At 40.1% G+C, this 70,623-nt stretch overlaps 9 protein-coding genes, 1 non-coding gene and 4 pseudogenes across 10 annotated transcripts; 8 read left to right on the top strand and 6 right to left on the bottom strand.

Annotated features, from left to right (window-relative positions):
- The first annotated feature begins 5,318 nt into the window (after window positions 1-5,318).
- On the top strand, window positions 5,319-7,079 carry LOC145234131 (zinc finger BED domain-containing protein 5-like; annotated as a pseudogene).
- Window positions 7,080-7,269: 190 nt separating this feature from the next.
- On the top strand, window positions 7,270-8,310 carry LOC145234130 (uncharacterized; annotated as a pseudogene).
- Window positions 8,311-10,489: 2,179 nt separating this feature from the next.
- Window positions 10,490-12,024, bottom strand: LOC145233593 (uncharacterized). Its single transcript, XM_080098347.1, has 5 exons — window positions 11,504-12,024; window positions 11,285-11,435; window positions 11,142-11,223; window positions 10,883-11,071; window positions 10,490-10,799 (listed from the first exon to the last, which is right to left on the bottom strand). Exons 1-5 carry the CDS (start codon window positions 11,677-11,679, stop codon window positions 10,597-10,599), a joined length of 801 nt encoding a protein of 266 aa, XP_079954473.1. The 5' UTR covers window positions 11,680-12,024; the 3' UTR covers window positions 10,490-10,596.
- Window positions 12,025-15,881: 3,857 nt separating this feature from the next.
- Window positions 15,882-16,352, top strand: LOC145234129 (protein FAM200B-like). The gene has a single exon (XM_080098905.1). The coding sequence runs from the start codon at window positions 15,882-15,884 to the stop codon at window positions 16,350-16,352; it is 471 nt and encodes a 156-aa protein (XP_079955031.1).
- Window positions 16,353-16,399: 47 nt separating this feature from the next.
- On the top strand, window positions 16,400-17,719 carry LOC145234128 (SCAN domain-containing protein 3-like). The gene has a single exon (XM_080098904.1). It carries the CDS (start codon window positions 16,400-16,402, stop codon window positions 17,717-17,719), a length of 1,320 nt encoding a protein of 439 aa, XP_079955030.1.
- Window positions 17,720-24,494: 6,775 nt separating this feature from the next.
- On the top strand, window positions 24,495-27,767 carry LOC145234127 (uncharacterized). Its single transcript, XM_080098903.1, has one exon. It carries the CDS (start codon window positions 25,209-25,211, stop codon window positions 27,765-27,767), a length of 2,559 nt encoding a protein of 852 aa, XP_079955029.1. The 5' UTR covers window positions 24,495-25,208.
- A 3,450-nt stretch (window positions 27,768-31,217) lies between these two features.
- On the bottom strand, window positions 31,218-31,832 carry LOC145234126 (uncharacterized). The gene has a single exon (XM_080098901.1). The coding sequence runs from the start codon at window positions 31,830-31,832 to the stop codon at window positions 31,218-31,220; it is 615 nt and encodes a 204-aa protein (XP_079955027.1).
- A 375-nt stretch (window positions 31,833-32,207) lies between these two features.
- LOC145234125 (uncharacterized) lies at window positions 32,208-33,122 on the top strand. Its single transcript, XM_080098900.1, has one exon. The coding sequence runs from the start codon at window positions 32,208-32,210 to the stop codon at window positions 33,120-33,122; it is 915 nt and encodes a 304-aa protein (XP_079955026.1).
- A 72-nt stretch (window positions 33,123-33,194) lies between these two features.
- LOC145234124 (uncharacterized) lies at window positions 33,195-33,893 on the top strand. Its single transcript, XM_080098899.1, has one exon. The coding sequence runs from the start codon at window positions 33,195-33,197 to the stop codon at window positions 33,891-33,893; it is 699 nt and encodes a 232-aa protein (XP_079955025.1).
- Window positions 33,894-34,454: 561 nt separating this feature from the next.
- On the top strand, window positions 34,455-35,660 carry LOC145234122 (uncharacterized). Its single transcript, XM_080098898.1, has 2 exons — window positions 34,455-34,994; window positions 35,070-35,660. The coding sequence occupies exons 1-2, from the start codon at window positions 34,455-34,457 to the stop codon at window positions 35,658-35,660; spliced, it is 1,131 nt and encodes a 376-aa protein (XP_079955024.1).
- Window positions 35,661-38,859: 3,199 nt separating this feature from the next.
- LOC145234670 (protein FAM200C-like) lies at window positions 38,860-41,039 on the bottom strand. The gene has a single exon (XM_080099384.1). It carries the CDS (start codon window positions 40,713-40,715, stop codon window positions 38,955-38,957), a length of 1,761 nt encoding a protein of 586 aa, XP_079955510.1. The 5' UTR covers window positions 40,716-41,039; the 3' UTR covers window positions 38,860-38,954.
- A 13,760-nt stretch (window positions 41,040-54,799) lies between these two features.
- Window positions 54,800-63,245, bottom strand: LOC145234121 (zinc finger MYM-type protein 1-like; annotated as a pseudogene).
- LOC145235273 (U2 spliceosomal RNA) lies at window positions 59,668-59,868 on the bottom strand. The gene has a single exon (XR_013861772.1). It is a non-coding gene; the product is annotated as a U2 spliceosomal RNA (small nuclear RNA).
- A 5,953-nt stretch (window positions 63,246-69,198) lies between the features above and the next one.
- The window catches only part of LOC145234120 (uncharacterized), a 2,267-nt pseudogene continuing 842 nt past the window's right edge, over window positions 69,199-70,623 (bottom strand).

Genomic DNA, 70,623 nt, shown 5'->3' with positions numbered 1-70,623 from the left:
TTAAGAAATTTTTTGTCGATCTCAACGACTAACAAGTTGGCCACCCCTGGTTTAAAGCATTGCAATAAAATAATGTCGCGCCCCCACCCCCTGCGAGCCTCTCGCGCCCCCCAGTTTAAGAACCCCTTTGAAAAAGGCGATCTGCTGATTATTGGTTGCAGAAAAAAGTTAAAAATTGGTACTTTGCCATCCAAAAAATTCCTAAACAGCTGTTCAGGACAAAATTGTTAACATTGCCCATGAACACATAAATTTTCATTATAGCTAAAATCGTTTGTTGTAGCCTAGACCTAGACAAGCAGAAAAGCACCATTTGACAGAAAGGTTCTTTCAGAAGTCAAACACCACAGCATTGAAAGTGTTGAGAAAGCTTTTAAACAATTAGGTCCTCAGCTGAAAGTTAGTACACACTTCTTAAGTTAACAATTTATTTGAACAACAAGTTGTACAACATTTAGAAAAGTGGTCATTTTATAGAAAAGGCAAACACCTTTTGGTAGAACAATATAAAAATAAAATTGTTAAAGCATACATAAGGTACAGTTATGTTTATTATGAATTAATCTGGGTTTCTGTATGTTATAATTTTTGTGGTAGACTTTGCATCTCAAGCAATGTTGAGGTTGAATGGGCTCCATTTTATGGATGGCGAGTTAAACCACTATCCTTGGGTATTACTGAATAAATCAACTTTAAATATATTTTTAAGTATAACACCTTCTTTTAAAACAAGAAAGTTTGTACCATTAGGCTTTTATTGTTTTTTTTACATCATTACAGGGGAGTTGGATAACTTTAAACTTTGTACGGGAGTAAGCAGGAAAAACGCCCTGACAGGCACAACCGTAATTCGCTCACCTCACTGGCCACTGCAATGTAGTCGGTAGATATGGCAACACATTTAAAACTAGATCACCTAATATTCAAAACACAGTAACAGAAAAAGGGCCATTAATGTGTTAAATGTGTGCAAAGTATGGCAAAAAATGGAACGCAACAGAGTGTAGCAAATGAAATCCAGTGCAACTAGTGAAGAAGAATTGGTAACAGTGGATGACCGAATTCATTAGGATATCTTGGCATGCAGATTGAAATGTTTCTCGTTTAATTTTGGAACATGTGTCATTTCCCATCTGCGGGATTTGGTTGAGAGTCAAAAACACTCACTAATTCAAAGGCCATTAATGGGAGACGGTACCACCCTGATGTGGTTCGTTGGGCAATTGAGTTGTTTGCTAGAGCTTCATCAGCATATAATCATCTCAGAATCAGTGCTGTTCTTATATTGCCATCATCACGTACTTTACAGTTTTTTGAACAGACATATCATCACACAATCCTAATAAACAATGTATGGTAGATTGTTAAAAATAATGGCTCTGGTGCATGTGGTATCAACCAATTGGCAGTCAATGCTCTGTGGATGAAATGAAAAGTTAGATAACAGCAGCAATTTATGCACTTTTTTATGTTTTTTTAATTTATTATTTTCATGTAGTCAAAGAAAATTTGGTATTCTAGGAAGGCCACTTAGAAAAAACTATCGACAAGACGACAAAATATGTGTATGTTCTTACCAATGCACACGAAATGTGTACTTGTTCATTCAAGCGTGCAACGTCCGAAGAAAGGCAAAACTAATACATTCGCGTTCGTGGTAATTAAATTAGATTTGTTAAAATACAATGTTTAAAAAATACATCAACAAAATATAACTACACATTAAAAGTTACATCTTGTTCTATGTCCCTAGATTCACCCTAGAGATTTTTTTCATATTTAGTCGGCAGACGAGTTGCGCATCTCGTGAAATTAAGTTATCTATGCGTCAAGGCATCTGCGGTAAACAGCCGCCTGTTTCGTAATTTTTGCAAATACATGAATTCAGAGCACGGCTTTTCTAAACAAAGGTAAGGATAGCAAAAGAACGTATTATAAATCATTTGATCAAATAGGTCGACAAACCAAATGATAAAGACGAAAAGCCTGCTAAAGAAAAAATTTAATTTAGCAAAAGAGAGTTAAAAGCCATGTGCTTTGGACGTTGTTGCCCACTGGGCTCAGAAAGAGGTCAATATACCTAAAGGAACTGTGACAAGGTTGTTACAAGGATTGCAGCAAATTCATAATGACTTACCACGCACATACAAGGACTATTTCCGAAACCGTATCTTAAGGCAGTTTCCATTCATCGATGTATTGTGTATTCATTTCCAAACTGGACAGTCTTTACAAGATGTATTGTCACATTGCTATCAGAATACGACTGGTATCATCCCGTTTTTAGTTTGAGTTCAAGTTCAAAAAGTAACTTCTGGATTTGCAAATGCTGGCTAAAATAGTGAAGCAAAATAGGATAAGAACCATCATCACCATTCGAACATTCTTGAGGTTATTTATGTCCAGAGATCTAGCTGCGTCCTACTCATGGTCAGGATTGGAGCCCAAACGACAGCATTGGAAAAAAGCTTTCAAGGAAAATGTATTCACTTCTTCGTAGTAGTATCTACTTTATTTTAGACGTGAACACGATTTTGCGGATCAAAATGACAACTTTATTGACTTTGTATTGATGTAGATGTTATTCCACTCACTCAATACAACAGTGGTTCTCAAACGTTTTTGAACGCGACCCAAATGTGAGTTTTATAAACACCTCACGACCCAAGCCTCAAACAACAAAAAATGTATTTATTTCCTTGTACGAATACTTACTCATACTCTAACGCTAACTGTCACATGGCCAAGTTCAGTTATAGCAAGATTAACTTATCCTATTATTTTCCGTGCTATGACGTTACAATCGCCATGTGCGAAACAGTATAGTGGGAAGGCTATTGTGTGCGCGACCCACTTTTTTACCCTATGCGACCCATACTTTGAGAACCACTGCAATACAATTATGAAAAGAACGAAACAATCGCTGACAACATTTAGATTGTTCTGGCAGGCGCAGCCGAATGAGACAATGGCAAAAAGAAACCAAAGGCGGGAGTGTTTTTTAACAGAACCAACGTATTGCATCAATCAATGAGGACGAGGCTTAGTGCAACTGGAAGCTTGTGGTCGCCCATTACCCACAACCTTTTTATTGCGACTAGTTTGTAATTGCCTATATATTCTGATGGCATTTCGTTCATTAAAATATGTTCTTTTTATTTAAGCGTGAAATTTGTGAAACGATAAAGGTACACAATGGGGTTATCAGAGCTCAATGAAAGAAAACTGCACTTGTTGGTGGGAATACTGCGAGTATATTCTCAGAAAATCATGGAAGGACTTCCTTAGCATCATATATGATCCAAATCAAACATTCCGTATGAAATAACCATATTTATCATTGGAAGAATGGACTTCGGCATGCGCCGTTCAATCAATATTCGACAGCGTGGACATCCCAATAAGGTAAACCAAACACCAATGACTGAGAACTCTACGAAGGGTTTCGCCCTGCGGAAAGCGTTTTGGCGTGACCAGAAAGGGATATCAGGTGCCCATTTGACCCCTCCACCGTGAAGGCTAAATTCCGTTCCGATCTTAAGGCACCGGACAAAGAGGACACAATCGAGCGTTTGACCGGCTGAATGGACGCGCTGGAGCCCGGTAACCCGGCGTCGCCTGAAGTGGATGAACGGCCAATATCGCCCAAGGAAGTCGAGATGGTTCTACAGACTGTAAACACTGCCGCCCGCTGGTTCCGACGGCTTTTGATCCATCCAACTGAGGGTCCATTTCGATCTGCCGCAACATCTATAAAATCTATGCGACGGTATCGGCTCGTCGTTTGCAGTTTGGGCCCTGGAGCGTGACGTCCGTCGAACAAAATGGACGTTCGAGCACGTGTACATGTTAGATGCTGCCTTGACAGATGCCAAAACTAAACGGCAAAGACATCTTCGTTGGGTGACTTGACATCAAAAACGCCTAAGTAGTATCAAGCAAGATTGTAACCGCAGCGTCATGCGTGCCTTGGCCGTACCAAACTACTTAAACGAATGCATCCTGGACGTCTACGTCGGTAAAACCTGCCGCTTTACCAGTCCAAACCAATCAGAGAACACCGTGAATGACAACCAGGCGACTAACTGATTGTAAATTTTCGCAAGCGTAGAACTTCCAGTTTTGAATACTGTGCAGGCGTAGCAAGTTTTTTTAACAATAATACCCGATGGTGGAAGCTGCTTATAAGCGAATATTGACGGATTTTTTTTAAATTTATTATTGTAGAAACTGCTTAGGCGCATGGTTATGTAGTTTTTATGCCGAGTTGAGTAAAAGATAATGTATAAGTTGTTGTGTAGGGAAAACTTTATTAACTTAAAAACTTCACTGAATGAAATAGAAACATTACAAAATATCGAAGAACTTAGTGCACTTGTCGTAACATAAGGAACTGAGGAAATGGTTTTTAGAATAAAAATACAAACGACAGAAGAATGGGATAAGTGGCTTGAGTATTTTTGTGAAATTTCTCACACTAGCTGGAATGTTGTGCATCGAACGTTTCCTAGCCCTAAAACATATGTTTTTAGGAAAACGTTCAAGTGCCACATTGACCAGTACCGCCAACATGAAACCAGTGCAAACAAGTCTAACACTAAGTGCCCTGTGTCTGTGTATGTTAAAAGCAAATTTAACACCAAGTCAACTAAAAAATCAGATAAGTTGGTTTGCACTCATCCATGTATAGCAGGGGTTCCCAACCGGTGGTACGCGTACCACTAGTGGTACGCGAAGGTCTTTCAGGTGGTACGCGAGTAGATTTCGTTTTTTTCACAAAAACCTGGATTCACAACTTTATGTTTTGTTTATCTGGTTTTGTTTACAAAAAAATTTCTCCATGCCTATTGTTATTGTTACGTAACTATTCCTGTTGTTTCGTAGTATTACGATCTTCAAAATACCTGTAATGTCAATTGTCAACAAGAAGTACAGTTGCTTTGAAAAGCAACGCTGTAGGATAGTGGGCCTTAATTATGTCAAATGATTGCTCTTGATAAGATATAATCTACTGTTTTCTAGCTTAAGCTACAAACAGCGCCGATTAATGCTAGTTGTAAGCTAAATATAGATCGAAAAAGTGTTTAATAACAGTTACATTTGAAGAGGTGGTTTATGCTTTATAGTAGGCTAATTTTATGAAAGTACCGATAGTGGTGGTAAGGTGACAATGCAGAAACGTGAGCAGCAATAGCGCAAGAAACTAAATTGAAAAAAGTTGTAACTACCATTTTGTTAACAACTTTAGACTATCACATTTCTAGATTTGGCTATTTTGTATTTACTTTTGTTACATCTTTACTGAACCTTGTATCATAATGTCCAAGCGAAAGTATGATACTGCATACGTAAAATATGGTTTCATCTAAATTGAGCACAATGGAGAAGTTCTTCCACAGTGTGTGGTCTGCATGAAAACATTGTCCAATGCGTCTATGAAACCCAGTCTGCTCAAACGCCATCTGGAAACAAACCACGTTGATAAAATGAACAGAGATCAGAGCTACTTCCAGCGATTGGGCGAGAACGTGAAGCGGCAGCGTTTGGATAAAACTGGCCAGATCCAGCAGAAGAGTGTGGAAATTGTAAAGGCATCTTATGAAGTCGCTTTCTTAGTGGCTAAAAACATGAAAGCGCACACGATTGCAGAATCTCTTGTTCTGCCAGCGGCTAAAGTCTTGGTCAGGCGAGTTATTGCAGAGCAGGCGGTGGCAAAGTTAGAGAATGTTTCTCTCTCCAACAACACCATGAAACGTCGTATCGAAGAAATGTCAGTTGATATCGCCGACCAAGTGATTGCAGGAGTAAGAGCTTCGAAGTTTGGATTTGCGATACAGCTTGATGAATCTACAGATGTTACTAACTGCTGTCAATTGCTTGTCTACGTTCGATTTGCACAGCACAAGGTGGTAAAAACTGAATTATTGTTGAGCCATGAGGTGTCCACTACAACAAAGGGAAAAGATATTTTTAACATTCTGGATGACTTTTTCAAGAAAAATGATTTGGATTGGGAAAAACTTGTTGCATGCACGACAGATGGGGCTCCATCTATGCTTGGCCGAAAGTCTGGGTTTCAAACTTATGTTAAAGCTGTGTCACCAAACGTCACAAGTGTTCATTGCTTTATACATAGGTTTGCCCTTTGCGCTAAGGTTCTGCCTGCAAAGTTGTTAATGTGCTTGAACAGGGTTGTCAAAATTGTAAATTTTGTTAAAACGTCGGCTTTAAATACTCGACTGTTGAAGGTACTCTGTGAAGACCTCGGCTCAGACCACACTTCTCTCCTCTATCACACAGAAGTGCGCTGGCTCTCACGTGGAAACACAACAAAGCGTCTTTTTGAAATGAGGGATGAATTACTTTTATTTTTCAAAGAGAAAGATCACGACTTTCAAAACGATTTAGGGGACGAGGAATTCATCGCAAGATTGGCATACCTGTCAGACATTTTCGAAGCTTTCAACCATTTAAACATGTCATTTCAAGGAAAAAACTGCACTGTTGTTGACTTTGTTTCCCAACTAAAAGCCTTTGTTCGGAAGTTGGAACTATGGAAGAAAAATGTTGAAAACAAGCGCTATGGAATGTTTAAGTTTCTGTCAGCTCTTGAAGTGGATATTAGTGATAATTTTTCCCAGGAAATCATTCACCATCTCTCATTATTTAATGCTGAATTGTCACATTATTTTCCAGATGTAATAAATTGTGTCTATATCGCCGACCCTTTCTCAGTTAACCCAGCCGATTTACCTGTTGGGACTGGGGAACAAGAGGAGTTAATAGACATTCAAGAGGATCAGTCAGCAAAGAAAAAACAGAAGGAATGTTCTCCAATAAACTTCTGGCTCGATATGGCTTCTTCGTATTCAACGCTAGCTTCCCATGCTGTTCCACAGCTACTGATTTTTCCTTCCACGTGGGAATGCGAGCAGGGATTTTCAGTTATGATGAACATTAAGTCAAAAAATCGAAACCGACTAGATGCGCCCGGAAATGACTTTCGATGCGCTGTTACCAAATTTACACCACGAATCGACCAATTGGTGAACAATAAACAAAAACAAAAATCTCATTAAATTTGGTTGTGGTGCTTCACTATTGTTTTAGTAGGCTAACATTCTTTTTCTGAATAAAAATGATTCGTTTAAGTTAGACGTTCTGCAAGAAGTGGTACGCATGGCAGTACAGAGCGTCCAAGTGGTACGAGATCCTAAAAAGGTTGGGAACCCCTGATGTATAGTAAATGTGACAGGTAACCACAATCACATGCCTAAAGCTGCAGAAAATCTTGGTCAGCTAAGGAGTGTCATTGCCAGTCCGATCATGGAAAGGTTTATAAAATGATGAAACAATCTTTTCTGAGAATGTATTTGTGGATTCTACTGCCAACCTTGATCAGACTAATGCTTCATTGACCGTATTTTGTGGTAATCCCATTGGGGCATTACCATTAGAAGCTGTAGTATCCAGAGGGCAAGACTAACGGTGCTTCACAAAACATACATCACTTTTCAAAAACATAAGACAACATCCAACTTATCATCACATCATTTTAGGCCTTCAACTGCTCAAAACCATGCTGGGGGAGTTTGGATTTTACTACACATGCTCACCAAAAGTCTTCATGACCGATGACTGTGCAGCTGAGACCAATGCTCTTCATGAGGTATGGCCAGACTCCAGCACACTTCTATGTATGTATTTTATGTCTTGCAGGCTGTGTGGAGATGGTTGTTTGCTGTCAAAAATTCATAAAGATTTAAGACCAACTTTTATGATGGCATTCCAAAAGATCCTGCACAGTCAAACAAAGGAAGATTGTTAAATGTACATTATGACCTTAGCAGTTTGTCAGAGATTTGACAGTGCCTTTTGTTTTTGAGGTATTTAGAAGTTGCAATTTGCATAATATTAAGAAATAATTATAAGCCAGAACATTGTGTGTAGTGAATGTCATGTACAAAAAAAAGGTGATTTGCTTTGCAACCGCTGGGAGTCAACCATCCGCATAATTAAGGACATCGTTTTCAACAGGTAAATAAAAATAACATGTTAAATATTTGTAGTAAAAGTGTTGACTCATTCGTGCTGCATTTCGCAACTGAAGTGTACAGCACACATTTCGTCAACCACATTCTAAATGTGATTCTTAATCGAAGGAAAAAGATCACTTTGGAATCACCGCCAGTGGACATGGATAAGAACAGTCCAACAGATACTCCAACACTCTTCACTGTCCTCGGTGAAAAGGATGACAATGTCTCCTATGCGGTTGACGTTGCATGTGCAAACACCAGAAAAGTGTAACTACCCATGGTCATCATCTCCATTCTGACCAGCTGTATCAGGATCAGCATCTTAAAAATACATGTATGCAAGCGTTGCTTTGGGTGTATAAATACCACTTGGCCGCTGTGACCAGCCTGTACACAATTTCTAAATGCTGTGGCTAACCTGTAAACACTGCGTGGCCGCTGTGACCAGCCTGTAAATACTGCGTGACCGCTGTGGACAAGCTGTGAATATGAATACCACGTGACCGTTGTGGCCAAACTGTAAATACAGCGTGACCACTGTGACCAACCGCTGTGACAGGGGTTACTTTTAGAACTATCGGGTAAATTTAAAAACTAACTATGCCAACAAGTAAATTAAAAGAAAATGGTTAAGCATCCACGTTAAAAAAGGATTACGAATCATTGCTATCTTATACTACGTTTCCATGGCCACTTGCGCACATAGCCTGAAAACATGGCCTGTTCATTTACTCGGCCCCAACCAACAGGCGCAAAACCGTTCGCGTTTCCATGTCCGTTTTGTGATCAACCAGTCGTATAAATGTAGGGGAAGCACCGTACGCGGTATGAGCAGAAGTTGTCTGGCTGAGTATCGGACCAAATCAAAAAGCAAGAAAATTTGTCATGAATCATCAAATAACTGAAGATTTGACTCTCTTGACTATTTTTGCAATGCATATATCAGTTTTAGTTATTTTATTGCATAACCAAAGTCATTGCCTTCAGACAACAGGCATGTTGGTTGCACAAAAGTCTAATAGTTCAGCTACAGTTGAGAAGAGAAGGTTTTGGATGCTTCAGAGGTATGTAACGTTCATAATGTTCACTTTTATAAATAACTAATGTTATTTTTATGCAAAAACAAGATCTACTGATTGGTGGGATACTGTGGTAAAAAATTTTGATGACTCGGATTGGTTAAGACATTTTAGAATAAGAAAATCAACTTTCGAGCAGCTTGTTGCACTACTGAGTGAAGATTTGAAACCAGGTTATTAATGTTCATAATATTTGGTAGAAATGTGTATATCAGATTATAACAACATTATGGTAAAACTATAATGATATGAATTTTTAGATGACAGATCAGTTAGAGCACCAATATCACTTGAAAAAAGGATTGCAGTTGCCATATATAAACTAGCTTCAGCTGCTGAATTTAGAGTTGTGGGAGTTACATTTGGTATTCACAAAACATCTGTACATCGATGCTTACACAGGTAAACCTGTAGAATAAAAAGTGCAACAATAACATTTATTTAAACTTCATTGTTATTTCCAGGTTTTGCCAGGCCCTGTGCAGAAAACACAAAGAATTCATTCATCTTCCCGATTCCAATGAAGCACAGCAAATTGCAAATCAAAATCATCAAAAATCAGGGTTTCCTCAGGTTTTTGGAGCAATTGATGGATGCCATATACATGTAAAAGCACCAAAAAATGGAATGAGAGATTATATTAATAGAAAAAGGTTTCCATCACTTGTATTACAAGCAGTGGTTGACAATCAGTACAGGTAAACATTACTTTGGCACTATTACATTTCATTGCATTCAATTTGTGTTTTTAGATTTAGAGATGTCTCTGTAAAAATGCCTGGCAGTGCTCATGATGCATCTGTGCTACGTGCTTCACATTTGTACGATAATGCAGCAAACTTACCAAAAGTAAGAACATTAGAATAACTCCATATTTTGCCAGTTCAATAACTTTGGTTTTCATCAACAGGGCACCATTACTATCAACGATGTGCAGATTCCACTAATGATTGTTGGAGATTCTGCTTACCCTTTGTTACCATGGTTAATGAGGCCATACACTGGTTTTAACCTCACAGAAAGACAAGAAACATTCAACTATCACCATAGCAGTGTAAGAATTGTGGTTGAGAATGCTTTTGGCAGGCTTAAGGCTCGGTGGCGAATACTTAAACGACAATTGGATGTTGACATTCAACAAGCCCCATTTGTTATTGCAGCATGTTGTATTATGCACAATATATGTGAACAGGCCCAAATTCCTGTACCTAGAGATACAGAAACTACTTTAACCTATGGGTCCACTTCACAGCCAGATGCTGTAGTGGACAGTCATATCCGCTCAGCAATTGCTGATTATTTATGTGAAATCTGACAAATGTCAAAATGTATTTCTTTCGTCTGATCATTTTCTGTTCAATAAAATACAAATTTTTGTTTGGCAAGTCATTTTTAAGAGACCATGTAACTGCACACACTCCATAAAGAAAGAAGAATGAAAATACTACAACAAAATGAAGATAAATCAATTTGGACATTTAGTTTGAATTATTTTGTTGAGTAATTGATGAGGTCAGTACATCAGCAAGGTTTGTAAGAACGTTAATCATTTTTTCCATATTTCTTTGATTACTTTCTTGGCTGTCCTTTAAAAACTGAAGTATGTTTTCAGTGCTAGCAGCTTCTTTATCTCTAACTTCTGAAGCCTTTTGATGACGCCGTCGCGTTCTGTTTGAAGAGCCTAATGGAAATAATAAGAGATAGTAGCTGTTTGAATAAATAACATAAAGTAGTTAGTTGAAAACCAAATATAAAATTTAATACCTGAGATAGTTCTAGAAGATGATGGCTCTTCATAGCTTGGAGATTCTTCTGTTGGAGCTTGGCGACTTGCTGGAGCTTGTTGTGAAAGTGTGTCTGTCTGCAATGGTGTGGTGGCTGACTGGGTAAACATGTCAGACGGTGCTAGTGTGTCTGACTCTTGTGGAGTTAACGTTTCCTCAAGGATTGTCACTGTATAAAATGCATAATGTCAAAATTAAGGTAATTGAGAGTTGCAGAAATTATTATGCCGATTACTAACCATCATCAAATTCTGAATATTCTTCAAGTGTCTGTGGTAATGGTTGTTTTCCAGACTCAAAGCCTGAAGCATGATGCATTGCCTAAAAACATGTTAAACATTTTAAGAAATATGATTCAAAATCAAAATGTACACACACACACCAATGATCGTGGTCGTGTTCCAAGAATTTCATCCATTTTTTCAAAGTGAGGCCAGTCCAAACCTTTGGATGAAGCACCGGATCTGTTTAAACCACCTTTGATTTTGTTATATTGGGATTTTAAGAGTCTCCACTTTCGTCGAACTTGGTGTCTGAAAATTTGAAACCTCTAGTTGTACTGCATGAAATAAAAGTGACATTGAAACAAAATACTTCACACATGTCATAATTGTGTCCCTTCTTTCTCATTTCATTCACTGCCTGCTGCATAACATCTTTATTTCTTCTTGATTTACTGTCACTTTGCTCTATCAAATTAAGTTGTTTTGCAATAGCAATTAAGTCATTGGTTTCAGCCTCTGTCCACTTTTTAACTGCACCTACCACTTTCGCCATATTTCTCGACTAATGCTGCACAAAATTCTTTGTCTTAACTCACAACTACCCACATCTGCGTTTTCGCTGCGTTGACATTTCATATCAAAACTCTTATCACTATTTTGAACACGTGCATAATGACACAATCAGCAAAACTGAAATCGCTTTGGGCCGAGTATACTGCGCCTCAAATCCTTCAGGCAACCCCTTCTAGACCGCCTGACCGATCGGGAGTTGAGGCGCAGTAAAGCGCCTGGTTTCGTTACGTCACTTCCGTTTTTCGACGTTGAGGCGTAGTACTGCGCCTCAAAAGTGGCCATGGAAACGTAGTATTAGTGTTCGGGTTGTAAACATTGGATTCATTTTAAATGCACTTCCAAGTTAATAAATGCTAATGATTGGGCCGCACCGGACATAAAATTTTATTGTCCAAAGTGCTGCTTTTTAAAAGATAAATTTAACTTTGGAACAGCACTTTTTCGCATTCTAACGGATGTTGTTGATGGCAACATTTCGGAAGAGAAATGCAAACGCTTGTTGCACCAGGAACAACTTTTTCACAAAGTTTATGAGATTAAGTTACCAGCGTTTGCAACAAGCTCAGATGTTGGATCTTTAAGCACAGATCAAACTGCAAAAAGCGTTCTACAGAAGTACGACGCATCATTTCTTCGAGATTACACGCCAGTTACAATTGTAGGCGACGGTAATTGTTTTAACAGAGCGTTGTCAACATGCTCCTCTTGTTAAACTCTCTAGATCTCATCAAAAATTCTACAAAAAGCCTTGGATTACAAACAGCATTATAAAGTCCATAAAAACTAAAAGCAAACTATATCGCAAAGCAATTAAAAAACAGACCATTGCGGCATATAATAAATACAAAAAATACAATAACACATTAACTCATATAAAAAAGAACGCCAAAATCAACTACTATGCAAGTATTTTACAAAGTAACTCAGGCAACCCAAAAAAGATGTGGAAGGTAATTGGGGATATACTAAACAAAAGGAAATCATCCCCACCCATCTCTTCCATGAAAACATCAGATTCCGATCCCACCACAACTTCTCATCCCCTAACAGTTGCCAACAACTTCAACAAGTACTTTTCCACAATTGGTCCAAAGCTTGCTCAATCCATTCCAGCATCAATTCATTCACCTCTAAAATATATCACCAGCACCTTCAATCATTCCATGTACCTACACCCTATTGATAACTATGAGATGGAAAGCACAATAAACAATCTTAAAAATAACTCCTCTAAAGACACCTTTGACATTCCCTTAAATTTAATCAAAGTTAGTTGTCCACTAAAGTGATTCCAATTTTCAAAAGTGGGGACCATCAACGTTTCTGCAATTACAGACCAATATCAATCCTTCCACATTTCGCGAAGATATTTGAAAAACTTTTGAAAAAAAATCTAAATTCTTACCTAAATAAATTCAATATCATCACAGATAATCAAGCTGGGTTTAGAACAAGTTTCTCAACAACACTTTCGCTTCTAGAATTATAGGACTACCTTTTAATGCAAAATAGTGTAAAGAAGACAACATGTGCAATATTTCTGGATCTCAAAAAAGCATTTGACACTGTTGACCACCAAATTCTTCTTGGTAAGCTAGAAAAATATGGAATTCGAGGCATTCCATTGAAACTTCTCACTTCGTTTTTGACCGGTCGTAAACAATTTGTAATGTTAAATTCAACACCGTCTCAATATCAGGACATTGTTTGTGGCGTCCCGCAGGGCTCAGTTCTTTCTCCAATTCTATTTCTCATTTATATAAATGACTTACCTTCCATTACCAACTTCAAAACAAACCTATTTGCGGATGACACAGCTCTATTCATGTCCAACAAAAACGTCCAACTATTAGAGGTTGAAGTAAACCAGCAACTAAACAAAATAAGCCAATGGATGTCTTCAAACAAGCTTACCATTAATACTTTAAAAACTAATTTTATAATTTTCCCTCAAAAATCAATCTCACAAAAATGCTTTAGCGTAAGCTGTGGTCAACAGAAACTAAACCAAGTGTCCCATACTAAATACCTCGGAATGATCATAGATGACAAACTCTCTTGGAAACAACATGTTGCATACCTTGCAACAAAGCTAGCCTCCGGGTCAGGTATGCTATTTACGCTTAAAAAATATTTGCCATCAGCTTCGTTAAAGCCTGTTTATTCAGCTCTTGTCGCAAGTCATTTGACGTATGGCATTCTGAGCTGGGGCACGGCTTCATCCCAAACTCTACATCATCTAAATGTTCTTCACAATAAGGCTGTCCGAAATTTAGCAAACGTATCATACAGAGAAAACTTAAATCATGTATATTCGAAAAGTCAAATTCTTAAAATTCCTGACATGTACAATTTTGAACTAGGAAAATTTATGTTCAAAGTTCACAATAAGCTTCTGCCTCCTGTCTACACCTCTGCCTATACTTACATTAGTTCAATTCATAATCATATAACACGTCAGTCTGCCACTAACCACTTTTTCATCAAACGTATGTCCTCAACAAAATCCCAGGCAGCATCTATTTACCAAGGCCCAAAATTATGGAATTCCATTCCTCATTATATAAAAAACAACCCTCTTCGTTTGTTTAGCAAATTATACAAAAAAAGCCTTTTGGATATGTATTTGACCTGGTAAGTTTTTACATGTGTGCCATACTTCTTATCCGCATTATTTTTCACGTTACTTTCCAATGCTGTGTACCTTGCGCTTGTATTCCTCCCGCCAGTTCCCTAGCAACCACGTGTAATGTATGATAACATTTACAGGACCAATACAGTACATCATTTGCATTATTGTAAACTGGGCACACTGCTCTAGTTTTAATTATTAAAAGACTCCTGCTGTGTGACTATCTTTTTTCCTTTTTGCCTATTTATCATTATTTCTGTACACGGGTGACTGACTCGATGACCTATATGGTCCCTTCGCCATCCACCAGTTGCTTGCCTATTATATTTTATTTGCATACAATAACCGCGTACGCAACTGAAAATGATGATGTCAGTGCTGGATTAAGGGCCTGCTGGCCTGTAGGCACAATTTGTAAGTGGCGAGAAAATCAGGATTGCCAACTAAAAAATTAGAATTACGAGGGTTGCCAAATCATTATTCTGATTTTAAAGTGGCCTGGATTTTTGACTGGCCTGTAGGCACGTACCTACTTTGCCTAATGGTTAATCCGGCATTGAGCGTTGTCGCAAATGCTTTATGGGGATCAAAGCCACCACCTGCAGCTTCGCTATTTTACGTCACTGGAGATTCTTGGTAACTACACGAAGTACAACCAAGAATTATTTGAAAGATCATAGATTTGTCCAGCCAAACTATTCCGACCTTTTAGTCTCCACGTTAAAGGAAGGCGAATGGGCAGGCCTGTCACACATGTACGCAGCTTCGTCCGCCATAAATGTGAGTTTTTCTTCCTAAAATGCCCAAAGTTGGCCCCAACAATGAGCGGTGTGAAGCTTACACCAGACCCATCGGAAAAGTTTGTGTAAAGCAACATCGGCAGGTACAATTATGTGGTCGTCAAGTTATGTTTTACCATACAAACCGAATCACTTCGTCCTTTTGATACCAACTGCAGCTGATGTAGAAAGTAATGGTGGTGATCATTTAAGTCAGTGGTCGGCAACCGCCGGGCCGCGACCCGGTACCGGTCCGCGAGGAGTTCGCTACCGGTCCGCGAGGAGTTTGCTAAATTCGCGGTAAAGCTCTCCGCTTGGTAAAAATTGGGCATTTTATGTGTTTTTTTTTCATACCCATTGTGATATTTTGGACACAACAATGCGTTAATGAGGCTGTATCTCGTAACAATGGGTTGGACAATGGGAACTTGTGTTTTATGTAAACTTTGGACTTGGACAGCATGTGGTCGCTTTGTTTGTGTTGTAGACGATGCAGTAATGGAGTTTTTGCGTACGCATTTGCCGTCGTTTGTAATATGAAAAGTAGAGTGATAATGAAAAAGAATAGCAGTTAGCGGTATGGCAAATGGTTATAAGTCTAACCATTGAAAAGTTTTTTTTTATTCTTGTTTTTGCATGATTATACGTGTTATAGTAATTGACACTTGACTAGAAAAACTTTACCGATTTAAATTTTGTTAACATTTCAATTGTAAGCCTGTCCGAGAAAAATGAGCACAAAACAAACATCTATGCTAAGTTTTTTTGGAAATGGATCAAAACCATGTGAAGAATCTGACGTCGAGGACGAAGGGCCTACAAACAAAAAAACAAAAGAAAGCTTCTTTCCATCGCCAATACGATGAGACGTACTTGAAGTACGGATTTATTTCAACTTGCGATTCGGAAGCACCAAGGCCGCTCTGCCTAATTTGCAGCAGCCAGTTGTCAAACGAGGCGATAAAGCCTTCAAAGTTACTTCGGCACATGAGGACCAGACACCCAGAATTTAGAGATAAACCTTTGGAGTTTTTTGACAGAAGGAAACGTGATTGCGAAGGTGAAAAACGATTGTTGAAAACCACTTTGTCAACAAATTCAAATGCTTTACGAGCATCGTATTTGGTGTCTCACCGCATCGCTAAGACTAATAAACCTTTTACTATCGGAGAAGAATTAATTCTACCTGCGTGTACTGATATTTGCCGTGAAGTGTTAGGGAATCAGCAGTTAAAAAGATAGCGCAGGTTCCTCTTTCGGCTCGCACTGTTGTGAGATGAATTGAAGACATGGCAGAAGATATTGAAAATCAATTATTAGGGCGAATTGTAAAGTCCCCATGGTTTTCGATTCAGTGCGACGAGTCGACAGACATTGAGAACAAAGCTGTGCTACTGGTATTTGTTCGTTATCTTCATGCAGAGGATGTTCATGAGGACATGTTATGTGCCTTATTATTACAAAAAAACACCACAGCCACCGAATTGTTTAAATCTTTGAATGATTATTTCGCATCAAAACTGAACTGGTCTTTCTGTGTGGGTGTGTGTACAGATGACGCTGCAGTCATGGTTGGTCGACTGACTGGTTTGACTGCTCGAATCAAGGAGGTCGCACCAGAATGCGAAGCTACTCACTGTGTCATTCACAGAGAAATGCTGGCGAGCAGAAAAATTTCACCTGAGCTTCACAGTGTATTCGATGATGTTGTAAAAATAATCAACCTTGTTAAAGCTCACGCACTTAACACCCGACTATTTGAGCAGATATGTGAGGATATGGATGCAGAGCACAAATGCCTTCTCTTGCACACAGAAGTAAGGTGGCTCTCCAGAGGAAAATCATTGAACAGAGTGTTTGAGTTACGTGAACCACTGCGTAGAGTTTTATCGGAGAAACATTCAGATCTTGCCAACAAGTTTATTGACGACAAGTGGGTTATCAAACTTGCCTACTTGTGTGACATATTTAATCTGCTCAACGAACTTAATCTTTCTCTTCAGGGCAAAATGACAACAGTACTTAAGTTGGCAGATAAAGTGGCTGCATTTAAAGACAAACTTAAATTGTGGGAGCAACGCGTAAACAAAGGGGTATTTGACATGTTTCAAACATTAGCAGAGACTCTGAAAGACAACGAGCCTGAGCAAGCGTTCTCCGACCTTGTGAGCAGTCACTTGCAAGTCATGTTACTAGAGTTTAAGCGTTACTTTCCAAGCGCTAAAGACCCTCGAAGTGCAAAGAAATGGATCCGTAATCCATTTGTTTTTAAATCAGGTGAATCGATATTACGTGTAAGACAAGAGGACCAGCTGTTGGACATTGCAAATGATGGTTGCTTGAAATGCGTTTTCGAGACAACGACTCTACCAGTGTTTTGGATGAAAGTCTTGCCAGAATACCCTGACCTTGCCATAAATGCATTAAAAACGCTGCTTCCATTTCCGACATCGTACCTATGCGAGTCTGGATTTTCTGTGATGGCAGCAACAAAGACCAAACCACGAAACAGACTGGACGTGAAGGACACATTGCGGGTGTCATTAAGTTCAATAACTCCTAGGTGGGAGCGCCTCGTTGAGGCAAAACAAGCTCAATGTTCTCATTAATAACGTTATTTACGAGCTGTAATAAATTTTCGTTGCTTAACATTTGCAGGTTTTGATTGCCGGTCCGCGATAAAATTTAGTTTCAAAACCGGTCCGCAGTGCAAAAAAGGTTGCCGACCCCTGATTTAAGTGACATGTCTATTAAACGTGAAGATATAGCTGGCACACAATCCGAAAAAAGAGTTTTTGATGCCCAAGTTGCAACTTCCCCATTGGACTCCGAAGGTAATGCAGGCATTTCGAGTGAGGGTTGTGACCAAAAATTGACACTTGACAGTTGACACTGCTTGTCACTGGTATTGCTTGACACTGCTTGTCACGATTGACACTGCTTGTCACGATTGACACTGCTTGTTACGGTTGACACTGCTTGTCACGGTTGACACTGCTTAACATTGACTTGACACGGTTGACACTACGTCATAACTAACTTGACACTGATGTTGTCAAGCGATCCTTTTTAAATAGTGTTTGAGATTAATGAGGGTGTTTTTGCTTGTGCCGTATGTATGTGCAGTTGTGCATTGCACCTGTTAGAAGATTGTTTTCAGATTAAGCAATAAAAAAGAAAAGCTCGTGCATTCTTGTGAAAGCTGAACTTATAATAAGCAGGCTTGTAGATATAGCAACTGATGATAAATCACAAGAATATACTTTTTGTTTTGCTGAAACAAGCTTAAACAAACAGGTAAGGAATGTTTAATCTGTTACTCCCAACAAACTGGAGTCCTGTTTAATGGCTCCACTATAGCCAATACAGCCTTTCTCTTATCACCAGCTGCACTGATGAGACCTTATAGGTCAAAACAGTGTGCACTGTCTGCACATTTATTGGCTTGGTGCCTTTACATTGATACTGTGACAGTGAGCCGACTTCACTTTGGTTTCCGAGCAATTGCTTTGCCATTGTGAGCCAGTTTACTCTATGGTTTATGCTCGGTTAAGGCATTGCAGAGAACAGGTGAGGTATGGCATTTTAGCCTGTCACTCCCAACAAACTGGAGTGCCATTTGATGGCTACAGTAGCCAATACGGACTTTCTCTAGTCACCAGCTGCACTGATAAGACCTTGTAGGTCGAAACAGTGTGCACTGTCTGCAGCTTATATATTGGCCTGATGCCTTTACATACAACACGTTTTTTTGACACCTATAAATCAAAAATTGCTAGTTTTCCAACAGGAATGTTTTAGGTGCTGCTTAAAATGGAAAAGTTTTATGTTAACAACCTGTAGTTTTTGAAGGCAAATCAGGTATGTAATGTAGATTTCAATTTTTTAGTTCTTTGCCAAATAGGTCGAAACAGTGTGCACTGTCTGCAGCTTATATATTGGCCTGATGCCTTTACATACAACACGTTTTTTTGACACCTATAAATCAAAAATTGCTAGTTTTCCAACAGGAATGTTTTAGGTGCTGCTTAAAATGGAAAAGTTTTATGTTAACAACCTGTAGTTTTTGAAGGCAAATCATGTATGTAATGTAGATTTCAATTTTTTAGTTCTTTGCCAAATGAGACTGATGTTTGGTTTGAAACTCATAAAGTTTATTGATAGAAAATCTTAGTTGGTGGTTATGGTCCAGAACCCATATCATATGACAATTATTGTCTTGTGCCACTATGCATTTGTATAATTGTGAAAGAAGAGAAAAATAGTAAAGGATTTTGGATTTTTCTTGGGATGACATATATATGTATCATGCAACAATGTTATTGCATGTAACTAAAATATTTACATTTTTAGGTGTTGTTTAAAAATTTATTTGAAATACAGGCACATCAACAGGCAATATATATTTATCCTATTTCCCTTATTTTTAATCAGTGTCAAATTGCAATAGTTTGTTTTACTCGTTTTTAGTGTGCTGCCTGCCGTGTAGATCACAATGTTTTGAACAGCAAGGTCCGGTATTACGTAGCCATTTTCACTGTCCAATCTGTAAAAAAATTATAACAAGAAGCACGAGTTTCAAGCATCATTTAAGTAAGTATTGCTAAAATGAAGACCATTGGATAATTCACTGTACAAAACAGCTGCATTTAAATTGAAATAGATCAAAAGAATAAATACATTTTATCAAAATTAGACACAGAATTTTATTTTCCTTTAAAAACAATTTTGTAAAGTGATTGTAATACACTAGATACTTATTTGGGGTTATGTGCTCCGAATGCAGTTATTGCTGGTGAAAAACTCCATTTCAAGATGCAATCCAGTAGTAAGTTTGTGTTTTGATGTTTGTATGTATTTGCTTGAATATCCTAATGATTATTTACTGCACAACACTCTTGAAAGTTATTACGTAACCGTAAAATGAAGAGGGACTGTCAGTTATGTTCAAAGTTATACAGGTACAAATTTTTTACATATGCATACTTTTGTAGATGAAACAAAATCACCGGAGGAAACGGATAGTAATGTGTGTGATATTTGCCAAAAAAATTTTGTACACTTATCATCAATGCGAAAACATGTACAAAAACATCACAATGTCCCCAAAAATCTACCAAGCATCTGTGTTGACAAAGAACATGGAACTTTTGCTGTTGCAAAAACAAAAAGTGGACTTATTGCCCCTGTCCATGTTCAAAAGTCCATTCAGAAAAGTTTGATCTTGTGCTGCGATCCAACCTGCATTGATTTAATGAAGTCAGCAGCCACAGTAAATCCATCTTTGGAGTGTGAACATCTTGAGGCTGTACAGTTTGCTGAGCCTTTTGCATTAAAAAATTTGGATACAAAATATTTGAACAAACTTACTACAATGAATCTAATCTCCAACCACACTGTGGATTCATGCAAAGATTTACTTAATTTAAGCATAAGGAAAAAGTACCACTTGTGATGCACTTAGACTTTCAGAGTATGGGCTTTTCTGGAAGGACCATGTATTATTCAGTGTATGAAGAAAAAATCCAATACTACAACAAGCTACAAAGAGTTAGGGTAAGCTTTGACTCTGACACAGGTGAATGGTCATGTGAATGTGCATCATCAAAGCAGTGCCATGCTTGTCTGCATGAAACAATTTCAAAATGGTACATGGTGCAACATCAACCAAACCTTTTTGTGAAAAGCAAATCAAGGTAAGTCGTGTTCTGTAGAGTCTGTGTTGAGTGTTGGGCACAAAAGTTGGTCTCAATTCTTTTTCAATATTGTTCTTCTTCAGACCTGCTGATTTGCAGTTATCAGATCTGGATCAGGCTATTATGAAGTATTACCTGCAAAGAAAAACTATTCCAGAAGATATACCAGAAAAGTACCTAAACGAAAACAAACCATTGCAACCACTTAAGTGTGACTTATCAAATTGCCCAAACTGCAATGGGAAACTCTTGTCACAAAAAGAAAAAAATGTAGTGGTTTATGGAGCAGGCATTGTGTGGAGTGGTTAGTGTAAACAATTTTAAAATTGTAGCAATTATCAACTGATCATTGTGGCACATAAGTAGCAGTCATAGCAACACTTTTTCAATAGATGTGAAAGTTATTGGTCAGGAGTGTAAAAGCTGCAAGTTAATACTGAGATTTCAAGACTATAAGTCTGGATTCCACAATTTTAATGACAAGATTCTACTCTCAAATAAACTGTGTCAATACCTTCTGAATGGCATAAAGGTATATATTGACACAAACAACTTTTGTGGTAATAATTTGTAAAAAATGTTTTTGTTTTGCACCATGTTGCAGTAGAGCGGAATTTAAAACTACTTTTTAAAGACACACAAACCATGCCATTGCATGACATAAGAAATGGTTTATACCATTTTGCAGCATTACAAAATTTCAGTTATTCATTTGTTTGCAATCGTTGTGGAATTTATCCCAACATTGTTGTGGGTGATGGTAATTGGAAAAACACTTGTGTTAAACCAGGTAAATATAATAACGATAGTGCTTGTTAGTAATTATGACACATAAAACAAATTGCTAGGTCAAAAAAGCAGTTGTAATTGTCAATAAGGATGTGTTTCACAAGCTTGATAATCCACAAAGTTTTAACTTTTAATTGTGCAGTTGAATCAACACAACAAAAGCCCTACTCTGAATTGGTTGATATGGATTTAACCTGGGAAAATTACAGAAAAGAAATTATTGGCAGAGGATTTTACGGTACTTTTAGGAGTAACTTTGATTGTAATAGTTGTAGTAAGATCATTTAAACAGTTTGATGACTATAAATGTATTGGTTTTAAAAATCCATAAAAAAATACTTAGTTACAATATGGTCCTATAACAGTTCATTGAAGTTGCTATCAAGTCAAGTCAAGTCAAAATTTTATTTGCATTGTCACTAAATCAATTGTCATTGATGAACATTTTAGTAAAAACAGCAAGGACACCGAAAAAAACCGTTGGTTATCGAGTCAAGTGTCCCGTTATTTGAATGATGCTTGAAGTATTGTGGGTTTTGTTCTGCCGTAGGATCGCAACCGACCGCACGAACCTGGCGGGGTACGTCCGGTTGCATAAGACGGTGGTTGAACCCGCGGGTTCTGCTGGCCAAATGAAACCCGCCTAAACGGAAACACCAGCTCGGTTCCTCGGAACGTTTCCTGAGATCCCGTAGGCAGACCCGGGTGTCCCGAGGACAGTTCGTTGCGATGGAAGTTGGTTCTGAAGTGTCCGTCGCTTATCTCCTCTGCTTCCTAGGTTTCGTAGGATCGATGGCGGGGATCTCCGATGTTGAACGGTGTGGAAGTAGAAGGTGATGACTGTTCTCGTCCCAGGTGGCAGATCTGAAAAAGTCAAATCCTACGGCAGTACTTTGCCCTTTTATGTGTGACTACGTAATGTTGTTTATGCACAAAATAAACAAATATTAAAAAGCGATAACAAAAAAATAACACTGGAATAAAACTGTGGGAAAGGAAATAAAAACAAAAAATCAGAGTATGTGGAGAAGGAAAAGGAAACAAGGCTATAAATTAATTGTTTAGGGGGGGCTGGGGGCCTGGACTTCGAGATGTATTAGTTCGAGATTGATGGTATTGCATCAGTAGATGCGAACGGTATTTTTTCCTAAAGGAGGAGCGTGTGAGCGACTTTGTGACGTGTGGTATTTCTTCCCATACTTTTGGACCTCGATAGCAAATTGACCTTGAGCCAACGGCGGTGTTTGCGCGGGGATAAAAATAATTCTGACTGTCGGCCCTTCTGGTGTTATCGTACAACATAATTAATTATATTTTGCACAGGGACAAACAATCCATGGAAAATAGAAATTCATTATTGTACTCTTGCCCCATGGATGAATTTGCAGTCAAGAATTGGAACTATGGTTTATAATACTGAGTTCAAGAAGGCTGCTGCTTTAAAACAGGCCAAACCTAAAAGTCAAACTTGCAGCTTTTCTCAAGAAGATATAATGGAAGCGTTATATTCACCCACTTCTGTATAAACGCTTACATAGTTTTAACAGTGGTAAAATGTTACTAATTGCTTTGTATTGTTTAGACAACTTCAGCAGCATTAAAACAGATTTGTGATGATTATGGAATTGCAGGAAGCATCGATGACATGATAAATAAACTTCATGACCTCATTTTATTCAAAGATACATTTCCGAAAGCTTTGCACAAAATCAAGAAAATTGCCACTATCTAGGGTTTTAATGCCAAGGAGGTAATTTGTATGGTTGCTGTAGAAGCCCACGTAAAATGTATGTATTTTTCTAGATTTGGAAACAAAAAGCACACAACATGATTGTTGCAAAACTGAAAGTACAACCATTTTGTGTTCTGAGACACACTTCTTTTTCTACTATGGCTGAACACTGCTGGCTTGATACATCTGTAAGATTTTACTTTAACAAAGAATCTAAAACACTCATCTGATTGCCCTTTTGTGCAGGCCATAGAATATGGGTTAAGGGTTATTGCTCAAACATCTCCATCTACTTTTGTCTTTGACAGTTTTATTGTCAATTTGATAATTGACAAGAAAAAAAGATTCTAAAGTGACATGTGATGAAGAAGGTTACGAACATTTAGTAGTATAACATTAAAAAATGTATGTCATAATTTTTCAGATTTCATTTTCAAACTTTAAAATTTTAATGGGAGCATACAACAAGAATGGCAACCACTGGAATCTATTTGTGAGTGTTTACTTATGTGTTTTACTGCTACATAAAAGGATTTTACTGCTGGTATTGTACACCATCATACAAAACAAAATCATGTGTCAATAAAACAAAGTGAAACCATAGTTTTCAAGCCATCAACATTGATAAAACTAACATTCTCTACAATGAAGTATAATATTTTATAAATATTGCTTAAACCTGCCAGATTTTTTTAGATGCGCAAATTACTGTTTTCAGATTGTCAACTTAGAAAATGCAACATGTTATCTCATTGACCCATTTGGTTGCAAACCATGTCATGATGTTGCTGCATGCTTTAGGTATGTTTTGTCATGAAAATACCCAAACAAAATGAGAGACATAGATCTTTCAAGTAAATATTCTTTTTAGTTGTGTTCTGCTGTAACACAAACTACAACATGTATAGTGATTGTTTACCATTTTTGTAGGGAATATTTACGGTTAAGGGACATTAAGCAGGATTCACAGATGATGAAAAAGACCTGGAAATTGGGGGAAATCGATCACCCCCTTCAAACGGATTTTACTAGCTGTGGTGTGCTCGTTTTAAAAGTATGATTTGTTTTTATTGTGGGAGCTCAAATACACTAATCTTTTGCTGGATTACAGATTGCAGAATGCTACTTAAAGGGGCCTGTTGTGGTCAAGATGCAGTGAAACGTGTCAATATCGATTTCTATTAGTTGTGGCGTGGTGATTGTCGTGTCTCGTGCCGATTACCGTACGTACGTTTTACACGAGGCAGCTTACAGTTATTGCGTAATTCCTTTTTTGTGACAGTTTTGCAGTGCATAGGACTGTTAATTAGTATTGTATAGGGTTTATTCTTGTAAAAGTAGTTGTGTGTAAGGTAACTACAGTGGATTAGAGTGTAATAGTTGATGTATGGATAATTTAAATGTGTGTGATAATCTGACCATGCTAGTCGTGTATACCTTTTATCTTTTTCTCGTGTTAGTAGCTTAACTAAACTCTCTATTTTGTACTTCTATTTGAATAAGACACTAAGCAATGTAAATCTGTGTGGGAGCTGCTAACGCAGAAATCTGTTCTGTCTCGTTTGGTCCTAGACTGCTCTGTTGTAGACTGTTCTGTTTCATTCTGCTCTGTCTTGACTAATCTGTACTGTTATGAACTGTCCAGTTTCGTTGTACTGTGGTACTCCGTATTGGAATACAGCCTTCGTTTTATTGTTGCAACGCATCAGTGTGACAGACAGCATTTGGCGGTGCAAGTAACCCACACAGTGGCCAGTTAGAAAGCTAGCTGGGACGTGGAATCAGAACCAAAGGGTTTTGTATTCTACATAATTTCTGCGTCACAGTTTGTATTGCACACAAACTGTCATATTGCATCAAGTACCTGTTATACTCCACAACATGGATGAAAGCAATTTAGATGAGATGAACTCCAAAAGCAGCCATTCATCTGTAACAAGATCAAGACTTCTTCAGTTACAAATTGAAGAGCAAAAAAGAAGAAATGAGCAGGTCATTGAACAGGAACAAATTGAACTGGAACTCCAGGAAAAGAAAATGCAGATGGAACTCCAGGAAAAGAAAATGCAAATGGAACTTCAGGAAAAGAAAATGCAAATGGAACAAAGGATGGAAGAAAATCGTGCACATTTGCGCAGGCAAAGGCTTAAGATGACAAATGAACTGCAGGCTATGGCCTCAGAAAATGAAAGAGCTGAGATTTTATCCCAAGCAGGCTCTAGACCGGTGTCGAGAGCAGACTCTTTAAATGATGAAAGTCCTTTGGTTAGAAATCGAGTAGGTCCTTACCAAATCAAAGATTTCTGCAAAACTCCAGTAGTACAAATAAATGCTGATTCAGATGTTTTGCCCAGACCTGTTAATATCGCACAGGAAGTAATGCCACAAGTAGTGCAAGAAGGAAACTTACCACAACCGACATGTCAATTTATGCCACAACATAATGCAAACGGACATGTTTATGGCCCTAACTTTTACCCCGTTTCACCACTTTATCCAAGTTGCACTGAACCCAGTGTTTCTTACCCCACTCCCAAATACAATAATCCTCCTGTTACCAAGTACCCACCTGTACCCATTCCTACCTACCCCATACCCACTGTACCTAGTGCTCAAACCAATCCTCATCAAGAAAATAAGACAGATTCCCATTTTCTGAAAGCTATGGAAACAATTACAAAATCTATTAACAATGGGTTTTCAATGGCCAAAATCAGCATGCCAAAATTTAATGGCGATCCATTGAAGTACACTGAGTTTATGAAGAAGTTTGATGCAAACATAGCTAGCCAGCATGAGCAAGACGAATTCAAGCTGTTGTACCTTACTGAAATGTGTGAAGGAAAGGCCAAAGATCTTATATCAACTTGTGGTCTAGTGAAGAACCCCAGTGAAGGATATTTGGATGCAAGAAACAAGCTTTATCAGCATTTTGGTCAAAGGCATATTGTAATCAGTGCTCACATCAACAACCTAATAAATGGTCCAACAATCAAACCAAATGACATTGAAGGCCTTGGTGTACTATCTAGGCAAATGCAAAACACACTTAATATATGCCAAGATTTAAATTCGTTGTCAGATGCTAATAACCAAGTATACCTTGGGAAGGTGTTTAACAGACTTCCATACCACATGCGTGTTGAATATGCAAACAAATGCACCAATTTGTATAGAAAAGGAAAATCGCCAGACTTTTGGCACATGACTGAATTTGTAGTTAACAAAGACATTGGCTGCAATACATTTTATGGAAAGTTGCTGGCTGAAACAAAGGCACCAGCTGCAAAACCAAATCGTACAACAAAAATTGGAGCATTTTCAACTGTGGCTTCTGTGGAAACAAGTTCCAACATCAAGGAGAAAACTGGCACTTCAGTTGTTTCCCCAGTTACAAGAAGACAGCAAGAGCTATGTGCTGACTGTAATAGCAATCATCCACTATGGAAATGTTTACAGTTCAAAGCAAAAACTGTGCAAAAGAGAGCTGAACTTGTCAAAAGGCAGAACCTTTGCTTCAATTGTTTGGGTTCAAATCATTTTATTGCTGAGTGCAAAAGTGAAAAAAGATGTCAAGTTGAAAACTGTAATGGAAAGCACCACACATTGTTGCACCGACAGAAAAGCTATCATCAAAGGGATGAAATACCATGCCCCAGCAGGTTAAGTGGGGCCGGGGCCAACCAAGTAGAAAGAAGAACAAACACATTGCAGCAGAACCCCACTGGGGCCGGAGTTGACATCACTTCCGGTGGAATATCATGCAATCTGCCAGCCAAAGCAAAGGTTAGGCTTAAAGTTGTCCCTGTATGTGTGTGGACAAATGATAAGAGTAAGTTCATTAATACTTATGCATTCCTTGATGAAGGATCAAATCATTCTCTTTGCACTCTAAGTCTTATGCAAAAACTAAGGACCAATGGAACTGGGAAAAGGTTCTCAGTGTCTACTGTCAACGGACAGCGCCAATATTATGTTGTTCATGTAAAGCTTCATGTTCTGAGGATTGGTGAAAATACCCCATACTTTCTTCATGATGTGTTGGCAATTCCTAAATTGCCGGATGTTAAAGGAAGCATACCAGTTCAAAGTGAAGTCAGTCATCACCTTAATTCAATTCATTTCCCTCAGTTGTCACATAATGATGTGGACTTGCTGATTGGGGCTGACATGATGGAACTGCACATCCAAAGGGAGACTGCAGTTGGAGAACCAGGATCACCTCTTGCAATTCGGACTGGTCTTGGATGGGCTTTATTTGGGCCAGACTGCAAATCGTCAAGCGATGATCAAGTAAAAATACACTTCGCTCACTGTACTGACAGCATACAAGATCAATTTCAAAGAATGTATGATAGTGACTTTCAAGACCTTGCAGTAATTGGCTACATAAACGTAATACAGTTTATTAGCTTTAAGCAACAGAGATCGACACTATAAGTCCTGTAATGTAAAATAGAAGTTAACACAAAATGTCAAGTAAACGCGAAAACTACAACTGAGGAAAGCAACACGAAAACGAGAGACTTTAAGCGGAACTAAGGAATGTAATTAAACCGCGCAGGAATACAAATAACCCTTTAGGCACAGAGTGAACAAAATACAGAGCGGAGCCCACGAGCGTAAATTGCTTAGTAGCTCGCTGCATTCTCCCTCGGTAAAAATAATGTTCACAAAACATCACCACAATAGGTAACTACACAGTCCACTAGCCATAACGAGCAGGCGACTTTCGTTCACGGGTAGAACGACGAATACCAGGTGGTGAGTCAGCCGATTCAGTAGATTCAAGGGGCGCGGGACTGTCCACTTCAACAGCGACGTCATCTTCAGATGAAGATATCTCATCTTCTGCGGAGCTCGAAGAGTTCGGACAAGGAGCCAGGTCAGAAGTTGAGACTGTGCTTTCCCGTCCGTTGGAATGCCGCACATGGGCGTACGATGGATTTGCATCCAGCAAGGTCACAGGATCACACAACGGGTCTCCTTTCGGACAAACCTACGAAGAAGTACAGTGCCACGGTTCAGTAGCCATGAGGACATCGAGGTACCGGACAGGACTCGGCGGGAAAAACTAAAAAAGCGTTCGTGCGGCGTTTGATTAGTGGCGGTGCACAGTAGGGTCCGCATGGCATGTAGAGCATCAGATAACACTTCCTCCCAACGGCTATCGGGTAAATTGCGGTTGCGAAGCAGAAGTTTTACCGTCTTCCAGACAGTTTGATTTGTCTTTTCACATTGACTGTTACCTTGAGGATGATATGGCGTAGATTGACTAGCAGCGATGCCACGCGAGAGTAAATATTGACGCGTTTCCTCGCTGAGAAAAGAAGTTCCTCGGTCGCTGTGAATATAGTCAGGAAAACCAAAAAGGCAAAATAGGTTGGAGAGGCAATCGATAACGATGGACGAAGTCATTCTCTTGCAAGGAAAAACAAAAAGATACCGGCTGTACTCATCTACAACGATTAGAAGATAAGGATTCTGGCCAGGTACAGGACTTTTAAAGTCCATACTGATCCTTTCCCACGGTTTGGTAGCTTTTATCAGTTGTCTTGCCTGAGGCTTGTAGAAACGTGGCTTAAGTTCGGCACACACGCGACATCTATTACCAACCGATTTAGTTTCATCACTAGTATAAGGCAAATTGTGAGATTTAACAAAGTGATACATACGGGCGTATCCAGGGTGTCCAAGGGATTCATGCAGTGCAAAAAGATCTTGAAGAGACTTTGAAGACGCACATACTCGAGAAAACGCATCGGGAACAATATTCAGTGTACCTGGTCGGTGGCGTATATCGTAGGAATATTGGCCCAATTCTAATCTCCACGATATCATTTTAACATTTTTAATCTTGCCCCGGTTTCTTCGTTCAAACATGTAAGCGACTGATTTTTGGTCCGTGATTAAAGTGAAATGCCGACCCTTTAAGAAATGCGACCACTTTCTTACAGCTTCAATAATAGCGGAGGCTTCCTTTTCAATAGCGGGGTAATTGCGTTCGCAACGGTTAAGTGTACGAGACATGAAAGCCACAGGTCGTCCCTTTTGCGACAAGACAGCAGCTACAGCAAAATCAGAGGCGTCTGTTTCCACTTCAAAAATGCAGTCGTCAAGAATTGCACCAAGAGTGACTTTGCCGAGCTCGTCTTTTAAATCGTTAAATGATAGAACGGCATCTTCGTCTAGCGGGAAGTCTTTTGCATTCAAGAGAGGGGCTACACGTCGTGAAAAATTCTTAATCCACTTAGCGTAGTAAGAGAACATTCCTAGTACTCTTTTCAGTTCCTTTGGTGAAGCTGGAGGTGACAACTCTAATAAAGGTTGCAAACGATTTGGGTCAGGTCGAATTTCATTGAAGGAAATACGATGCCCAAGAAAGTCCAAAGTAGTTGTTCTAATTCTGGACTTTTCTTGATTTATAGTAATGTTATTTTTGCGAGCAGCTTCAAGAAGAGGACGAAGGTTGAGATCGTGTTCCTCTAACGTAGCGCCGGTAACGGTGATGTCATCAAGGTACGCGTATACCTTATGCAACTTATTGTCTTGAATAAAATCATCAATGGCGCGTTGGAAGGCAGCCACGCCATTCGTCACGCCAAAAGGAAGCCGTTTGTATTGATAAAGTCTACCACACGCTTCAAATGCGGTATACGGGCGTTCATTTTCCAGCAATGGAACTTGATGGTAAGCAGAACGGAGATCAGGACAGCTGTAGAATCGATCTTGAGCAATTAAATTTACAATTTCCTCAATCTTAGGTAGAGGATAGGCATCTAACTGAGTATATCTATTGACCGTAACAGAATAGTCAACGACGAGTCGTTTCTTGTGACCTCGTGAAACGACTAACACCGGCGCTCTCCAAGGAGAACGGGCAGGTTCAATGATATCAGACTTCAGAAGCCGTTTTATTTCCGCATTGATAAAGCGCAAGTCTTCTTTGCTGTATCGGCGAGACCGAGCGGCAATAGGTGTACAACCAGGCAAAAGAAATTCGAAAAGTCGAGGAGGCTTGAGCGTTGCAGCGGGTAAGTCCAACAAAGAAACGCCCACAGACGCGATGCGAAGCGGGGGTTCAGAGCCTCCCATAGAAAAAGTCACTTCTTGATGTCTCTGGAGAAAATCTTGCCCAAGAATAACATCAGCACAAAGGTCTTTTAAAATACCGAAAGTCAGCGAATACGAACGGCCTAGTAAAGAGATTGTAGCCGATGTAGAGCCAGAGGTGGCGATAGATAAACAAGAAGAAGCCATAGTAATGGGCGTATGAGGGCCGGATGTCTGTAAGTGAAGTGACTGAGCTACCTGTTTGCTAATAAAGTTACCGGAGGCACCAGAATCAATAAGACTTTCACTGGATTAGACTCCAACGAGCCGTCTACGAGAGCGGGTCCCAGACTTAGGGGAGCCCCAGCGAGAGAGTGAGGTTTGAAAGCGTTTGAAATATAGCGTCGTGGAGAGAAACACAAAGCTGAGGTGGGACGGAAACGAGAGCTGCTTTGATTAGAAGAGGGGCTGCTGCGACAAACCTGGGAAAAATGTCCTCTTTTCCCGCAGTTATAACACACAGCTTCAAGAGCCGGGCAAGCAGATCGGCTACGATGCATTGCACCACCGCAGAAATAACAAGACTTTGCCCGGGGTCGATTTGTACGTCGAGCAGTGGCCAGAGGCACATCGTGGTACAACTGAGCAGATGAACTAGCGGCGCTTTCCGAGGGTGCCGAACTTAAGCCACGTTTCTACAAGCCTCAGGCAAGAGAACTGATAAAAGCTACCAAACCGTGGGAAAGGATCAGTATGGACTTTAAAGGTCCTGTACCTGGCCAGAATCCTTATCTTCTAATCAAGTCGCCTGCTCGTTATGGCGAGTGGACTGTGTAGTTACCTATTGTGGTGATGTTTTGTGAACATTATTTTTACCGAGGGAGCCGAAGCAACTAATGAATTTTTACCCATCAAGAGAGATTGTTGCTGTGATTTGGCAAGATTTTCAGCGATTTCGGCGGCTTTAAGTAGGTTTAAATCTTCAATTTCTAAAAGACGCTGCCTAATCGAAGAAGAAGAAATACCATTAATGAAGGCATCTCGCGTTAAGTCGTCTTTGTATTGATCAGCAGTCACAGAAGTAAAGGTGCAATCTTTGGCAAGAGTTTTCAGTTCGCGTAGATATTCAGATATGGATTCGTCGGAATTTTGAATGCGACTCACAAGTAGATATCTAGCAAATACGTTGTTCTTCTTTTTCACGTATATTCGCTTTAGTGCCACGACGATATCTTCAAAAGAATCGGCATCTTCTACATAAGAAAAAGCATCAGGTGATAGACAGTTTATAATAATTCGTTTCTTGTGAGCGGCAGTAACGGTGTTTTCGCCTTCAGAGAGATGGTCAATGTAATCTGTAACAGTGCGAAGCCAATGCGTAAAGTGTCTGCCAGCATTTGGAGCTTCAGGTTCTATCGTCAAAGTGTTCGGGCGTAAAAGCAGCTTGTCCATCGGATATCTTCTGTTGCTTAAATTGCAGTAATTGGCTACATAAACGTAATACAGTTTATTAGCTTTAAGCAACAGAGATCGACACTATAAGTCCTGTAATGTAAAATAGAAGTTAACACAAAATGTCAAGTAAACGCGAAAACTACAACTGAGGAAAGCAACACGAAAACGAGAGACTTTAAGCGGAACTAAGGAATGTAATTAAACCGCGCAGGAATACACATAACCCTTTAGGCACAGAGTGAACAAAATACAGAGCGGAGCCCACGAGCGTAAATTGCTTAGTAGCTCGCTGCAGACCTCAATGCACATGACAAGTTACACCATTCTATTGATGACAGAAGAGCATTAAAAATAATGCAGGATTCTATTAAAATGGTAAATGGGCATTACGAAGTTGCTTTACCATGGAAGTCAGAAGAAGCTAAGCTGCCATACAACCGTTTAATGGCAGAAAGGAGGCTTACTTACCTCAAGAAAAGATTCATTAAAGATGAAGAACTTTTTGGCAAATACTGTTCTAAAATAAAGGAGCTTTTGGACTGTGGATTTGCAAAAAGAGCACCTCATGTTAAAACCCAAGGAAGAACATGGTATATTCCACACCATTTTACTGGTCAGAAGTTTAGAGTAGTATTCGATTGTGCTGCAAAGTTCCAAGATGTTTCACTCAATGATCAGCTTCTTCAAGGGCCTGATCACACTAACAAACTGGTTGGTGTACTTCTTCGCTTTCGTCAAGAAAGAATAGCTATTGTTGCAGACATTAAAGGGATGTTTCACCAGGTCAGGGTCAACCCAAAGGATTACGATGCACTATGCTTTCTTTGGTGGCCAAATAATGATATGACACAACCACCTGTTGACTTTCAAATGGTAGTACACTTATTTGGTGCTACCTCTTCACCTAGTTGTGCTGGATTTGCCTTGCTACAAGTAGCCAAAGATAATCTACCTCAAGCAGATGAGACCACTCTGCAAACTGTCAAACACAATTTCTATGTTGATGACTGTTTGAAGTCAGTAGCTACCCCTGATGAAGCTATAAAGCTTGTAAAAAATCTTGCTGACCTACTTCACTGTGGTGGATTTCATTTAACAAAATACCTCAGCAATGATCGAGATGTTATAGCCTCAGTGCCTGAAGTTGACAGAGCCAGGGCCACTTTAAATCTTGATTTGGATGAAATGCCAGTTGAACGTGCTCTTGGCGTCCAGTGGAATACTTCTAGTGATCAATTTGAAGTTCAAGTGAACATTAAACCCAAGTCTGCCACCCGACGTGGATAACTGTCTATGTTGAGTCAAATATATGACCCATTGGGCTTTGTGCAGCCATTTATGCTTCCGATCAAGAGGCTCATGCAAGACTTGTGGGATCATGATTTAGGATGGGATGACCAGATTAAAGATTATCATTTAAAGGTTTGGAATCAGTGGCTGCAACTTTTACCCAATCTGGAGACTGTGTCAATTCCAAGATGTTTAAAGACTTTGCATGCAGAAGTGAAGATATGTCAAGTGCATTGTATTTGCGATTCCAGTAATTTAGGATATGGAGCCGTATGTTACCTCCGTTCAAAGGATCATTTGAGCAAAATATGTTGCTCATTTCTGATGGGTAAAGCAAGAGTTACCCCCAAAAAGCCAGTGACAGTTCCAAGGTTGGAATTGACTGCTGCTGTTATTGGTGTGAAGTTGACCCAATTAATAAAAGAAGATTTGGAATACAAAATTGATGATACAATCTACTGGACAGATTCAACCACAGTGTTGCAGTACATTAGAAATAAAAGTGCTCGTTTTCAAACATTTGTCGCTAATCGACTATGTATGATACAGGAAGCCTCACATTGCAGTCAGTGGAGACATGTGCCAACTGAGAAAAATCCAGCAGATATTGCCTCCCGTGGTTTGATGCCTGACAAAGTACAACAAGCTGCAATGTGGTTTAAAGGACCAGCCTTTTTGCATGAAAATGGCCTTCCAGACCTGCAGAGGAGCACTGGCCTTCCAGACCTGCTTCTTTGCCTGCTCTGGGTGATGATGACCCTGAATTAAGGAAAAGTCCTAAGATTTTTGCTTCTATTGTGGCAAAGGACACCAATCCAATGCAATCACTTATTGACTACTTCTCCCAGTGGAACAAGCTTCAAAATAGCGTAGCCTGGTTTTGTCGCTTTAAGCAGTACTTACACTGGAAACATACTGGGCAATCCAAGCCAGTGTCTGGCAATCTAGTGCCAAAAGAATTACACAAAGCAACCACAGACATTATCAAGTTTGTACAGTATCAGGAGTATGGATCTGAGCTCAACAAAGTTAATGATTTGCAATCAAAGGCTCAAATGAGGAACCTAAACAAGTTGAAAAATTAGACCAAGTATTGCTCATCCAGCAGTTTTTATTGTAAACAATCGACGTTTCGACGTCCTATACAAGACGCCTTCATCAGGATAATGACATAACTTGCAAGACGAATTCGAAGGCGTCTTGTATAGGACGTCGAAACGTCGATTGTTTACAATAAAAACTGCTGGATGAGCAATACTTGGTCTAACATTATGCCTGGCAGCAATAGCTTATTTCAAGTTGAAAAATATTCACAAGCTTAATCCTGTCATGATCGATGGAGTTTTATGTGTCGGTGGGCGCCTGCAAAAGTCTAATTTGTCAAATGATGCCAAACATCCAATTCTGCTACCATATACATCACATGTTACTCACCTAATCATTGATGCCTTCCATAAAAAGAGTGGACACAGTGGAACACTTCATGTACTTGCAAGAATTAGAGAGCAGTTCTGGATCATAAAGGGACATTCAGCTGTTCGCCAGGTGCTAAGAATATGCACAAAGTGTCGGCAATATAATGCTAAGATTGGCGTACAGTTAATGGCACCTCTGCCCTCATCAAGGTTAACTCCTGGACATCCACCATTTTACCACACTGGTCTTGATTATATGGGCCCAATTCTAGTTAAAGTTGGCCGCAGCCAGGCCAAAAGATATGGCGGTATCTTCACATGCATGGCTACTCGAGCAGTGCATATCGAGATAGCCTACTCATTGGATACTTCCTCCTTGTTACAGGTTTTTCGCAGATTTGTCAATCGAAGAGGATGTCCCCAACACCTGTACAACGATAATGGTTCCAACTTTGTGGGTGCTGAGTGAGAGCTACAAAGTGCACTGAACCAATGGAACCAGTTGCAGATCCACAACCACTGCTGTCAGCATGGAACAGAGTGGCACTTCAACCCACCTGCCTCTAGTCACCAAGGAGGAGTGTGGGAGAGAATCATTCGATCGGTTCGCAAGATTCTAAGAGGTCTAGCAGGGGAAAGGACTTTGAGTGATGAGTCACTCCATACATTTATGGTGGAAGTTGAGAGAATCCTCAATGACCATCCACTCACTTCCTTAAGTGATGATCCAAGAGATTTGGATGCCCTGTCACCAAACTCTTTACTGATTAGAAGACTACAACCTGGTCTTCCACCTGGACATTTTGTGAAAGCAGATGGTTATCGGAAATCCTGGAAACATGTCCAGTTTCTGGCAGATGCTTTCTGGAAGAGATGGTTGAAGGAATACCTGCCTCTATTGCAGCTCAGACAAAAATGGCTGCAACCACAACGCAACTTCAAGAAGGGTGATCTCGTGTTGATGGTCGATGAGAACAATCCACGTGGAGCCTGGCCAAAGGCGCTGATTGAGACATTTCCAGATGGCGAAGGAGTTGTTCGAAGAGTCCGAATTCGCACAGCGAATTCTTCCTACCTGAGGGACATTCGTAAAATATGCTTGCTGGAAGAAGCTGCCTGATAGCAGCTTTGATATGTTAATGTCTGTTGCATCTTGACCCTATTATGTTGTAAATAATTTCATTTGTTCAATTATTGGGGCCGGTATGTTGTGGTCAAGATGCAGTGAAGCGTGTCAATATCGATTTCTATTAGTTGTGGTGGTGATTGTCGTGTCTCGTGTCGTTTACCGTACGTACGTTTTACACGAGGCAGCTTACAGTTATTGCGTAATTCCTTTTTTGTGTCAGTTTTGCAGTGCATAGGACTGTTAATTAGTATTGTATAGGGTTTATTCTTGTAAAAGTAGTTGTGTGTAAGGTAACTACAGTGGATTAAAGTGTAATAGTTGATGTATGGATAATTTAAATGTGTGTGATAATCTGACCATGCTAGTCGTGTATACCTTTTATCTTTTTCTCGTGTTAGTAGCTTAACTAAACTCTCTATTTTGTACTTCTATTTGAATAAGACACTAAGCAATGTAAATCTGTGTGGGAGCTGCTAACTCTGTTCTGTTTCATTCTGTTCTGTCTCGTTTGGTCCTAGACTGCTCTGTTGTAGACTGTTCTGTTTCATTCTGCTCTGTCCTAGACTGTTCTGCTCTGTCTTGACTAATCTGTACTGTTATGAACTGTCCAGTTTCGTTGTACTGTGGTACTCCGTATTGGAATACAGCCTTCGTTTTATTGTTGCAACGCATCAGTGTGACAGACAGCATTTGGCGGTGCAAGTAACCCACACAGTGGCCAGTTAGAAAGCTAGCTGGGACGTGGAATCAGAACCAAAGGGTTTTGTATTCTACAGGGCCTAGTGAAACCGTTTGTTTTAATAATTCACAAAAAAACATCCAAAATATGCGAAAAAGCTTTGCTGAGCAGATCCTAAATTCATCAGGTATGTATGCAAACAAATATATGCCTACCAGTTTAGTTGATTAAATTGTTATGGATAATTACAGAAAATCTTGAGGACCTCTGTAGTGCATGTGGTGGGAGTGCAGCTCATGGCCAATGGGTACAGTTAATTTTCTTGTTGATATACAACCTGACATAATGAAAACAAACAAAATATTCTTATGATTAATGCTTTGTAAAATTTTTACTAGGTTGGATGCGACACATGTAGCAGGTGGTATCACTCCACCTGCATTCATTTGTCAAAAAATATCTTGAGAGAAGTTTTGAAGACAACATGGCAGTGCCCTGTTTGTGTATAATTTAGTTTAGTAAGTAAGTGTTTAAAAACTTAGAAGGCAGTGTCAATAAAGATAGCTTGAAGCTATTATTTACCAAGTGATTGCAGAGTGATCTAGAAGTAAAGTGAAAGTTTTTTATTGTGTTTTTATTTATTGTATCCAAAAATGTTATGTCAGAAAAAAAACTGAAGCTCTGACATGTCACATAGCTAAACAAGAGTAGGTTTTGAACACCATAAGGTAGCTTTGAAAGAGTGCAGGAGTTATTGCAGATGAATTGCCAACCTTGTACATAAACAACTATGTGAAGTGTTTAAAAGCAATTAACTTATTTAATAATCTGAGGTACAGTTTTATTAGTCATATATGTTAGGTTGTCTTATTTCTTCCTTAGGATATATCGGAAGTGATTTTTAGCTACATTCATTTCATTTATTCTTTTCAAATATTGCCCTATTTATTCCTGCTAGGTATGTGTCTGAAAGCAGTGAGCAACAGCAGCAGCAGTTTGCCTATTCGTTCCTTGTTTTGAAAAAAATGTTAATAAAAGACTGCTTGATGGTACTCATGCATATTTTGTGAAAAATACTAGAGGTGCAGAAATGTCTTTTGTATTTATTTTTTCTAGATTCACTGCAAAACAACACATCAAAAGAATAAAACATTGATATTAGATAAACAAGAATTTCTGCAAAATAAGTGAACCACTGAAATCATCAAGTTATTAAGTGTGATTAACAATATTTTTATAAAATGGAAAAGATAGTAACTGCAACAAATACACAACACAATAAACATATTAAGAATATAGAACAACAGCAAAATTGCAAATCCATGGGCCATCCTTCAAAAATAAGGTAAACGAAATGTTTAAGTAAAGGATGTGTATTAATGATTCTGTCTACATGCATTACATGGAGCACTTTGCTTTGGAACCTCCCACGAAAATATGGGAAATATATTTTTCTTCTTAAACATCTGCTAAGGCAAGCTTAATTGGTGTCCCAAGTTTCTATACAATGTTTGCAAACTGCATTAACAGAAAAATCTGAAAAAAAGATCCAACAAGTAAATTTCAATCGCTTGACAACCTCAGTGTGAACAAGCAGTGTCAAGTCAGTGACAAGCAGTGTCAAGTTAGTGTCAACCAGTGTCAACTGTCAAGTGTCAATTTTTGGTCACAGCCCCTGTTGGGCATTTCTGTCACAGACGAAACGAAGCAGAATAAAGCTAACGTACAGTCATCTGAAAATGAAAGTCGTGCCATTTCCTTAACACCTGCAGCAGATTGCTTATTTCCACTTCCAAATGCAAGTCCCTTAACTGCAAAACAAGTCTTGTCATTATTAACAAGCAACTGAAATGAAATTTTAAAAAGTGTATTGCCTGGTTGACAACAGCAACAATGCAGATAGAAAAAATAGTAACCAGAGACGCCAATTTGCAGATGATTGTGGTAGCTGGACAAAGGGAAATATTTCAAAGCTGTACTACCACAAAAAAGCCAATGAAATAAACAATATATTTATGTTTCAAAATGAATTCTGCCACAGAATTACGATCCATGGCAAAAAAAAACACAAAAATTGTTCCACAACCAATAAAAGAAGAAGTTCTGGTTGTTAACACTTACTCAACAGTTCTTTCAAACTCTCAAATTGGCAATACACCTTACAGAAGAAAAATCAGTTGGTTCGAAAATTCACTTTCTTACTTTGCAGTAGGGTTTATTTTCAGGTTATAGTGCCCATGGAAACAGCAAAAACAAGGATAGTTCCATTTACATTAGAACCAAACCGGAGGCACTAACTGACATTATTTTTTTATATCCCAGTGTTAAACGATGTAATAAACGCAATGAATGCAACATATACACATTGTACCAGTACCACTTCATGGGTACTGGGTTTAACTGGTACTGGTGCTAAATCAAGTCTACTCCTGCTTCTTCTAGTGCAGGGGTTTTCAACCTTTTTTTGCTCATGGCCCACTAAATTAGTAAAAAATGGCGTTGACCCATTAACGTTTAATGAAAAACACCTAATGAAAAACTTCATCAACGAAAAACACCAAGTTTCAACAACACAATAAATTAATCAGCTGAACATTCACACAAATTTAATGAGAAGGTTGTTGCTGTAGTTTGTCCACAAGACTTTGTATTCTGGGTGCAGTCGATGAGAGAGCGCACCGTATGTCAGCTGCAACATCAAGTCTGTTGCGCGGCTTGGATTTTATGTTCAATAGGGATGAAAATGCTGACTCACACAACCACGTGGTGGTGAAAGGCAGTAGTTTCATAAGACAATTTTTGCTGATTTGTGAATATGATGAGGACACTTGGATCCAGAATTCAGTGACAGGCACATCTTCAAATAGGTCACGACAGCCTGAGTCATTTCTAAGGTCAATTAGTTCATCTTGTAACTCGTCATCCACTTGCTCAATATCAACACGAAATGGATTCCTCACAAGTGTGAAAGCATCTCTGCTAAGCTCTGGAAAGTAGGATTTGAATTCAGTTTGTAGAGTACCAAGGTGGTCTGCCACTTCATCCCTAATCTCATCATCCACATCAGATATACATGCGAAACTGTGAAACATGTCAAAGTTACCATTTGTCACTTTACGTCTCCAATTGCCCAGCTTTTCAACAAATGCCCTTGTAAAGTCCACAAACTGAATGATATCTTTTCCTTTTCCTTGCATTTTTAAATTCAGCTGGTTCAAAGCTTCAAAAATATCCACCAAATATGCCAAGCAAGAAAGGAACTTTACATTTTCAAAATGTACTGCAAGTTCAGGTTTTGCTGTTCCCAGAAAGACCTTTATCTCATCATGGAGCTCAAACACTCTGGCTACAAGGTTACCTCTTGACAGCCATCGTACTTTGGTGTAGTAGAGAAGTTGCTTATGTTCAGAATTTAGGCCTTCACACAACTTCCGGAACAATCGAGTATTTAATGCGCTGTTTTTGATATAATTGACGCTTTTAACGACCACATCAAAAGCGCATTTAAGACCGTCAGGTAAGGTTTTTGAAGCTAATGCTGCGCGATGAATAAAGCAGTGAGTGGTCACAAGATTAGGTGCTTTGTTCTTTACGAGCGTCTGGAATCCACTCTTGGCACCTAACATGGCTGGTGCGCCATCAGTGCACACACCACACAAACTTGCCCAACTTATGTTCTCTTTATCAAAAAAATCCTCGACCTTAGCCATTACATCTTTTGCCTTTGTGGTGGTTTCCAATTCACTGCAAAAGAGCAGCTCTTCTTTCACATTTTTCTCTGTTACATAGCGAACAAAGGCCATTAGTTGAGCTGCTGAAGAAAGATCTGTTGATTCATCCAGTTGCAGAGCAAACAAACCAAACAATGACTTATCTTTAACTTCGGTGACCACTTGCTCTTTTATATCATTCGCCATAAGATCAATTCTTCTCTGAACTGTGTTGTCCGACAAAGGAATTGACTTTATCTTTCTTTCACTTTCTTCACCCAATACATTTCGAACCATAGCCAGAGCACTTGGCTTTACAAGAGTCTCACCAATATTATGAGCCTTTTTCTGTTTAGCAATAAGTAGGCTCACTTCAAAAGATGCCTCTGTCAGTTTCTTATCTGTACGTGCAAACGATCCAGTCTTGTCAAGTCGTTGACGCTTCAAACCGTTTTCCAGTCTTTTAAAGTATTCAATATCTTTTCCCTTAAGGCCAGGATGATTCTTTTCCAAATGATTTTGTAATTTGGATGGTCGCAGTGATTCATTACTCAAAACACGATAGCAAATGACACATTGACCCTTTTCCTCACCTCGATCACTGAATGAAGTAAACCCATACTTTATAAAATCTTGATTGAATTTTCTTTTTGCCATGCTAAATTATTAAAATCTTTATGCTATTAAACGTTAAATTGAATCATGTCTAAAATCAAAATTGAATTTATTTAACGCTTGTACAGTATTTCAAATTCACTGCCCAGTGCCCACTCAACCAAAGTGTACCAGCATCAACGCAAGATAGCAACTTCCATAAACAGTTAAGCATTGTTAGCAGAAATTATGTCGTCACAAACGTAACGTTCTGTGTTGAATGTTCATAATGACATGATTTCTGATATCGCTGTATGCCAAGCTCTGTGGCCCACTGAAAACAGCGTCATGGCCCACTACTGGGCCATGGCCCATAGGTTGAAAACCTCTGTTCTAGTGCTTGCAGTAGTAAGTCATCACTTGCATTAGTGCTTGTGTCTGTCTCTGTCATATTTTCGATATCACACCAGCATTGTGCGTCTATTCCTCGATGGATGCATCTTCTGCTATCCGCTACCCATTCTGCTGGCATGATTGTTGCTTCTAAGTCATCAGTTTCTTCTTGCTCTTTTTTTCTGTTTTTTTTTCATTTGATCTATCTCTGCTTCGAATTGCTCTCTGGTTATTACTCTGCATGGTGTGGTATGTCTTATTGGGTCGTATGTTTCACCGAATCTTGTTACTAGTTCATTTTCTTTGGTGTTGTTGGTTCTTCTTGTACCGCTTTTCTCTTCACTGTCGTCGCTGGATGCCTCGTCATATTCAGTTATAATATGGTTAATATAATCAGCCATCTTTACCAGGTCTTCGTCTATTGGCGTTTATTTATTTAGTTTTTCCATTACCTCTCTTGCTAAAGTGAGGATTATTTCGCATGTTTTGCTTCCTTTTATCTCTTTCTGTTGACCGGTTTTTGGATTTTGAGCTTTTTCGTCCCATTCTGCCTCTATGAACCTTCTCTTCATGGGTTGTAGATTGCCGACACTTGCTAGTTTGATTATTGGATTTTTCGTGTTTGTCGTGATATATGCGCATGTGGCTTTATTGTCTTGGCGATCACCATGCGTTTTTGCACTCCAGTTGCTGTGATACATGAATTTTACCGCAGATATTAATGCGTCGTTATTAAAGAAGCTGTTGCCTGCGTCGTCTATTTTGATGACTTTGTGCTTATGTCTGACAGCCATTTGACCTACTCCTTGTGAGTCATTGGTCAGCGTGCTTGCGTATTCCATGGGGAACAGGAATTGGCCTAGCAGAGTTTTGCCTTTTCCTGCTGCCCCATGGGGACAGAAGTGTGGAGCAAATCTGATTCCGTCTTGTTCCTCGTTTCTTGCCTCAAGGGCTGCACATACTAGTGCTATTTTCAGTTCGAAGTTAAAAATGAAGTGTAACAAATTTGTAGCCGTAAGTAGCTATGGAACTTCCATTAGCGGCCTTAAGAAAGAAACCCTTAGTGTTGGCACGTCGCTCAGCACCAGTAGGCGGAATTACACTAACCTCAGCACCAGTGTCAACCAAGAAATTGCGCCCAAAGACTTTAGAAAGAAAAGGCTGAAAGAATTGCCGGTTGCCCCAGCCATTAAAGGCAACCGGCCTTGCTGTTTCCCTGGAAAGAACATGGTGGACGGCATTGGTTTGCATCGGATCCAAAACGCCAGTGGGAGTAGCACATGCCGGAAGGCTTCTTGCTGTCACTGCGGGCAGGCTTAACTTGACGTGCCTTGCTTAGAGCAAACTCCGCGTTGCGATCGCGAGAAAGCCACAATACGTCGGCCTTCTGGGCTAATTGGCGCAGATCTTGTGTATCTTCCTGCGCCAATACCAATCGGATATCCTCGGGCATGTGCTGGAGAAACAAGTGTTCAAAAAGCAAACACGAATTGTGATTTCCAAGAAGAGAAATCATCTCATCCATTAAGGCCGATGGTTTTTTGTTGCCCAAAGGAGGCATGTTCAAAAGACGCGCTGCACGTTCCTGTCTGGAAAGTGCAAACGATTGAAGTAGCCTTTCTTTAATTGCTTTGTATTTACCTTCTGCCGGTGGGCGTTCAAGCAGGTTAATTAAGCGAGCTGCTGTAGCTTGGTCTAATGCTGACACAACATAGTAAAACTTAGTCTCGTCAGCAACAATCTTCTTCAAAATTCGTTTTGAAGCAGCGGAGGGTCACCAGTAAAGCGGATGCTTTATTTCAGGGTGGTCCAACTTTATTTTGTTGCGAGCCATTCAAAATCGTTAACTTATTACGCGGGCCAAGGTTTAGATTTTTGCAGGAAAAACTTTTTTTCTAGGTTAAACTCTAGGGTATACACCTATACACCTTTTTTTATCTATAGATAAGTTTATTTTTATATTTTGTAGTTATTTACGAAGTAGAAGCTGTCAAAAACATTCAGTTTCCACTCTAGCGCAAAAAATGCCCCTGCACGGTTTAAAGAAGCAGAACCCTTTATTACCAACAATGCCTTGTCATTCGTCACAATAGGAGATTTTGCAGTATTTAATAAGTGTTAATTCTCTCACTAAGAAAACATTGAATTATTGAAAACAAAACTTATGGTTGTCTTTGAAATGTTGGGACTTTCGCGGGCCAACAAAATTATCTCGCGGGCCTGCAGTTGGACCACGCTGCTTTATTTCATTGCAGTTCGATAATAGAAGGGCGCGCAACACTGAAAACGCGCTTATAAGGCGACAACGACACAACGAGAAAAAGGCAAAATGCACCCTTCGATAAACACAATTGTACACATGCAAGAGAGGTCGCCACATTATCTTGCAATGTACGGTAATTTGTACGTTTTTTAACTTCCTTTAGGATGGCTTGTTTTACATGATATTTAACAGAAAGATGGATTCAACATATGTTCAGTACGGACAAAGCCATGTACTTTCCCACTGTAGAACTTATGTTATTTTTTATATTTTGTTATTTTTATGACTAATAAATAAATAGTTTGTCAGGCATGTAAGTATATGAGGGGTTATATTTTTAAAACTTACAAACTTTCCATTAGCAAACAGTTTTGATTATGAAAACAAAATAATATGACAAGAGTGCATGATAACTTGTTTTTTAATGCTACATTTTGTAACAGATTTATACTATGGTAATACTGTGTTATTTTTTATTATTTTACAGATACTTCTGTTTCTTGTTGTTGTATCAATCCGATCTAAATATTAAATATGAACAGTTGGAACATTGTGTGGAGCCAGTATCAATAATGAAATACAAAGCCATGAACTGTGTGATACATACAATATAAGCTCAAGGCATGTTTAAAATGTTTTATGTAAAACAGAACACCGAACTTTATCAGTTTGCAATCATTTCCAGACAGACTATCAAGCTTTCACTCAGTGGCTCACTCATGTTGGTAGTGTAAAAAGGCTGCTAACCATTGTGCTTCATGGACTAAGTGCCTAATGGTGATATCCCTGACATGCAACTTCTCAGTATTGCTGATTTTTCCTCTGGCGTTCACTGCAAGTTCAGAATAAACAACAAACAAACACTTGAAAAAAAGCTGAACTTGGTCATTTTTAAGTACAAATTAACTTTGAACTTCTGTTATGCTCATTTAGGCCTGTAAAAGAGCTCAAAAGCTTTTAAAGTACAAGTTTAAATCACTTTCTTTTGTGCTGGTAGTTGCCTAAAACTTACTTAACGTTGATGGGTATTCAATCTTTGGGTGTTTGCTGCTGTCTTCCAAGAAATAAAACAACTTGTAACAGTGTCCGACAGCTGTGAAAATTTATCTTTTGCAAGTAACATTAAATATAATTAATTATGGCATCCCGATATCACAATGTGTAAACAAAAGAGCTTAGACATGTTATTAAAAAAATAAGTAATTGAACTTTTTCGCCCTATTAGAGCTCATCAGACTGCCTGGCAGGCAATGAAAGTTCAAGAATGTTAAAAAATCGCACTTATCTTTGCTGGTTGCAGAATTTAAAGATTATAACAGAAGCTTTATGAAAGTCATTTTGCACGAAAGGTTAATTTTTGCACGAAATTTTACATTTTTTCGTAAAAACTTTAAGCATGTAAACGCAAAACATAAGCAAAGACCTAATTTGCTTGATGTTCATAAAGCATTTTTTCACAGTTTTGTAATATGGATTTAGTCCCTTTGCTTCTTTGTATACCAGCATATATGCTTCGAAATCAGCAGTGGCTGACTAAATGAAACCAAGGTATCTTGCCATCCTACATTTAGTACCACCATACTGCTATAGGCGATTTTTTTTTGCCTTTCGCACTAAATTCGAAACATGCGATATTAATTACAAACACATACGGCTCGTTTTGCGCACTTAACTATAGCAAACTACACACAAAATGTTGAACAAACTTCTATGCACTGAACCGTGACGGAGGACGAAGGAAAAGCCCCAAAAGTCCATTGTTACGTCAGAGGTTCCACTCATGTTTTATAATCTCTTTGGCCCGAATAAAGCGACAAGCAAGCACAGCTTTCTCATTAATGTGATTATGATATAACTTGACAAATAAATGTTTTAGGAATGTATTTTTGTAGTCATAAAAATTTTCACAACACGTTTTCTTATTAGTCAGCATAGTTTGGGTCGCAAGATTTTACCGATTCGATTTTATTTTCAAATGTGGATCGCTTTAAAAAAAGGGGAACCACTGCCCTAGCCTACACTGTAACAAATATTCGTATAATTTACTGACAAAAGCCGTTTTGTTTTTACTACGCATTTTTGTTGCAAATTTGCGTTTTTCTAATTGCTCTCGCCAAAAGCATTGCAGTACGCCGTCGCGCGATGTTAATGTGGTACATGCTGTTCACAGAAGACAAGAGACTGTTGTGTGTTGTTCCACACAGCCCAGTCTGCAGAGTATGGCAGTTCCCGACGAGATCTCGCGCGTGCAGGACCAACATGTCCCGCGTGCGCGCGTGCAAATCCACTTTTACCGCGTGCAAACGATAAAATAACTCCTTGCAAAGTAGTAACGAAACAAGCATAACTAAACCCTTCTGGGCCAAATCCCTTCAACAAAATTTCCTTTTCATGACAAAAAGTACCGATTGCGTATTTTCACACTTACTTGTGTACAATTTAAGGTATGTTGTGAGTAGGCTACCGTATCTACTCGCATGCCCCGATTGTCAGTCGCATTTGTAACACTAATATATTGCTACATGAAACAACTATGTGTCAACAAATTGCGCTCGATTGTAAGCCGCACAAACGGCAGGGTAAAACACTTTATGCGCACAATCACATAAACACGGTACCGTGTTTGTCATTTTTAAAACGCTTATTCAGAACAAAAAAATGTTCAAGTGCCAATGGTTTAGTGCCCTGCCCTAGAATGGATTTTTTAATGACTGTGCTGATGAAGACATCTCCTATCGGAAAAGTTCAAGGTTTCAATAACTGCCCTGATAACGAAAACAACTCCCGCTGCACCGAAGTGACAAAAACGCCGAAGAAGCTTCACAGTAGGTGGTTGCATTGGTCTGTAAAGTCCCAACATGGTCATTGCTGGCTTCTAGAGTTTATTAACGTCAGATGCAGCCATTGTGTCTAAAATATAGCCGTTGTTTAAATGATAAAGCTCAATTTTCTGCAAACAGTGCAACTTAGTTGTTAAGTGCAGGTTATTACAGTAATCTAATTTAAATAAGTCAATGCATCAGTTGAATTGGGGCAACACTAAACGGAGGAATGGAGAAACGGAGGAACGGAGGAAAAAACACTAAAGAGAGGAAAATCCATGCACGGAGAAACGGAGGAAAACTCGCTACACTAAACGGAGGAAAATCCATGGACAGAGAAACGGAGGGAAATCCAATGATCGAAAGTGTTTGTGAGTTATAAACGGAGGGAAATCCAATGAGCGAAGATGAAAACTGAAAGTGAAGGTTTTCGTGAGTAATAAACGGAGGAAAACTTTATAAACGAAGGTGTATGTGAGTTATAAACGGAGGAAAACTTTATAAACGAAGGTGTATGTGAGTTATAAACGGAGGAAAACTTAAAGCGAAGGTTTTCGTGAGTTATAAACGGAGGAAAAGTTAAAGCGAAGGTTTTCGTGAGTAATAAACGGAGGAAAACTTTATAAACGAAGGTGTATGTGAGTTATAAACGGAGGAAAACTTTATAAACGAAGGTGTATGTGAGTTATAACGGAGGAAAACTTTATAAACGAAGGTGTACGTGAGTTATAAACGGAGGAAAACTTGAAGCGAAGGTTTTCTTGAGTTATAACGGAGGAAAACTTTATAAACGAAGGTGTACGTGAGTTATAAACGGAGGAAAACTTAAAGCGAATGTTTTCGTGGGTAATAATTGGAGGAAAACTTTGCAAACGAAGGTGTACGTAGGTTATAAACAGGGGAACACTTAAAGCGAAGGTTTTCGTGATTTATAAACTGAGGGAAATCTAATGAGCGAAGGTTTTTCGTAACTTATAAAAATAGGAAAACTGAAAAACTGTTTAGACCTTCGAAACTGATTGATCCTCACGAAAAGAAACAGTTGATGTATTTGCAAACAGGTTATTGTGTTAAAATGACAACGAAACTAAACAAAAAAATCGGCCGCCGAATGCTTCATCCATCTTTGTGCGATGTGCACGAAAAGTAGGTGGCCATCGATTGAACATTCCCCGGTAAACAGTCAAGGTGGAACCAACACCTGCAAGTTGTACACAGCACTTGCTCTACGTTTTCTTTATTTGCTGGACAATTGATCGCTTGGCATCGGGCCCATTTGCTTCTATTACTGGATGTTTCATACTGTGTCCATTCTTCAAAATCCCTTTTTTGGATTGTCATTCTGTCAACGTTGCTCGGCCATGAACCTTCCACCAGATTCATCACGTGTTTTTTTTGGTCCTTGGTAATGGACGTGTAACCAGGGTTACCTGCGTATTCAGAGAAAAGTCATCTTATCCAGTTTCGACATATTTTGGAAGGAAGATTGGTTGGAAGTGGAAGTTCTTTGATGATGCAAAACGCGTTGATGATTGCATGTACTCCACAATCATGAAAATTGATTTGCTGAGGCACATTATTACAAGAAACAAAACTCCAATCGGTAATTTCAGTCGAACGCTCTGCAACAGCGAAACACGTGGCTATCATTTTAAAGACATTCGCAAACACCTTTTGCAAATCGCTGCCAATTAACGAATCAATCGAAGCAACCGTTTTATCCCTCAAATTTGCAATGCTGAGGAACCAATGTCCACCCGGATTAATCACGAATATAAGGACATCGCTGTTCAGCGCCTCAGTTGCATAAGCGTGAAACGCTATTGGGTCTTGATGGTCGTTGACAGCACAGGTATACATAAAAGTGTCAAAAACAACGTAAGAACAACTATTTTCACCCAAGCACAACCTCAGAATACATTTTTCAACCACTTCTTCGTACAGATGACCTTCCCCGAGAATGCATTTTGCAGCCCCTTCTACCTCATCGTCAGACGTTTCAGCGATTGGCAACACTAACCATGGGTATGGCGCGACTTCGCTTAAGTGCATGGATACCTCAGCACAGGAATTGTTATCAGACAGTGCTGGAATATCTTCAAATGAGCAGTTTAAAGTTGGAGGTGGGCTATTTTTTAACGGGGTCGAGTGATTGTTCTGTAATAATTTTCTGTCAATGGGATCTTCCGCATCCGGCGCTGGAATTACGGTGTAGTCGTGGTCTTTAGCCCGTGGTCTTTTTCTTCCTGACTTTTTCTCATTTGCACGCCGACGTTTCCTCATTAGTGTCAGTGAGTAAGTGGCAGCATCTTTAACGGCAGAATTGTCCTGAAGAGCAATTTCAACAGCCAAAATATGATAGCACTTTCCTGTACTGGGACAAGAGCATTTGGATGGTTTCGGAAAATATTTCACACCGTGAACAGTTTTTTTGTTTAAAGAACAAACAGAAAACGAACCCGTAGTAGACGTGAATCCTATTAGTCCCTGTTTGACACACATTCTTGCCATTGCTCGTTGCGTAAGCCTGTATTGGGTATTTTTTTCAACTGACTTGAGAACTGGCCTACTGTCCAATATTTCTTTTACAATGTCATCAAGTTTTCGAATTGCCGGAATTTTGATGTCAGAATGATGGGTTCGCAAATGCACAAACTCCGCCTTCAACTGGTAATCGCCGTATCCAGAGAGCGCCCGCTGAAAATCGTACAAGTAAACCCCCTGCATCTCATGAAATGCCATGATCATTGTATCCAAGGGCAACTCTTGGTGCTGTACATTACTTTTTATGACAAAATTCATACATTCACTTATATTATTTGTCGCAGCCCCATTCCTAAACGCGGCGAACTTGTGTGTGACAAAGTCACAACAGTGACAAACAAGGTCTTCTTTAAGATTTGCTTCAAAATATTCTTTGAAAACATGCGTCCAGGTGCTTGATAGAATTTCGTATCTCTTGTCAAATATTGTGATGTCAGCAGAGTTTATTAATTGCGCTAAGTCGTCTTTTAATACTTTTATGTCACGTCGCTTTCCTTCGTTTTTCTTCACCCAGAACTCAACGTCACGAAGCACATGATTGGTGCAAAATATATTGGGAAGATTTGGAAAGAAGGACGCCAACGGTTTTGTGATTCCTTTTTCACGATCCGTAACAAACGGGATTGTTTTGGCCCCAGTAAGACGCAATAACGGAAACATTTCCCGAAAAAATTGCTCGTGACATGTCATGAATTTTCTTTCATGAATCATAAATGCCATTGGGAATATTGGGTCGCCCGTCAGCTTTGTATTTCTTCCAACAAGAACAGATATATAAAAATCACCCATCAGAAAGGTTGTGTCATATGAAATAAGTTGAGGCAAATCCGGATTTTTCAGTGAAATTTTTATGATATCTGCCGCTTCCTTCAATAATTGGTCATGGGCAACATAGACCACCAGATTGGGATGAATTTCCAATTTTCTCACAAAATTGTCGGTTTGATTGGCGAATTCAATCGTGCTAAATATTTCATCACGTGTTATTTTTCCTGTCGATTTTGCAATGTACTTGGCGTTTTCGCACTGTTTGCGATCACGCGGTCGATCTGTGGGCATTCTTGTTTGGTCTGCCAGTGTACTTTGTTTTACTTGAAGTTTTGAATACGTGGACTTTGCTGAGTTGTTGTCGTCTTCTTTTATTGTGGCCATAGCTTCTTTTGACATTGAGAAGAAAATCCCAGTTTTTATTTTAGAGTTGCCATGAACAGAGTCAGTATGCAAATTTTCGTCACCAGCGTATTGGACAAGGTATACAGGTGGTTGCTGATTGTTTTTTTCCGCATCCAAAAAGGAATAAACGTGGCGTTGAAATCCATGTAGGGAATCCTTGCACTTCCCTTTGGGGTCTTTGATGCGGTAGTATCGTTTGTAAATACCATGCTTGACATTTTTTCCACAGCCACGATAGATGAATCTGTACTGGTCACAGGTGAAATCAAGTTTACTTTTTACAGACTGTGCTTGAAAAAAATATCCCTCTCCACCCTTTGGCGTAACTGCGCACAAGTTTGACACTGACGACGGACTATTTAACATTTTCCTTGCGCTTTCATAGCTAAGAACAGCATGACCAAGTTGTAACATCTCTGCTAATTTGTTAAACGGACGTATAAGTGTATAAAAGCCCGTTGGTTGTCTGTAAAAATAATTCCTAAATATGTAACACTTTTCTCCGTTCGCAAACAAGTACACCTTCACATAAGATTTCCTCCATTTGAATCTCAAGTGAACGTTTGCAAGTTAAGTTATATTGTAAGCTTTGTGCATAATGGTCTATTATGCTCATTAATGCATTGCTTTGTGTGTATTTTTTCACCAGACAATAACACTGTTCTTCTTCTTTGATCTTACAACACCTGCGCTAAAAGTAGTAATTTAGCATTCATTCGCCTGTCAAGTTTTCCCACCGCTCATAACTCACGAAAACCTTCGCTTTAAGTTTTCCTCCGTTCGTAACTAACGAAAACCTTCGCTTTAACTTTTACTCCGTTCGTAACTAACGTAAACCTTCGCTTTAAGTTTTCCTCCGTTTGCAACTAACGTAAACCTTCGCTTTAAGTTTTCCTCCCTTTAACGTAAACCTTCGCTTTAAGTTTTCCTTCCTTTATAACTAACGTAAACCTTCGCTTTAAGTTTTCCTCCGTTTATTAAATACGAAAACCGTCGCTCATTGGATTTCCCTCCGTTTGTAACTCACGAAACCCTTCGCTTTAAGTTTTCCTCCGTTTATTACTCACGAAAACCTTCGCTTTAACTTTTCCTCCGTTTATTACCCACGAAAACCTTCGCTTTAACTTTTCCTCCGTTTATTACTCACGAAAACCTTCGCTTTAACTTTTCCTCCGTTTATTACTCACGAAAACCTTCGCTTTAACTTTTCCTCCGTTTATAACTCACATACACCTTCGTTTATAAAGTTTTCCTCCGTTTATAACTCACATACACCTTCGTTTATAAAGTTTTCCTCCGTTTATTACTCACGAAAACCTTCGCTTTAACTTTTCCTCCGTTTATAACTCAAGAAAACCTTCGCTTTAAGTTTTCCTCCGTTTACAACTCACATACACCTTCGTTTATAAAGTTTTCCTCCGTTTATAACTCACATACACCTTCGTTTATAAAGTTTTCCTCCGTTTATTACTCACGAAAACCTTCACTTTCAGTTTTCATCTTCGCTCATTGGATTTCCCTCCGTATATAACTCACAAACACTTTCGATCATTGGATTTCCCTCCGTTTCTCTGTCCATGGATTTTCCTCCGTTTAGTGTAGCGAGTTTTCCTCCGTTTCTCCGTGCATGGATTTTCCTCTCTTTAGTGTTTTTTCCTCCGTTTCTCCGTTTCTCCATTCCTCCGTTTAGTGTTGCCCGTTGAATTGTAGTTGATGTTGTCTGGGCGGTTTTTAAATACACCATTATAGGCTTATAGTGCAAAATGAAAATACGAATTACGTAGCAGTTAAATGCAGCAATAATCTTTTGGGTTTAATTATTCTGCAGGCTACCTTTATATGATTATTATCAAGCAAATTTCAGTATGTCATCGCCACGCAAGTCACCTTCATCTGAAAAACAAAAGTTTCTGTCTTCGTTTCATTATGGGAAGTCCGGCAGCAAACCTGCTTCAGTAAAGTCCAGCACAAAACGAACACAAGAGGACTTACATTTTGTTTTAAAATGTAACAAGACCATTTCTCGCGGTAACCCTGCCTCGCGAAAGAGACACGCGGAATCCGTGCACAAAAATGATGCATTGTATAACCCCAAAAAGTTTATAGTACAAAACGACCATATTAAAGCGGTCGAAGCAAGAAAGGCAATACAAACATCACGATTCGAAGAAACGGACGCGGAAGATGTCGCATCTTCTTCCATGTCAATTACAGAAGCAGCTGATAGTAATGTATCTCAGACGGCAAATACGTCTGAGTCGGTGACAACTAGTGCACTATCAACACCGTCCGCTTCCCTACAAACAGCAACGATTCAATCTACCCTGGGATTTCCCGTAGAAAGCGACCGTGAACCTTTTGCTGCAAGCAAGCACATCGTTTGGACAGGATGTTCTTATGCGTCAAATAAGCGACAAACTTGATCAGTTGGAAAAAAAATGAAAATTTCCGAAGAGGACGTAAAACTACCAAACACAACCGAGGATGCGAACAACTTGAAAGTTCTTGAAGATGCAACATGTTTGCACGAAATAAAAGGATCCGGATTTGAATTTTATGTAAATGATGACGGTGCAATGGTAAGGTGCGAAGTTTGTTTTCAACATTTGTGCGAGAACCATCCATATATCAAAAAGGTCAAGGAACCTTTGTTAGCCAAAAGATCTTTGATGAATATTGACAAAACAGCTGGAAATTGTTTGTCTTCCGGTCTGGATATAAGCGCTGAACGCTTAAAGAACATAGTTGCAGGACGCAACCAAACCTGGTACAGCTTCAAAAGCATGCTGGTTGAGCACGCGAGTTGTGCGTCCAAACGAAATGGGGGTTTAGGCCACTACAAGGCTTTAGTTTGGAAGAAAAAGAAGAATCGTGTAAGAGGGAGGTTAACGGAAGTGGTGGCCAATCAACTAAGCTGTGCTCTCTTGCAGGGGCGGCTCGTGCGAGGGGGCTGCGGAGCTGCAGCACCCCCAGTATTTTTACTTGACATTCCTATTCCAAGTTGTTATACAAAACAATCTTTACATATAGTTTTTATGTTTGATCAGTGTATACTAAGAATAACTTTTATGGCATTAATCGGCATTTTAAATAAAATTAATAAAAAATTTGTATTATTTAAAAAAAAAATTTAAAATAATAATAATAAGTTATCTATGGCGGAGCTGCAGCTCCAGTTTCGTGACGTTTCATGACGTTTTCAGTTGTGCGCATGCGCACTTGGAAAAGCTACATGCCGGGCGAAATAGACGAAAGGGGGCTGTGGCTCGCGCAGCCCCTCCCGTGACGTAGCGCTAGTTGTGTTGTCTGCTTCGCGTCAGTGAGGTCCAGAGCCAAACCCGTGTACTTCGTTTTTAAGTTCGACAGTGAGTGCAGTTAAATAATTATTTTGCTATCATTAAATTTATTGTTTGACTGTTATTCGTGACTTTTTAAGATGACTGTAAGTGGGTTTCAGTTTTTACAGTTATCATTTCATTAAATAAGTGCATCTAACACCTTGAAAAAGAAAATAGGTCATCTAACACCTTTAAAAGTCACAATTAACCTTTATAATAAATAACTGAATTAAAAAGATTTATGAAAGTATGGGACAAAACATCTGCTACTCCAATGTCATGCAGGAGTAAGCAACACCAAGAAATACTCAGTTTTTGTTCCTAATGCTACCAAAGAAACATTAAATTTGTGACTGTGAAGTTAAATGCCTCACTGAAATTCAGGCAATATCAAATGCAGAACAAACAACTGCAAGCAACAGGAATTTTGAAATGAAGACAAAAAAAAGAGTGAAGACAATTTAAAGTGTGGATTTCTTAACACACCATGTGGACAGTATTTGCAACCAAGTGCAATCATGTGTATTGATATAATGGACATGTACTGTTTGTCTAAACAGTAGCTGCTAAATTGCTTCACAGGAAGTGTTTCTTAAGAATGAACATTCTACAGACAAGATAGTAGTGACACCAAGCACACCCTATTGTTGACAAAGAAAAGTTAGTTACTCAAATAAAAATGTTTCTGTAGATCTGATGTTCATGATTACTTTGAAATTAATTAATCTAGAGATGATGTTTTGACAGTTAAATTACTAGGATGAAAAATCCTTTTTCCTGTTTCCATGATTCCTTCAAAGGCAAAACAGTTCTTTTTAACACTGAAAAAGATGCCAATTTTTCTGAGGAACACCAATATTTCCAAAAGACTTGCACTTGCAGTGCTAGAACTAGAATACTAAATAGAAAAACAGTTTCTTAGTTATCATTTGGGATTAAGGAAGAAGCTATCAATTATCATGCCCAAACTATAACTTTATGATTCAGTTTGGTTGGAAAAAGGAAGCACAAGATTTAATAATATGGTTTAAATTTAAGTGAGAGTGTTGTAAATTTTAAAGGTTGAAGGCGTTTTGCACTTAAAAAAGGAATTATAAGCTATTTGCCAGCAAGCAGCAATTATAGCAGTCAAGAAACTAAAATACAATTAATAGTCTGTACCATGGGCGGATCTAGACGGGGGTGTTTGGTGTTTGGACACCCCCTCAGAAAAAAAAAGAATCTTGTGCGCACTAATCCCAATCGATATACGTCGTTCGAAGAATTTTACCTGTGCATTTTTACGTGACAACGACCTTAAGATTGCTTTCAAGCCACAAATAGCCATTTTGACGCGCCCACAAGAACTCACAGGTCTGTCACATAATGCTTTGTTGACCACAACAATTATCGTATTGTTACGTGTCAAAGCGTGATTGCATGATGCAACTGCGTTCAAGCAGTTTTAGTTCAGTTGATGCTCAGACGCATGGAACTACTTGAGCAATCTGCCTATTTAAGAAAGTAAAAAGAGTTTAAGAATGGTTCGTTGTTTATTTGCAGCAGGTAAACAGGAAAACGTTACAGAACAAGAAACGCAAACTTTATATACAACACAAGTTAGTATGCTTCGGTTTGATTAAGTCAGGCTTTTAGTTTTCGACGGTTTTTTCTCAGAAATTCGTCCACAATGGCTTCATCAGGAATGTGGATGTCAATATGGATGTTCAACAGCGCAAGTCCATTTAAACCAGTGGTTCTTAACCTTTTTGGTGTGGTTTCCCACTAAAGTCAATCATCAAGTTCAAATTTCCCCCCTGTTATTTTTATGCTGATATTTTGTGTCCTACATTAACAATTAAGATGAACATAAATTCATAACTGGGATCAGCCCTGAAGCTTCGGTATAGCGCCTTCAATGGGCCTGGCGTACTGTGATCTACATTAACAAAACAGTATTCTTCGATTGAAATAATTTTGAAGCAATTTGGTCGGGACGTTACAGGTACACTGCAATCTAATTAAGTTTGAATTGTGCTTTCGTGAGGAAGTAAATTTGTGTGAAATATTGGAGAGTCTCATGTGCTTGCATTAGTCATTTACTCCATCACAATCAACAGAGGAAAGGCATTTATTCGTGAACAACAACACAGTCATTGATACTTTTAGTAATGTCTGTGACGTAACAATCAAATTTCTGATTTTCTGCGTCTTGTAGAACTAGGTGATATTAATCTTACATGTTGTTGTGGAAAAAAATTGGATTAAATTAACTTTTAATGGTTAATTCAAGGCCGGATTCGACCCGCTGGCCCGAGTTTGGTGACCCCCGACTCACATAATTTCCCTCTGAAAACATTAAATTTCCCACTGGTGGGAAATTTCCCAGCGGTTAAGAACCAGTGGAGTACACATGGAACAACAAACCCAACTTCAAATTACCCACTTGAAATCCTCAAATTCCCCACTAGTGGGTAATTACCCACCGGTTAAGAACCACTGATTTAAACGATCCTGGACCAACGTATTTCTTAAATACATTTTAAGGCGACGAAGATTTGAAAAGGATCTTTCAACCGTGGCTGTAGTCACAGGAAGTGTCCAAAATATCTGCAAAAGACGTTTTGTTTGATACAACAAATAATACTTCTTCAATATTTGGACATAAACTCTTTTACAAACCAACCTTCAGTAACTTAAAGATGTTGGGGAAAAGGAGTGGACTGCACCTGTTAAGCGTCGTCAGAAAAAGCCATTTCCACTGAGTTCCATTTGCGATGCCACCTGGGCAACTCAAGCAAAAAGTCTTCAGGCTTTATGTCATTGGCATACAGTCTGGCAACCTCTTGAAATTTTTCGACATCGCAATCTGTCCCATCCAGATGGAAAGAATAACAAAACTTAAAAAGTACACAGAAACAAACGGGTAACTGCTTTACAAATATCTTACGTTTATACCTGCCATCTTAACTGGTAGGCTATTATACTCTTACTTAATTACACTTACGTAAAAATATCGGCAATAATTGGTTAATTTTTGCAGCAGTTCGGAACATCGTACTGAAACGTGCATCCATGCCTTCTATTAACGAAGATACAAAGGGTACAAACATGTTGTTGTAAAAGTGCTGGATTATATCTTCTTCGTTATCGCTAGCACCGAAACGATGGGAACGGACGGGAACATTGTGCTGGTGGGCTAGATACTTTGCTTTTTCAAACACTTGCTTAAATTGCCCGAGATGTAAATTCTGCAAAACTGATTTCACTTCACGTAGTTCTTCGCTTGCTGAGACCACATCCATTTTTTCTTTCTGCAAAGCCTTTGTCAAGGCAAGTAGAGTTTCGGTGGCTAACTTTAGTGTTTGTATTGTGACCAAAAATGAAAATGAAGTGATCTGTCGTCGAAGCGTTTCGGCTTGTGACGACACACTGTTATTGAGGAATTCTTCTACTTGCAGAAGCGCTTGCAAAATACACGGGTACAACAACAAAAACTTTAAAACCGCCTTGTGGCGCTCCACCCATCTGGTTTGGCACAACTTTGTTAATTTGGTGGCATTGGTTGTAGTATCACCACGAAAATGATTTTTAACGGCAGCTTCTAAAATAGTTTGACGTTTAGGTGAGGAACGAAAGAAGTTGATCACGTCGGATAGAACCTTCAAGGCTCTCCGAATATCTTTCACTTCACAAGAGTGCATTAAAACCAGATTCAGACAATGTGATGCACAATGGGTGTAAAAAGCAAGCGGATAATTTTGCAGAATGTACGACTGGACGCCACGAAATCGTCCCGACATGTTGGCAGCGCCGTCGTACCCCTGACCGCGCAAACCGCTGATCTGAATACCCCAGCGAACAAGTGATTCGATTAGAGTTCGCGCTAAACTCTCCCCTGACAGATCCTCTACTTGAACAAAACCAAGGAAAACCTCTTTAATACACCAATCAGGTCGAAGCGGATTAACGGACTTGTTTTTGGGATATCGTACAGTGATAGACAACTGCTCATTACCTGCGACATCTGTAGTTTCGTCAGCAAGGAGGGGAAAATAAAAGGATTGATTTATGTCGCTAACTAAAGTAGCTCGTATGTAGTTGCCACATAGTTCAATCAGTTGATTTTAAATCGTTTTGCTGGTGTACGTTGCATTAGATGGTGTCCTTTTTGGATATAGCTCCACTGCGGAATCGCCAGCGTCTGCACGGAACCTAAGAAGCGCCTTGAAATTGCCATCATTTATTTGTGCATCAGACGAATTCAAACGACCATCATCCCGATGTCCACGTAACGGTAAGCCCTGTCTTCCGCACAGCTTAATAGTGGCAACGACAGACTTTAAGAATTGATTGCGTAACGCTTCAAGTTCACTAGAGTGAGCAGTCATTTGGTTGACCACATCTCCACGGTTTGAGGTATACATTCGAATGAAGTCGCAAGCTTTTCCGTCCGCGTCAATATGATAAGACTCCAGCGAATGCTTTTCAAGATTTACAATTCCTTTTGTTATCTGCGTTGCTGACACGCCATATGGGTCACGAACAAGATTGCCAAGCCTTGATCCACGCACGCTGACTGGGGCAAAAAGGACACATTGTCGACAAAACAGGCCTTGTTTTGTTAGACTGTATGACAGCCACGGAAACTTTTGGAACCATTCACGAACAATGCTTTGTTTGCGCATCTTTCCGTTCACGACACGAGTAAATGTTGGAAACGTGTAGCCTTCAGGGGGAACCCACGGGTTACTAAGTACCTGAAGCTTTATCTCAGCATGAGGCGGGTGTGGAGCTGTGGCTAATTGGCCAATGTCGGATCCAATAGATTCTAATGAGAAGTGAGACTCGGTCGCAGTAGAAGAGACAGAAGCTTTTTGAGTGCTGTGGCTAGATGGAGACGATACTGCCTCATTACGGTCGACTGGCTCGCTGTCTGATGGTGTATGCTGTGGGGTGGAAGAGGCCTGATTACTCTTGAAAAAAGACTAAACTTGACTGCCTCATGTTTCTTTTTTATGCCTACTGTAACTCTGTAAAATAACATGTACAAATTCTTTCTATGTGACAACTGGTTTTACTATTGTATTCGCCGACGTAATTGCAAGTTTCTATATTAAACACTGTGCTTAGTAACAGCTATAACACAATAATCTAGCAGATGCTAAATGTGCTGGAAAAACTATGTCATTACGTTATTTAAATTTATAGCTGCACTCTTCTAACTTTATCAATATAGCATACGTTTTTCCAAAAAATACATATCCTGGTCACAAAATCTGCCAAGCTACAATGACTTTTCCCACCTTATTGTAACTGTTGCGTCATAAAGCTTGTTTTCTTTCAATATCACTGTGATGGAATAATTATAAATCTGCTGGAAGTAATGTTGTATCATTTCAGTGTTCCAAATGCACATTTTTTGAGGTGGTCAAGTTTGACACGGCATTTTAGGCGTTACTAAGTTACGATTTTACATTTTCTATCGAAAATAAATAGAATTTAAAATTTTATTCAGGTCAATATTTAACAATCACGTAAATGTAAGTAACAAACCTGCCGCACATCAACTAAAAAATCAAGCTGATTGAAGTCTCAGTAGTATAAAACACAGAAATATCATTTACACTATTTATTGTACCCATTGTGTAATTTAAAGATTTTCGTTGTAAAATGTTTGTGATTCGTTGAAAAAAATTTGGTCACACTGTGGCAAACGGAACCGGTGCTACGACGCTTCGGCTAGCGGTTGCACGTGTCTGCCACCTGCAGTGTTTATTAGGGCAAGAGTAACGGTGAACAACAAAGAGACAGTGGAGCAGTTTGACGTGACGACAGGATGGCATGTGAAAGCATGGCAAAATAGTAACCGACCGACGTGTAAATCGCGAACACCCCCCTAATTTTTTTTCTAGATCCGCCCCTGATTAGGAGGTTCCAAAATGGCGGCCTACAGTATATATATATATATATATATATTTTAACAGAAAACAAACAAGGTCAGAATTACAAAATGAATTAAATATTAACAATACTTTTAACAACGATTTATCTGATACAAGATAAACAACTAAAACAAACTACGAAAACAATAACAAATTAATGACACGGTATAAAAGGCACAGAACTTAGGGTTGCGGTACGTTTGAACAAAAACAAGATGGCGGGCCTGTGGGCTGGTGGTGGTAAAAAAGGTTCCGGCTGACTGTACACCAACCACTACAGGTAAGTATGATTTGGTTAACTTCAAGATCGACCCTCTTCAACTATACCTTTTTAGCGTTTGTTGTGAAAACGCCGACGTAAACGGACGTTTTCTCTACGCCCGATTGTTTCCCAATCGGCGGGTGGTACGGTACGTAGTAATTAGAACAGCAGGCTTGCGACGGTTTTAGGGCATGGAAATGTTTGCTACGAGGTGAGAGCAGAGAAATGGAAAAGAGGGTTGACAACAATATACGAAGAAGAACTGGGATGAATTGCTTGATTTTCCCACCAAAGTGGGAATGTGGGCCGTGCCTGCAGGTAGTGCAATACCAGGACAACCCGTGGGCAGGGCGAGGCAAGCCTCGGCACCATACCCCCTGTCCAAAAATCAGGTTAATACAAAGACATGCAAGCGAATCGCTTGCGTCCCAGGTATTAAACTGAGAAGAACAGACTTTTTGACTCTACACCTCGTTTATTTCATTGTGACGAAAAATCGCTGTACAATAAATATTGCGGAGGCATCGCCGATCGAATAGAATTGCGTTGCACGCACGGCCTCCACCGCCCTAGGACGGTGGGTGATATATGTATTTGTGTTTGTTTTATTTTACGGCGGCGGTGCACACCAAATACAAGTGAATTACAGTGTTTTTAAATCGAGGGCAAACAAATTTTAGCAAAGAAAAACAAGAGTGGCAAGGGTGGCACCGCCGCAGTAAACAGTTGAAAAAGTTGTTCATTAGGGTTAGTGGTATAGTAGTTCCTGTAAAAATGCGGGGCTGCAGGGGGAAGCTAGCGGACCTGTTTGTAAAATATTATATATGGTGAAGAAAGAAAAAAAGAAACATATAAATATATATATATACTTTGTATCAACATACCTTATAGCAGGGGCGGGCAACATACGGCCCGCGACGGGATTTTGAGCGGCCCGCAGACAGTTTCTGGGATTTACATGGTAATGTGGCCCGCGGCCACAGTCTGCCGCAATACCCCACTACTTGCATACTACGTCAAATTATAGTTGTAACGGACAGTAACGCTCCCCAATAGCAAAAAGTTTCCCGCCGTTGTTACCATTGCACCATACATCTATTGTTACGACATAACCGCCAACCTTGTGTGTGGCCTGCTTTCACGGTTTCCTTTGTTTCCACACGTGTAGCCTAGTTAGTGTTATAGCGGTATCAAAGTCTGTGGTGTATGCATTAAATTTGCTGTGGGGAATAATTTTATGTTATATCAGTTTGATTGTTTGAACTGTATTGTAATTGTGACGTTCTTGATTCTATTTGGTTTAGGTCAGGGTTCTTCAACGGGGGCGATAGTGACATTTTCGGGATTGGGGGGCGATTTTACTTCCAAGGGGGGCGATTTCAAAATTACTGATTGTTTAAAAATATACAAGAATTGTGAGACTAGGCTGACTTACGAGCAAATTTTATTTGTCTTGCAAACACCGGGTACATGTTGGGCATCAGCTTTTGCCTCTATTTAAATAAATTGCTTGTGGCGATTTGTTTGTACTTTTTGCGATCTCGAGAGCAAGGTTGGGCTGTTTATTTGGCCACAGTGGACGCTTTGTTAAAGCTATGTATGGTGACCGGCTATACCTTTTTAATATAACGGTAACGAGCTTTCCCTCAAACTTGTTTCACTTTTACACTTTCTATAGGTCTGCTAGCGCTTCAAAAACTGCGAAGTTTTTGTATCATCCTTAAATTTGATAAATCTAGTTTAAGTTATCAATGTGGAAAGTATAGGTTTCTCTTCTGCCGAGTAATGCCCCATTACTTTTAATCAAAATAACAAAAATAGCTATTGTTTGCGCACAATCGTATGATGTTATCTTGTCTATGATGTCACAAACTTTGCGTGGATGCGTTAGAATTGCGTGAAATTGACCCTCAGTGTTGTTGTAGCAATTAAATTGGGTTTTAACTGTTAACATAAGCATTCGTTGGTGCTGGGTAAATCTAATTGCATGCAAATGCTCAAGAGTCAAGAACTTTAAAAAATAACAATGGGGGCGATATTGAGCCAGTGCCCTAGCAATGGGGTGATTTCGCTAAAATGGTTGAAGACCACTGGTTTAGGTGGTCAAAAATCCGTTTTAAATCACTGGATAAATACGCGATTAATGTATCGATTCAGGAATCCGGCCCGCCAAGTACTTCATTTTCCCATATCAGGCCCGCCGACTGGAGAAGTTGCCCGCCCCTGCCTTATAGTATGAAATAAAAAAAACCAAAGGGTGCATTAAACTAGAACAAAAAATAAAATTATAAAACAGGGTATCAGTAGTGTTTGTTTGCATGTGTGGTTTAGGCAATTTGCTGCCTACAAAGCGCAGGACACTTTTGCGCCGCCCGGCGGATTTTAGTTTCAACATTGTTGATGTGTAAGGGGGCGCCAAAGTTCCACTTTAGAGATTCCGATGTGGCGCCCCATTTCACCGCCGGGTCGATTTGTAAGGGGGGAAAAAATGTGGTGGCGGCGAGGGCTGTGGTTCCGGGTTCAAATGGATTCCAAGTCTTTACGAAGCATTGTTCACAGTCGCCGACGCGTGCTCCGAACAAACCCGGTCAACGGAAATCCTGGTGAAAAGCCCTGGTGGGATACGACTCAGTACCTCCTCCATGATACCATTGTGACGCGACAAGATTGCCGGCATCACTGGTTGGCAATGGTTTAAGACGTGGGGGAGGGACTCGATCTCATGACCGCAGCGACAGCACCGCAAGTTATGTTGGACACGCCTCCTGAACCGTGACCGGACCTTCTTCACGGGAAGGAGGTTCATGCGGGCTTTCATGGCGAATATTTGCTCTGGGATGGTCAGAGCCCCCGGTTTCTTCAGCCAGTGGTTAGAATAACCATACAGGGAGTGAGCACTTACAGTCTTCCCCTGATCGGGAAGACGGGCCCACTCCTCTCTCCAACTGGTGGAAGCCATTTGATGGAGTGTTCTGGTGAGTACTCCCCGGTTGCCAGGGGCCAACGTCTTGCCACCAGACGTTACGCCCTCGACAAATCGAAGTTTCAACCTGGGCGAGGCCCTGCGCACATACGTGAACAGGTCCCTTTCCAGGCATCCACTCTTGTCTGAAGAGTTTCCACGAACGGAGCCCCCTGATAGGAAAGCCGGCATCGCACTGACACTCACCTCCCCTGACGGACTAGCCCGTTTCGTCAGTGACTCCAGTCGACCACGTGCAACGGCGACTACCCGCCAGTCTGGCGACGTGAGCATATTGTATGCTTGGGTGACCGCCAAAATATCTCCTTCATGTAGGAGGGACGGTACACCCAGACCACCACTGTCCGAAGACGTGTGGTAAAACGCCGCACAGGTTCTGGTGGGCAAACGGTACGCGCGCCGTAAACACAACCGCACAACGCGATCGACCTTCCTTAACTGATTTCGCGGGAATTGCCGTGAGCGGAGAATGAAGCTGAGACGTGGCAGCTCAAACCGCTTGAGGGCGAGCAGCTTCTGGTGTGGAGCCAGCTTGCTCTTAAAGAGCCGTTCTATTAGCTCGGCTGCCAGAGTAAGGGTGTTGTTAAACCTTACATCCGGGAGGTATCCTTGTCGTACGCCCAGGTATTTGTAGAATTCCTCGAGCGCGATCACCTTTACCTCACCGCCCGAAAGCAGGAAAGGTTCCGGATCACGCACCCGACGTCTGCTACGCATCACCTGGGACATCACTCGACACTTCTTGGAATTAAAGTGGATACCGGCCCAGTCGGTGAATTTTTCACACACTTTCAGCTGCTCGCACAACTGCGCTCTTGAGCTGGCAATGAGACACGCGTCGTCAGCGTATGCCAGTACTTGGGAAAAGACTCCAAGCACAGGAGAATGCATAGCCGCAACTGTCAAGCGATTTTATACCACGGACTAATACTTCCGAAACAAGATTGAACACAATCCCGGAAAGAGGGCAGCCTTGGCGGACTCCTCTACCCACCGGTATCTCGCCGGTCACACCGACGGCCGTTCTATAACAGCACAGGTGTTACCGACGTAGACATCCGAGATGCATTCGCTCAAGTACTCGGGTACGTCCATGGCTCGCATGACTCTGCGGATACAATCATGCCGAATACTGCCGAAGGCATTTTTGATGTCCAGCCACCCTACAAAGAGATCTTTGTGGTGTAGCTTCGCGTCAGCCAGCACAGCATCTTACATGAACACATGTTCGAACGTGCCCTCGACCGTCATGAAGCCCTTTTGCTCAGCAGAGACGACGCCACGCTCCAACGCCCAACTCTGCTGACGACGAGCCAATACCGCCGCATAGATTTTATAGATGTTACGGCAGATCGAGATGGGTCTCCAGTTGGACAAATCGTCGAGGTTCCCCTCCGGATTTTTGCAAATCAGAGTGACCCTCGACGATCGCCACTGGCTTGGAACCCGGCGACTCGACCTACAGATCTCGAAAAGCCTCGAGAGTCTAAGATCCTTTGGATCGAATGCTTTCCAAAACCCATACGACAGGCCGTCGGAGCCAGCTGTATCAACATTCTGGAGAACCATCTCGACCTCGCTGGGCGATATTGGCCGGTCGTCCGCATCATCAAGCGCCGAACGCGACGCAGGACTACCAAGCTCCAGGACATCCATCCAATCAGGCAGGGGTTCGGTCGTGTCCCCCTGGACTGGAGGCTTGAGGTCAGCACGAAATTTAGCCTCCACAATTGAAGGGTCGATCCCGCAACTAACCCCCCCTTTGTTACCATCCGTTATCCTACGGACTGTGCCTTTCTGGTCACGCCAAAACGCTTTCCGCAGGGCGAAGCCCTTCGTGGAGTTCCCAGTCATTGGTGTTTGATTTACCTTATTGGGATGTCCACGCTCCCGGTCAATAACAGAGCGACTCATAGCGCCGCGGTTATACCGGGGTTTGCGTACTTGCTTTTTTGACGATATTCCAGCGGCCACTGTCCACTCTTCCAATGCGCGCTCGAGCTCGGCAAAGTCGTTATGTGCAAAAAAGTCCGAAACAATTGTATTATCAAACCGAGCTCGTAGTTCATCATGCGTAAATTTGGAATTAGCTTCTAAGTTAATAGGGGGGCGGTCACCACTGGAAGAGCTAGGAGTACGGATCCGGTGCGCTTTACTAGCAGTGGGTTCGTGTCGTTCAGACTCATCGGCCGGCTGCCGCATCGCCGGAACGCGGGGTGAGGGATCACTCCCACGCGACGGACAAGAAGCAGTACTCCGATTCGCCATCCCGACAGGCCTTCCCGGACCGAGGTCCGATTCAGCCGGCCGCATCGGCTGCTCTCGAGACTTCTCCCGGGTTTCGCGCAAGATGGAATTAGCGCTACATCCGGGGATCGGCTCACTGAGGTTTGCCTTCGGAGCTCGGCTGTCGACACTTCGCTCCTCTCCTCGTCCAATCCTAGGGTCGGAGTCGGAGACGGGCTAATGCCAAACAGCTTCGCCTGTTCCGACGTCACAACGGGCGGTGAAAGCTAAGCGTGACACCGGAGATCCCTCGTTCCGCCGATCGGCCGGCGGCTCCTCCACACGGCGGCCTGACGAGCGGCCGACGCATGGCGAAACCCCCACGTTAGCACTCACGCATGGGCCTAGAAATGAAGCCAGAAGAGCGGAGGGAAGGTTAGGCGGGAGAACAATTGAGACCGCCGTCTTCCCTCTGATCCCGGTGGAAGCTGGTGTTCTAAGCCAGCTTTGGAGTGGGGACGGTGGGACAGTTGCCGGGGAATTATCCCCGACGGGTAAACGTAAATTAAAGGGTGAACCGCAGGCCGAATTTGTCAGCACCGACATACTGGGGATTGTTATGGGGGACAGAATTACCGGGGGAGGGGGAAGCCGTACGGCTTCGGCATAGGACGTGGGTGATTTAACCTTATGTATGGGAGAGGAAATGGGAAGGAGCTCCATCGCAGACCTCCGACTCATCTAAGGACAAAGATGCGAGGTCCGCGAGAAGGCCGCTCTCGGAGTTAGGGGTTGAGACCGACGAATGGTTGAAGACCATCGACGGAATACGGGGAGAGCAGACGGTGCTTTCTTCATCTGCGCCTAGCGGGGGGAAGTGCTGAGGGGAGGATATCTTCGGGACCGGCTCGCTCGTTATGCCAGGGCAGGTCTTGTAGTGCGCCGAGACTTTTAACAGGTTTTTAGCGTGACTGTCTACGGCGCACTTGCCACATGTTGTGAGGTACGATATTAAGGTCCTGTTGTGGCAAGTGCGTAAATGGGTCTTGAGGCTGAGGGCCCTGGCATAACCATCACTACTTTTCAGGCAGTCCGAAAAGGGGCAGTTATAAACGGTACAAAAGTCCCCGGAGTACAAAATCGGGATGTTAATTTCGCCGGGGCTTCCGCTACTCCGGGGAGGTTTTAAAACCTTCTCCACCGTGAAATTAGATGATGGTAGTGTCGGACCACCTGGATGCTGCGTGTAGTGATGCGTTCTGGCAGCAACAAGGGACGCCCAACGACTATAGGGCAACGAAAATCGCCGTTTGACACATTCGAGATAGGGGTGGAGGGTGCAGCGCAACTCTTAAAGTGGTCCCTCATTTTATTAAGGGAACCACGTAATTTTAGCACGATCTTGCATTTAGTGTATTTAACATTCATCACACTGAGCGCCAACCGGTGGATATTAGTTATGTGCCGGTTGACGCTCGCTAATAGGGATGAGCGCATACTGCAACCCTTCACACTGCACTCGAATTGTGTCGCACGAGAGCCGCGGTAACTCACCGTCAGGGGTGGGGCTTCAGGTCTGGTTTGGTCATCCTGCGACAACACCTGCGATTCCGTGCGTGCACTTCGAAGTCGAGACCTCCGCAGTTCCGGTTGTGAATACATAGTGAAATAAAAACAAGGCAGGTTAAAATCCGGGGTCAAGATACAATATATGAGTATATGGCTGAGGTGTAGAGTCTTATTTTATGATTAGTTTGTTTTAAATTCAAAGTAGCAGTTGAACTGCTATAAAATTGGCTGTGACGACACACTAATGAAGGCAACAACGGTTTAAACAAGTAAAAAAGGGAGTTATGTCTGCCAGTGGGAGCTAAAACGAACGACTTAAACAAGTACAAAAGTTATGTCCGCCAGTGGGAGCTAGACGGGCGTCTCAAGCAAGTAAAAAGGTTATGTCCGTCAGTGGGCGCTAAAACGAGGACAGTAGCAGCGTTGTGTAGCTATAGTAACGTACTATGTAAAACAAGATGGCGGATTTGCTGGTTGGAGGCACAAATGCTACCGTTCAGTGCACACCAGCCACTACAGCAGATGAAAACAAAAGATAAAATAATAACAATAATAAAAAAGTATATTAGATCCTTACCGCGACAAGGTTAAGTTACGTTTCAAAACAATAAACACAATACTTCAAAGTAATTATCAACAGGTATTTATCTAAAGGAATAATCCAACAATATTTACCAACAAACTAGTATCACATAAATATATCGTATGACGCTTGGCGTTACTGTGTACCAGAGTTGGGCATGGATCCGGATACCGGATCGTGATCCGGCAGGATCTTCGTTTTTTGACCCATATCGGATCCGGATACTACTTTACAGCTGCCGAATCAGGATCCGGATTATCCGATCCAGTTTTTGTACAACATACTCAGGAAAAATAATATAATATTTGTGAATAAAATTGTGCGCAACACTGAATAACTTAACTATAACCAACTAATACTTGGAAACTGTGCTTCCATTGGAAATGTAAAAGGAAGAGAGGTTAGCGCTGGCCACTGAGCGCCTTGTCAAATTCTGTAGACTTCGTAGTGCTGTACTAGCCTAGCTAGATTTTTTTGTCAAAAGATATCACAGAGTAGTTGATACTTGATTCCACATTCTTAGGAAGTAGCAGTATAGTAGCTAGCATTTAGTTAACCATTGGATACTACTAGTGCTATGGAAAATGAAATTGCCCAAGGTTTGAGGGAGGGAAAGTTCAGGTCAAAAGAACTTATGGAAGGAAAAAGTGAAGTGTGGAAGCACATTCAGCTGATTTATAGGCCTAATAATGGTAATTTAGACGAATATATTGGTTATGCCATTTGCAACGACTGCAAAATGCTGATGAAACATGACAGAGCAAAAAGTGGGACAACTCATTTGAATAATCATATACAAAGGTGCAAGAAGAATTCTGTAAACCGCCAACCAAAAATAACCAGTTGTTTCACCCAGCCAGCGGTTCCAAAATCTGCCAAACTTCAGGTGCAGGAAGCAAGTGTTAAGTTCATTGCCACTGATGTTATGCCATTACATGCAATAGAAGGTGATGGCCTGGTGGGTCTAATTCAAGCTTGCATCCAGATAGGTGCGAAACATGGCAATACATCGGCTAAGTCTCTTTTGCCATCAAGATATACTGTAAAGAGAAAAATTGTTGAAAGATCGAAAGATATAAAACGAAATCTGGCAGAGGAAGTTAAGTTAGCCATTGAATGTCATGGCTTGATTGGAGTGACAACTGATATGTGGTCAGATTTGAAAAGCCGGCACTACATTAGCTTAACAGTGCATTATGTAATGGAGAAAAAGCTAAAAGCACAAGTTCTTGCAGTACATGAATTTCCAGATGAACGTAAAACAGGCGAAAACATTAGGAAATGCCTCGAAAGTGTATGCAGCAAATTAGGAATCTCCATGGAAATATTAATGAAGTGTTGCTTTGTAACAGATCAAGGGAGTAACATTAAACTTGCTTTGGCTAATTTCAAAAGACAGCCGTGTGCTTGTCACATGCTGGCAACAGTAGTTAGACATACACTGCAGTTGGACCATTTAAGTAAATCAGTGCTTCCAATGAGCAAGGATGACTCAGATATGGTGTTTGTTACACAGGTTCAAACAAGTGTATCTGCTGTGAAGTCTGTCATATCATATTTGAAAAGATCTGGTCTTAACAACAAGCTATCTACTACAGTAAAGCAGTCAAATGCTACAAGGTGGAATTCCACAGTGACAATGTTAAAGTCGTTTGTTGACATTTATGAGAAAGTTGATGAGATTCTTACTGCTGAGGGACAACAAAGTAGATTAGAAGATATTGACTTGAGTGTTGTACGACTGTTAATTAAGTTTTTGGACCCATTTTTGGAAGCTACCAAAGCCCTTGAAGGTGAACTGCAACCAACCATTCATCATGTTTTCCTATGGTGTGCAAAACTGAAGAAGGATATGCAACCAAAAGCCTTAGATCCACCTTTAATGCAATTTTTAAAGTCACGAGCACTGCAAGCTTTAAATGATAAGTTTGAAATTACACTCATGCACAAACTTGCTTTGTTTGTAAATCCAAAGTTTAAAACATTGCTTCCTTTAAGTCCAGATCAGAAAGAGGAAGTGTTCAGTTATGCACAGGAGCTTTTGGATGAGCTTCATACTCGTAACAGCAGTACATCTGCACCCAGTGGTACTTCACTGGAACATTCTTATGCTCCACCACCAAGCAAAATTAAGAAGGTTTTTATCATTGATGATGAGTTACACCGAAATTAAAGCATACTCCAAAGCTACATTTGAGGATGCATTTACTAATGAATTTTATGAAAAAGGGCAGTTGACTCTTATCCAGTTTTGGACTTGTAAAAACATATTGAGGAAATTTCCCAAATTAAGCAGACTAGCAGTTGGAGTACTTAGTGTGCCAGCCTCAAGTGCATCTAGTGAAATAGCCTTTAGTGTTTGTGGCAACACTGTCACAAAAAAGCGCATTCAACTATCATCTTCAACTGTAGATTCATTGCTTGTTATTCATCTTCAACTGTAGATTCATTGCATGATATTAAAATTAAAAAAATACAATGCAAAACAACTGAACAAAGTGAGTGCAATGAATGGTTTAACCAAAGAAAATTCCGAATAACAGCATCAAAATTTGGGGATATTATTTTGGCAACAGAAAGAAGAAATATCCAAAACTATGTGACTCTATGTTTGTACGCCAACACATGTCCACAGAAGCAATATGTCATGGCAAAATGTATGAAAAAAAGGCACTTACTTTGTTCAGTAAAACAAAAAATATCCATGTGAGTCCAGCAGGTCTGTTTATTGCCAACCAACAGCCATATCTTGATGCAACACCAGATGCAAAGGCAGAGGAAACTGGTTTAGTTGAAATTAAGTGTCCATATAGTGGAAGAAATGAAATTATTACTGCCGGTGCTAACTTCCCATATCTGGAATTTCTGAGCGGTAGCCTTGAATTAAAAAAAAATCATAAATACTACTTTCAGATTCAAGGACAGATGGGCATTGCAAAGAAGCAGTACTGCTACTTTGTGGTGTACACATTAAAAGATATGTTTGTGCAAAAAATTACCTTTGATCAGCATTTTTTTACTGATATTATGTTGCCCAAATTGCAAAATTTCTATGTCAAAGTGTGGCGACCATATGTAGCCGAAAAAATGGCAAATGGGTCATTGGTTTAGGTAATTATTTGGTGTTTTGTGATGTGTTTTTTTCGTTCTTAATTTATGTTTAAAATCTTTTTTTACCCTCCTTTATTGTTTTGTTGCCATTCAATAAAATGATATAAGAAACCAACCGTAGAATTGTATTCACACGGAGTCCAAGTTTGTTGGTAATCATAATTGCTGTCAAAAATATACACACCTAAATAAAAGAAAATCATGGATTTTTAATGCAACAGCAAGATAGTTCTTCAGACAACCCACAAACAAAACACAAAACTGCCAAAACCTAACTGAAACAAATAATAAATATCCTGGACAAAACTGCCAAAAACCTACTGACACAAATAAAAAATATCCGGATAAAACTGACACAAATAAAAACATCCTGGACAAAACTGCCAAAAACCTAACTGACACAAATAAAAAATGTCCTGGAAAAAACTGCCAAAAACCTTACTGACGCAAATAAAATTAACACTCATCTCCAACAATACATTGCCTAAAATTTGTTAACATAAAACAAACAAAAATAATTTTATTTGACAGCGTAACAGATGCGGCATAGATTGCTTCAAAATCTTGTATGTTTTAGCGAGTCCTATGACCCTCTCAACATGGATCCTTTCTGATGCAATGCGCCTGTCCTTTACTACTGAAAATTTTTCAAGCTGGCTTTTTCCTTTAAGCATTGTAGGGGTGTTAACATATACATCAAATGAAGCAAACAGATCTTGTACTCTGATTCCTCTATCTGCCATAATGCTGTCTTTGGGTTGAAAAAACTCAGAGGCATTT

The sequence above is a fragment of the Phallusia mammillata genome, chromosome 6, assembly GCF_965637545.1.
Source record: "Phallusia mammillata chromosome 6, kaPhaMamm4.hap1.1, whole genome shotgun sequence".
Taxonomy (NCBI): Eukaryota; Metazoa; Chordata; class Ascidiacea; order Phlebobranchia; family Ascidiidae; genus Phallusia; species Phallusia mammillata.
Note: the sequence above shows the minus strand (reverse complement) of the source record. Positions and strands in the feature narration are given on the sequence as shown.

Excerpts from the sequence above, each read along its gene's own strand:
- LOC145233593 (XM_080098347.1), bottom strand. The coding sequence starts at position 11,679 with ATGGCGAAAGTGGTAGGTGCAGTTAAAAAGTGGACAGAGGCTGAAACC. Across the intron at positions 11,436-11,503 it reads AAGGGACACAATTATGACAT|ACACCAAGTTCGACGAAAGT; the intron begins GTGTGAAGTATT and ends TCAAATTTTCAG. Across the intron at positions 11,072-11,141 it reads ATATTCAGAATTTGATGATG|TGACAATCCTTGAGGAAACG; the intron begins GTTAGTAATCGG and ends CATTTTATACAG.
- LOC145234129 (XM_080098905.1), top strand. The coding sequence starts at position 15,882 with ATGGATCAAAACCATGTGAAGAATCTGACGTCGAGGACGAAGGGCCTA.
- LOC145234128 (XM_080098904.1), top strand. The coding sequence starts at position 16,400 with ATGGCAGAAGATATTGAAAATCAATTATTAGGGCGAATTGTAAAGTCC.
- LOC145234127 (XM_080098903.1), top strand. The coding sequence starts at position 25,209 with ATGGATGAAAGCAATTTAGATGAGATGAACTCCAAAAGCAGCCATTCA.
- LOC145234126 (XM_080098901.1), bottom strand. The coding sequence starts at position 31,832 with ATGGACAAGCTGCTTTTACGCCCGAACACTTTGACGATAGAACCTGAA.
- LOC145234125 (XM_080098900.1), top strand. The coding sequence starts at position 32,208 with ATGGTAAATGGGCATTACGAAGTTGCTTTACCATGGAAGTCAGAAGAA.
- LOC145234124 (XM_080098899.1), top strand. The coding sequence starts at position 33,195 with ATGCAAGACTTGTGGGATCATGATTTAGGATGGGATGACCAGATTAAA.
- LOC145234122 (XM_080098898.1), top strand. The coding sequence starts at position 34,455 with ATGATCGATGGAGTTTTATGTGTCGGTGGGCGCCTGCAAAAGTCTAAT. Across the intron at positions 34,995-35,069 it reads ACGATAATGGTTCCAACTTT|CATGGAACAGAGTGGCACTT; the intron begins GTGGGTGCTGAG and ends CACTGCTGTCAG.
- LOC145234670 (XM_080099384.1), bottom strand. The coding sequence starts at position 40,715 with ATGGCAAAAAGAAAATTCAATCAAGATTTTATAAAGTATGGGTTTACT.